The sequence below is a fragment of the Megascapheus bottae genome, chromosome 3 (assembly GCF_031878675.1).
Source record: "Megascapheus bottae isolate mThoBot1 chromosome 3, mThoBot2.hap1, whole genome shotgun sequence".
Taxonomy (NCBI): domain Eukaryota; kingdom Metazoa; phylum Chordata; class Mammalia; order Rodentia; family Geomyidae; genus Megascapheus; species Megascapheus bottae.
In genome coordinates this window covers 69060574-69132662 of record NC_143511.1, presented here as the reverse complement: position 1 = coordinate 69132662, position 72089 = coordinate 69060574, and the positions used below count along the sequence as shown (strand labels likewise).

The window sequence follows — 72089 nt, the reverse complement described above, 5'->3', positions numbered from 1 at the left end:
TAGCGATCGACTGGTGTAAAATCTTTTTACCTAAAATGGCATTAGCAAGGTTGCCTGAAATCAAGCCAGAAAATAAGAAGAGCTCCCATCTGCCCTTGTTTCCTATATGTGTGTTGACTTGGTGAGGAATTTACTATGTATCTGAGGTTGGGGGGTCCTCCTTGCCTCTGCCTCCATTTTTCTCCTCTATGTAAATACCCATGTTATCTTCTAGTTAGATCACAGAGAGGGGGCGGGGCAGGAGGGGAGAATAGATACTAAAGTACTAAAATAAATTATCTAAGACCAGCACCTTATCATTGTAGATAAGAACTTTCTTCCAAAGGATACAATCTACCCTCAGAGGTAGATTTTCTGTTAAGAAAATACTGAGGCTTTGGGGCCAGGAGTGTGGCATTGTGGTAGAGTGCTTGCCTAATATGCATGAAGTCCTGAGTTCAATTCCTCAGTAAAAGGCTGGAAGTGGCGCTAGCCTTGAGCAAAAGAAGCTCAGAGACAGTGCCTATGCCTTGAGTTCAAGCCCCAGGTCTGGGGAAAAAATATTGTCTTCCTTGTAATAGCTCCGGCATTATTCTGCTCCAAGCTCTTTCTTCTTTGGCATGCTTTTAATCCAAGGACCCTTAGCTTTTTTATTTCCTATCATGACAGAAACTTCTGAAACTATTGGAAGAGTGCCTATCTGGCCAGGCGAGGTGGCTTACGCCTGTAATCCTAGCTACTCAGGAGGCTGAGATCTGAGGATTGTGGTTCAAAGCCAGCCTGGGCACTAAAGAACGAGAGACTCTTATCTCCAAGTAACCACTAGAAAACAGGAAGTGGGGCTGTGACTCAAGGGGTAGGGTGGTATCCTTGAGCTGAATAGCTCAGGGGCAGCGCCCAGGCCCAGAGTTCAAGCCCTAGGACCTAAAAAAAAAAAAAAAAAGTACCTATCTAAGTCCTAATTTTTTTTTCTTAACTGAAGAAGAATTTCACTTTTTTTTATTCCACATATTTGTAAGACCACAGGTTTGTGTTTTATTTTGTTTTGTTGCAGCTGCTTGGTGGCTGGGGTTGTATTCCAGGGCCTTGTAAGAACTGTAAACATGCTTCTAGGAACTCTCACTGAATAATAGGTAAGAGGTGCATTTAGAATACTTGACTTCTCTAAGCTTTGACTAACACCCCTGGGGAATCCCATTACCTCTACCATATCTACCCAAATCCTATCATGGGGTTGAAAACTACACAGAAGAGTCAATGGGCACATGACATTACTCCGTGTGTGTGTGTGTGTGTGTGTGTGTGTGTGTGTGTGTGTGTGTGTGTGTGTGTGACAGACTTTCCTGTCCAGGCTGGCTTGGAACCAGGATCATGAGATCTCAGTCTCCCGAGTAGCTAGGATTGAAAGCATAAACCACTGGCACCAGATTTATTCCAGCATTCTTAATCTAGCCATTGCTCTCTCCTGCCCCAGCTTTTCAAAGATATTTTGTTACCTCTTGTACCTCACACCATTCTAGAATCCAACCTTTACTTTTTTCCACAACTGCGTCACGTAAAGGACTACCTCAGTTCACTGAAAATATGTGTGTTCTGACTTTCCTCTTTCCTTACACTGGGGACAATGAGACATGTCCCTCTTCAAAACCATTTCTCTCTCTCTCTCTCTCTCTCTCTCCCCCTGTCTCTCTTTCTCTCTCTCTTCAGCCTTTCCTCCCATTCTCCCCTCTCTGTATAAACATCCCACAAGTCTCTCATTCTGAAATCGTTCTCACTTCCCTTGACCTTAACTTTGTATTTGCCCATCTATCCTCCATCTCCCAGCTAGATGAATGAAACCGGTCTTCCTCACCTTTGCACTTCCCCGTCTCCCACACATTCTCAGCCCACAGCCATCGGATTCAGGCACTGACACTGCTTCCTTTGATAAAGCCACCTTTTGGCCAGGCCCAGTGGGGTGCTCTTCCGTCTTATCTCATTCCACCTGTCCTGGTGAGGATCATCTTAGTCATCTCATTCTCCATACAGTTCACTTCCCTGGGTTTTCACACCTGTCTCTCCTGGCACTCCCTTCTACCCTTTTTGGCAGCTTACTCTTTTGTGGTTATACTTAAAGATGAAGTTAAATCCTCGGCCACTGTGAGAGTAGCAGTCACCACTCCCTGGACTGGGGCCTGAAGCTTAGAGACCCAGTGCTTCTGTTAATGCTACTGTTAATGCGACTGTTGTTAACTAATAGCTAGACAACTGCAGCTCAGGGTGCTATCTGGCTCTATGGCAGTCAATACATGAAGACTATTCCAACCTTACTACTCTAAGAATCGAGGGTGGAAAGTGGTCCATCGGAGGTTTCTCCACCTCCTCTGTTACCTGTAAGAATACTGCTGAAGGAGTCAGCTCAGGGATAAGAAGTTAGCAAGATCTCATCTCAGTTAACAACCAGGGCATGATAACACAACTGAGATCCCAACTACTTGAGAGGCCATAGGTAGAGCCAAAGTGTAAGGCCCTATCCAGAAAATAAATAAATGTAGAAAGGCTGGAGGGATGGCTCAAGTGGTAGAATGCCTGTCTAGGAAGCACAAGGCCCAGAGTTCCAATTCCTATTATCCTCCTTCCCCCCAAAAAAATCAGCTTTCCCACTCTCATACATGATTCGTTGTTGTTCTCTGTTGGGTTACTGCCACAGCAAATTAGCATGCACTTATTCTTCCCATCATTGAAAAAGATATAGACACATGAAGAAATGCTCAACATCTCTGGTCATAAAAGAAATGCAAATCAAAACAACTCTAAGATTCCACCTCACTCCAGTTAGAATGGCCAGGATCAGGAAAACAAATGACAACAGATGCTGGAGGGGATGTGGCCAGGAGAGATCACTACTACACTGTTGGTGGGAGTGCAAACTCGTTCAACCACTATGGAAAGCAGTGTGGCAGTGCCTCAAAAGACTAAACATAGAGCTCCCCTATGACCCAGCAATTCCACTACTTGGCATTTACCCAACCACCCAGAAACAAGGACATACTAAACCCACTAGCACAACCATGTTCATTGCAGCACTATTCACCATAGCAAAGATATGGAACCAACCCAGATGTCCCTCAGTTGATGAGTGGATCAACAAGTTGTGGTATTTGTACACAATGGAATTCTATGCTGCTGTCAGAAAGAATGACGTCACCCCATTTGTTAGGAAATGGAAAGACTTAGAAAAAATTATATTAAGTGAAGTAAGCCAGACTCAAAGGAACTTAGGCTCAATGGTTTCCCTCATTCGTCATAATCAGCTAGCTACCTCACTCACTGTATTCTCTATCTGGAACACCCTTACTCTGACTACTTCATTTAATTTCCAACTTGTTCCTCTTTCTTTTTTCCTTACTTCTTAAAAAAAATGTGGAAGCTGGCCACCATGACTCACGCCTCTAATCCTAGCTACTCAGGAGGCTGAGATCTGAGGATCATGGTTCAAAGCCAGCCAGGCATAAAAAGTTCCTGAGAGTCTTATATCCAATTAACTACCAGAAAACTGGAAGTAGCACTGTGGCTCAAGAGATAGGGCAGTATTTTTGAGCTTTGAGCTCAGGGATAGTGCCAAGGCCCAGAGTTCAAGCCCCCTGACTGACAAAATAATTTTGCCTGGGCACTGTCCCTGAGCTCTACAGCTCAAGGCTACTGCCCTGCCCTGGGCCTAGGCATTGTCCCTGAGCTCTTCTGCTCAATGCTACTGCCATACTCCTTTAGTCACAGTACCACTTCTGGTTTTCTAGTAGTTAATTTGAGATAAGAGTCTCACGATCTTTAGTGGGTCCTAAAGTCTTTTGTGCCCAGCTGTCTTTGAACTTTGATCCTCAGATCTCAACCTCCCTGAGTAGCTAGGATTACAGGTGTATGCCACCATACCCGCTTAATTTTGTTTTCAATTGTTTTTAATTGCTATGCAGAGAGGTTGCAGTTACATAAGTCAGGTAATGAATCCCTTTCTTTCTTTCTTTCTTTCTTTCTTTCTTTCTTTCTTTCTTTCTTTCTTTCTTTCTTTTTTTGCCAGTCTTGGGCTTGGGCTCAGGGCATGAGCACTGTCTTTAGGTTTTCTCAAGGCTAGAGCTTTACCACTTGAGCCACAGCACCACTTCTGGCTTTTTTTTTTTATGTATATGGTACCAAGGAATTGAACCCAGGTCTTTGCACATGCTAGGCAAGCACTCTACCAAACTCCCAGACCATGAGTCCATTTTTTTTGGACAATGTCATCCCTTCCCTTGCTCTCTCTCAGTTTTTCATCTACCATCCCCACCCACAAGTTGTATAGTTCATTTTCAACACAATGTGTAGTATCACTGGGGCATTTACATTAATGACTTTTTAAGATATAAAAACAGTTGTTTTAAAATTCCATTTATTAGTTATATTTTAATTGGTTATTGATATGGTCAGATTTAAATCTACCATCTTGCAATCTATTTTCTTTCTTTTCTTCCTTTCTTTCATTCATTCTTTCTTTCTTTCTTTTTATTTGTGGGTCATGGAGCTTGAACTCAGCCAGGACCCTGTCCCTGAGCTCTTCAGCTCAAGGCTACTGCCCTGCCCTTGAGCCAAGCCCCACTTCCCTTTTTCTAGAGGTTTATTGGAGTCTCAGGTCATTTTGTGCCAGGGCTGGCTTTGAACCTTGATCCTCAGATCTCAGCCTCCTGAGTAGCTAGGATTACAGGCATGAGCTACCGCACCTGGCTAAATTTTTTTTCTGTGATGGGGCTTGAATTCCGGGCCTGAGCACTGTCCCTGAGCAATTGAACTCAAGGCTACTGCCTTACCCCTTGAGCCACAGCCCCACTGCAATTTATTTTCTTTATGCTTTATAAAGAAAATATTTTCTCTTACCCCCCCCCCCGCCCGCTTTTGTTTTGCTGCTTTGTAAAAGTAACTGGGCCAGATGTCACATTCCCGAAATCCCAGCTACTCAGGAGGCTGATCTGAGGATCATGGTTTGAAGTCAGGCAGAGCGGGAATAAAAGCCAATCACACGTCCTACACCAGAGCAAGCCAAACCCACCAACCTTCAGCTTCATTACTTTAGCAAGCCTAGATCATCTCTCCTCTGCTATCAAACTCAAGGGTCTCCTGCCTCCATCTCTTGAATAGCTGGGATTGCAGGCTGGTGCCACCAGGCGCAGCTTTTTACTTTGATTTCTCTCTGTCTTGCTGCAAAACAGACCTGTTTTCTTCAGCTGTTGGATGTGGACAAATCAAGCCTGTTCACTTTCTCTATCCTTCCCATCCTCCCCATTCCCTACCTCCCCCTGGCCCCCACCCCATGCCATGTTCTTATAGCATCTTGGAGTTGCTTGCTGAGAAAACTGGTGCAGATACAGCTGAATTCCTTTTGTACTCTCTACCCAGTATCTGCCCCCATGGCAGTCTGATTCAACATCTATTTAGTACCTCTACCGGGAAGCCGATTCAGACTTCAGTGAGAGCCGTCTGGTTTAGTTGAGAAGGCTCAGCTGACTTTTATGGCCTTCATCATTCTATTGCTTGAACAGCTGAAGAGTGCAGACAATGATAGTTTGAACTTCTGAGGTCCTCGTGAGACCACACACACGAAGAGAAAATCTTCACGCATTTATGAGAACTAGGCTGGAAGAGAGCATAAATGATGGACTATTTCTTTAATACTATGGTCATATGTTTAAACATCACTTAGTAGGTCTATTGTTTCTCCCTTGCTTCTGGCACCTAGACATGTAGAATCACCCATCTGAGTATGGAGTAGTGCTTTGAACTGAACAGCTAACTTCTGAACCAAAGCCTGAAAAATGGACAATCAGGGCCGGGAGTTTGGTAAAGTGCTTGCCTAGCATGCACAAAGACCCGGGTTCAATTCCTCAATACACACACACACACACACACACACACACACACACACACACACACACACAAGCCAGAAGTGGTACAACACTAGCCTCAAGCAAAAAAGCTCAGGGACAGCCCAGGCAGGCCCTGAGCTCAAACCCCAGAACTGCCGGCCCCCCCCCCACCCCCCTCCAAAAAAGCTACAAGTGGAGGTGTGGCTCAAGCCTAAGCACAAGTCCAGGACTGGCAAAAAAAAAAAAAAAAAAAAAAAAAGGGCAGTTAGACCAATAAGGAAGAGACAGACAGAGCAGCAAAGCAAAAGGCCTGGAAGTGGGTACCTAGATGGTATTTTCCCTAAATGATGTTTTTTATTGTTGCTGTTATTTTTTTTTTATGTGACTGGACTTTGCAGGTGGCTTAGCAGGTGTGGAAAGAGATAAGCCAAGAGAGGTAACAAGGAACTGGACTCTTCCTTCTCCAGGCCAAATTGATAACAAAGTTGACTTGTGGCTTGAAGGGTGGAGGCCAGAATTCCAAGATGAGGATCAAGTTAGATCTCCAAGCCTGAGGCAAAATGGAAAGAAATGGAAGCTTCTTTGTGCCTCCAACTCCATTCTGGACAGCAAGAACAGAATTACTGCTGTTACGTGAAGTCATTTGTTTCTCTTCCCAAGTTGCAAGTTTTGCTCAAGGAAAATTCTGGTTTCCGTGGATTTATCGCACAGCTAGGACAATTTCAGATAAAGATGATCTTCAGGACATGGCAGTGGAAGCACTTAGGGATAATGGATTGTAAAATCAGGAAAGGCTGGATTATTGGGATGGACAAAGGATCAGACAGGCTGGAAGCATGGCTCAAGTGGCCTAAGCACTTGCCTTGCAAGAGTAAGGTCCTAAGTTCAAACCCCATTACTATCACCACCACCAACAAAAACAACAAAGGATCAGTAACAAAACAACAACAACAACAAAAACCAGGACAAAGCCAGGCACTGGTGGGTTCAAAGCTAGAACAGCTGATAAATCCAAGAGATTCTTATCTCCAATTAGCCAGCAAAGATACAGAAGTGGACGTATGGATCAGCTTTGAGTGAATACGCCAAGGAAAAGCCAAGGCTAAACACCAGGAAGCCTACACACACACACACACACACACACACACACACACACACACACACACACACACACACACACAAGTTATAAGTTTCATACAGAACTGTCTGTGAGGCACACATGCACACACACAGATTTATGTTTCTTACTAAAACTAGGGTGTTCAAAGCTTATATTGAATAAGGGATGGGACTTAAAAGTTCACACAGGACCTATCACTGGCAACTTGGTTTGTCATTGTTCATCACCTAGTTTCCTCAGGACTTGCCAACCAATTGGAAGCCTTGAAGCTATATCCAACAACCTTAACTCCATCTTTTTAGTCTATACTTGTGATGGACAGATACATTTGCACCAATGCTGTCTACATTGTAATCTCTGGAATTTATGAAGGTGTTAGTTTCCATGAGGGAGGGGAATTGGGGAGCTAATCAGATGACTTTTAAAAAGAGAGGTTAAAATCTAAGAGAAGTTATCCTGGCTTAGCTACATAATCAACAGTAACAGTAAAAAGAGGGAGACAGAAGTGTTTGAGTTGGAGAAGTTAATGACGGGGAACACAGATGACTGAGTGCTGTAGCCACCAGCCAAGGAATGTGGGAAGCTTCTGGAAACTGGAGGAAATGGGTTCTCTCTCACATCTGGACAAGAACACAATCCTGATAGCACCTCAATTTTAGCCCAGTGAGACTCATGGGGGATTCTTGACCTTAAGATCTACAAGATAATAATAAATTTACATTGGCTTAGCCACTCAATTTGTAGTCATATATTACACAAGAAATAAGAAACTACAGATTAGCACGGTGGTGCTGGCCTGTAATCCTAGAACCAGGAGAGGCTGAGGCAGGAGGAGTATGCACTTAAGGGTAGCTTGGGCAAGAGTGGGAAGAGGAGAAGAAAGGAAAGATGAAGGGGATGGAGAGCTGAAGGGAAGAGAGGGAGGAAAGCAAACAGGCCTGTCACTTCCTGGAGAGAGCTTGGTTCTCCCCATCACCACCTCCTACATGGTCCTACTCCAGCCCCTTTGGAGATGGGTGATGTCTCCGTGGCCAGGAGCCTGCCTGTTGTGGGAGCACCCAGGCCCACCTCAAGGGACCCTCCTGCACAATACGCAGAGTGGTTAAGTGGCCAAAGCATCCCGTTGTCTGTGTAGTCTTCCCCAAACCTCATCATTATCCAGGTATGAGCTGTAAAGAAGCTTTGCCCCTCGCTTTGTGTCTCACCTTGGTACCGGGGGTATCAGGGAAGCGTTGCTTGCTCGATGCTCAGCATCCTCAGTGCTGCCCTGCGGCCTTGTCTCCTCAGCGTGCAGAATCTGGGAAGAGTTGGAGCTGGGCTGTCCTCTCACTGCAATCATGTGTACCACATACTGCATGCACACACACACACACACACTGCAAGCACCCTGAATTTAGCCAAACACCATGCTGTAAATAAACATTGGAAGATGTGCTGTTCTTTTTACCAAAGGAGTCCTTAGAAATATAAAAATTTGGGCCTGGAATTTGGCCTAGTAGTAGAGTGCTTGCCTAGTATGCACAAAGACCAGGGTTCGATTCCTTGGTATCACATACATAGAAAAAACCAGAAATGGTGCTGTGGCTCAAGTGGTAGAATTCTAGCCTTGATATATATATATATTCATATATATAGTTAAGTAGTTGAACAAAGATTACAATTTCATAAGTAAGCTTATGAATGCAATGCGTGCTGACAATTCCACTCCTTCCATCATTCTCCCCACTGTTCATCCTCCAGTCCCTACCCTTAAGTTACATGGTTCAATTTTTACATACTATGCTTTGATCATAAGGACTGCATCTCCTCACTCTGATTCCTTACCCCTACCATGGTTGCAGAAATCACCTTCTACTACTACAAAAGAGTTTCAGAAGCTGAGCACCGATGGCTCATGCCTGTAATCCTAGCTCTATAGAAGGCTGAGATGGAGGACTGCAGTTTGAATCCATCCTGGGTAGGAAAATCCATGATACCTGTAATAACATGGCAAGCTTAGCTGTCAAATTGTGTTTGTTTTTGTAAAAATGCTTAACCTGCTCCATCACCTGTGAGTGGTTAGGACCACCTGCATGTGGTTTCGACCATGTGCGTGTGGGTTCATCCTTGTGGCTATTGATTATGGGCATCGTGAGGTGACATCATACAGTGACTACCAGCGTGGTGTTTACCTTTAAAAGCTCTGTCCCACGGAAGGTCGGGGCTGTTCTGTCAGCCAAAAGATGATGGAAAGTAGCCCCTGCACTGCCATTAAACTGACTCCTAGCTCCGTTTACTAAGTGCTAGTGACTCTATTGCTGGGGGATTCAGGGCCCCCCAAAATGGCTGGGATATTACAATACTATTCCCTCCAATTAACAACACACACACACACACACACAGTTTTTTTCCAGGAAAGAGCCTTGGCAATGCCCTGGGGGGCGGAGAGGGGGTAGGAAGGGAAGCCCATCACCTCAGCTCACGTGGTAGGGCCACTCTGAGCAGTTATCACAGAGATGCCTTCAGTTTGGCTCAATTTATGCCCCTTTGAAGCTGGGGTGCCAAGGCCACCTCTTTCTGATGTAGATGAGGCTGTAGGAGGAGCTGAATCCCCACAATTGAGTCTTCCCCCAGAGCAGTGCCCCCTTCATCCCCCAAACAAGCTAGGAGGACCCACCCTCACTTTCTGGGCCCCCTCCTAGAACCACAGTTGGCCCTCCGTCTTAGTCATCCCGGGCATCTGCTTTTGGCTGACAGAGCCAGAGGTGGGGGTCTCCCGCAAGCTGGGCCAGGGCCCACCAATCACACCGGGTCTCTGCAGCTGAGTCTCTTGTGAAGTCATTTGCATAATTCGGTTCAATATTTACAGAGCCAACCTCATTTTCTGGGTTGTCTCCATGGCCGACAGCTGGGAAAGCTGCAATTATGGCATTACATGCTCGCAGGGAAGCCACTGGGAGTGAGCAGTGAGAGGCAGCTTCTAAACAAACGCAGCCCTGGGGAGCCCAGCCATGGTCGGCCCCAAATCTCTGCATCTGGAAGTCTGCCTAAGCCACAACTGCCAGCAAGCCAGGCTGCTTCCGAAACAGCCAACAACAAAGATGGCAACCATAGCAATAATGGTTACTTGTTATTTAGTTAATGTGGGAACAGCTGACTTTTGTCCTTGGAAGTACTAGGGCTAAGGGTATGGAATTTCTCACTGAATCACCACAGCAGGCCTTGGAAGAATCACTTAAGACTGCTTCAGGCCATTATTTTCTGTATAAATGAGACTCTATTGGCCAACGAAAGGGCAGGAAGTCATATTAGCTTTACTCACAGCTAGAATCAGGATGTGAATGACATCGTTCACTTTTGTTTTTCCTCTAGTTGACTTCTGACCTTCATTCTGCTCTGGTGGAGGCTCGTGGGGGCACCAACCCAGGCTCTGTGCTATCTGGTTCTGGAGGACGGGAAGTCTGAAGCTACTGTAGGTACTGAGATTCATTCTGATTGGACAGGCTCGAGTCATTGCTCACCCAACACCCGCCTCCAAATAAAAATCAAGAATTGGATGGAGTACAGGCGATTAAATGTGGAGACAACAGGTGGAGACTTTAAAGGTCTACATTATATTATTCGGGTGAGAAAACAGATCTAGAGTTTTAGCTTTTTCTTTCCTTTGAAACTTTTTAATTGGCCTGTGAGTTTGGCCTAGTGGTAGAGTGCTTGCCTAACATGCGTGAAGGCTGGGGTTCGATTCCTTGGTACCACATACATAGAAAAGCCAGAAGTATGATCCCCAACAATCAAAAATAAATTTAAAAAAAGCCAAAAGTGGTGCCGTGGCTCAAGTGGTAGAGGACTGGCCTTGAAGAAAGCCCAAGGACTGTGCTTAGGCCCTGAATTCAAGTCCCAGGACTGGCAAAAAATAAAGAAATAAAACTTTTTAATTGTTAAAATTTTTTCTCTCCTCTGTTTACTCTTATTTTTATTAAGTTCCTTATATATGTTTAAATTTTTTAACTCTCAAGATGTTCAAAACTAAAAAGAAAAAAAGCTTGTTTTCTAAATACACTGCTCTCAGAAACTGTCTTTTCTTCTCTCTCCCTTCCTTCTTTCTTTCCTTCCTTCCTTCCTTCCTTCCTTCCTTCCTTCCTTCCTTCCTTCCCTTCTTTATTTTTTGGTAAACAAAGTAAGTTTATTTGAAAGCAAGCCATGAATAGAAAATAGCAAGATTCATCTTAAAAAGGGCCCCAAAGAGAAGTCAGAAATCGGGGTGTGTGTGTGTGTCTCCCGCCCCCATGTTTTCTGAGGAAGCATTTCCATGTTCATCCAGGCAGAAAGTGCAGGAGCTAGTCATGAATTTAGATGTGTAAAGACTCTCCTGAGAGCCGTGTACCTGGCAAAGATGCAATTCTTCCTAAGAGCCAAAAGAATTAAGAAACACACGGGGTGCCAATGCCTCGTGCTTGTAATCCTAGCTACTCAGGAGGCTAAGATCTGAGGATAGCAGTTCAAAGCCAGCCCAGGCAGTAAAGTCCTTGAGACTCTCATCTCCAATTAAACATTAGAAAACCAGAAGTCGCACTGTGGCCCAAATGGTAGAGCACTAGCCTTGAGCTGAAGAGCTCAAGGACAATGCTCAGGCCCAGAGTTCAAGCCCTACAACCAACAAACAACAACAAAAAACTAGGGCTGGTGGCTCATGCCTGTAATCCTATCCACTCAGGAGGCTGAGACCTGAGGATTGCAGTTCAAATCCAGTCTATGCAGAAAAAGGAAGGAAGGAAGGAAGGAAGGAAGGAAGGAAGGAAGGAAGGAAGGAAGGAAGGAAGGAAGGAAGGAAGGAAGGGAAGGAAAACACTAGGTCCAAATGGAAGAGGCAAGTTTTGAGCATGATTTATTTCCAATTTATTGTCCTTCCAACTCCTCACACTTGATGCTTTGACTTTAATCATTGTCCCCCAACATATGGTAAACCATATTACCCAGTCCCTGTGAAAGTAATCTTATTTGGATGTAGAATAGTTGCGGATGATCAAGGTGCAGTCGTTGACTGCTATGTGATTGTAACCTCTCTGTACAATACCTTTATAATAGCAATAAAAACATTTTTTTCAAGAGTTATGAGCCAGGCATGTGGCATGCACCTCTGATTCCAGCCCTGGGAATGCAGCCTAGGCTTACACAGAGAGACTCTGTCCCACACAAACAGAAAAGTCACCAGGGTAAGACTGACTCAATACGATTGTTACCTTATAAAAGAGGAAACTAGACACAGAGACACGGGGGAAACCATGGGACAAAGATGAGGGTGATGCTTCCACAAGCCAATGAACACCAAGACAGGTCAGAAAACTACATAGAACAGATTCCCCAGCACCCCATAACTTTCAGAAGGAATCGACCTACCAATACCTGCATTTCAACCACCTTGCTTCTAGAACTGTGAGAATACGCATGCGTCTATTAGCTGAAGCATCCACTTTTATAACAACTCAAGGAAATAAAGAGAACTACTTCACAGAGAGAAATGGGTGCTGAAAAAATGAAAGAAACTGTGGGCCAGGCACCTGAGTGATAGCTCAGTATTATCTCTGAGAATACTTTCCACACAGATACACTGCCTTGTTATTGGCAAGAATGGCCAGGAAAAAGACACCAATTGACATGGGCACTGCCAGGGGTGTCAGCAGCCAGCTGAGTCTTGCTGTTCTGTCAACAAAAGGAGAATTCATTCATGCCCGAGAGCCAGTGGCAGGTGCTGTCCTTTCTAATTATAGAAAAAAGAAGCCTGGGCACTTAAAGCTGGAACCACTTGCTCATAAAGTCTGTCTGTGCACCTGGCTCTTCTCAGACTCGTCAGACCTGCCTCTCCAGGCTTGTCTCCTCTTCTGACTCACATATTTCTCCCAGATATGCTCATCCTGATTCTCCTAGCACCCGCCTCCACTCTCACCTCTGCCCCTAGGCTAATTGTGAAGACTGGACCTTAAATGTCAGCTACCTCTGGCATCTAAATCTTGTTCAGAGCCCAGTAGCTGTTCCTGAAGCTTCCTCCCAATTCCTTCTCACCTACCGCCTTCCCTTCTCCCACCTCTCCCTCCCCAGGTTAGAAGTCATAGTCCTTCATTTTGAACTTCTCTGCCATCCTTTCTTTGAGGTGTGCTTTTGGATTTTTTGTGTGTGTGGTATTGGAATTCTCTGTTGTGATAAGCTTGTGTGGATCGCTATCCCTGAGCTTTTTCACTCAAGGCTACGGCTCTGCCACTTGTAACCACAGCTCCACTTCTGATTTTCTGGTGGTTAATTGGAGATAAAGAGTCTCACAGACTTTGCCCTCTGAGTCAGCTTTGAATTGTGATTCTTTAAATGACTTTTTCTCTATAGCATGAGATAACTTAGGGATGAGAGTTGTTTAGGCACTCATTTTCTTAAATAGCTGGCATTGTTGGGGGTAGAATCCAGGACCAAGGCATGGGCTATACAACCTTACCCTTTCTTCCCATACTTCACTTCTTATATCATGTAGTTCTCATTTTTTTTTTTTTTCCTGCCAGTCCTGGGCTTGAGCTCAGGGCCTGAGCACTGTCCTTGGACTTTCTCAAGGCTAAAGCTCTACCACTTGAGCCTCAGCACCACTTCTGGCTTTTTTTCTATGTATGTGGGACCGAGGAATTGAACCCGGGTCTTCATGCATGCTAGGCAAGCACTCTACCACTAGGCCAAACTCCCAGCCCCATAGTTCTCGTTTTATTGCTGATTCTAGGGCTTGAACTGAGGGCCTGAGTGCTTTCCTTGAGCTTTTGTACTCAAGGCTGGAATTTTACCACATGAGCTGCAGCTCAATTTTTGGCTGGTTTTGGGTGGAGAATTGGGGATAAGAGTCTCATGGACTTTCTTGCCGCAGCTGGCTCTGAACCACAATTCTCAGATTTTAGCCTCCTGAATAGTTAGGATTATATGCACAAGTTACTGCCATCCACTACAGTTTTTGCTTTTGTTTGTTTCTTTTCAAAATTTGTGCCAGTACTGGGGCTTGAATCCAGGGCCCAGGCTCTGCCACTTAAGTTTTCATCGTATCCACTTGTGATTTGGGGGTAGTTAACTGGAGGTAGGTCTTATGGCTGGTTATCAGTGATTCATGCCTATGTAATCATAGCTGCTCAGGAGGCTGAGATCTGAGGATTGCCATTCAAAGTCAGCTAGGGCAGGAGAGTCTATAAGACTCTTATCTCTAATAAACTACTGGAAAAAAAAAAAAAGGAAAGCTGGAAATGGCACTATGGCTCAGGTGGTAGAGCACTAGCCTTGGGCAAAAAAAAAAAAAAAAAAAATCTCAGGGAAGCCCCAGGACCAGCACACACATGAAAGTCTCATGGACTTTTCTATTGGCTGGCTTTGAGCCACAAGCCTCAGATTTCAGCCTAGCATTATAGAATAAACTACCAGTGTCTGGCTTCCTCTAACATATTGAAAGATAGACTCTGCTTTCTAGAAAAGAACCCCTTTTCTGAAAATCCTGACTCATTTTGTGATCTTCAAAGAACTTATCATCTAAGATTATCTGTTCTATTGTGGTCTCACTTGGCTTCAGCAGGATGATAAAGCCCAAATCGAGACAATCCAATAAGAATTTGATATAGGTGACCACTGGACCTGGAACGATGCTAAGATCTCACAGGAAGATGGTGGAGTCTATTTCCAATTTATCACCAAAAAGCTAGAAATGAAGGTGTGGCTCAAGTGGTAGAGCAGCAGTATTAAGTGAAATCATTAAGGAATTTGAGTGTGAAATCAACACACACACACACACAACAGCAGCCATAGCAACAGTAACAGCAGCCAGGCAGGACTCAGGACTCAGCGCTGTGTAGAGCTGGGTGGTGTGGGATAGCAGGGACCACTACTTAGCTTTGTGTTTGCTTCAAGTTGAAATAACAGGGCTGTAAGAAAGGCTGTGGGCCAGCAGCTCCTGGAGAGCTGGAGCAGCATAGCTACATCCCACTGTGCCCAAGAACACAGCCTCTAGAGGCCCCATGGGCTGAGTTCTTTCCACATGCCAGCACAGAGTTGCTGCTCTCATCTTCAACAGAGACTGAGTCAGCAAGCTGCCCACACACACCTGGAACAGAGGGATGGCAAATCTTTCCTTGTGAGAACAATGGAAGCCAAAGACAAGAGGTCAAAAGTTTACACCCAAGAGTCAAAAACTCTGGATGCCAAATGGGAGTCCGGATGTCACATCTGACTTTCGAAGAGTAAAAGACATCCCTAGAAGCTTAGTCTATGGTTTAATTAATAGTGATGTATTTACATGGAAAATAATGGTAGGGATGGCATTGGCCAGGATTCACTGTACTTTAAACTGATTTATTGAGTCCTCCTCATATAACTTAAAAGAAGAAAACAAAAGTAATGTATGGCACAGTTGTGACAAATGGACCAAGGTTGTGGAAGGAGTGTATATAGTCTCTGTGCAACTTTTTGAGTAACTTCGAATGTTTTAAAAAAAATGTTACAACTTATTGTTGGAAGTAGCGCTGGGAATGTGGCTTTAGTGGTTGAGTGCTTGCCTGGCATGCATGAAGCCCTGGGTTCAATTCCTCAATACCACACACACACACACACACACACACACACACACTCAGTGGGGCTGTAACTTAAAGTGGTTGAGTGCTTGCCTGGCATGCATGAAGCTCTGGGTTCAATTCCTCAATAACACACAGGCACAAACACACACAGAGTGGTGCTGTAACTTAAATTGGTAGAACACTAGCCTCAAGCAAAAAAGCTCAGGGACAGTCCAGGCCCTGAGCTCAAGCCCCAGAACTGCCCCCCACGTGCCCCCCCAAAAGCTAGAAGTGGAGGTGTGGCTCAAGTTGTTGGCACTAGCTGTGGAGTAAATTCAAGGTCCCAAGTTCAAGCCTCAGTACTAGAAAAAAGAAAGAAAAAAAGGATTGTATCCAATTGAAAAGCTTCTTTCTGCGCAGCACAAGAAACAAGTGGAGGGAGAAAAGCAACTCAACGAACCCCAAATCCTAATCCTATCAGCCCTTTGGGGGAACCTTTCCTTCCAGATCTGTCTCAGGACAAAGGTCCAAGAGTACCCCTCTGGGACCTAAAGGAATCCTACTGTCTCCTTAGCCTTCACATTTGTCCTAACAGAAAAGTAACATATAAAGGTCCGGGGAGTGAACCTCTATGCTCTCCCAGCTATGTTCCAGTTATGAGAGCAGAGGCTCACGGCTCATCTGCTGAGCCTGCTTCTTTATCTGCAAGTCACTTCTTAGGATTTAAGCAACTCAGTGCAGGCAAAGCTACCTGCAGCTCTCAAGGCCCAGTGCCCTCCTTTCCCTTCCTCTACTCTGTGGTCTGGGCTGGATCTTTAGACCATCTTTTCTGCTCCCCCCCCCCCCCCATTAAGCCAGTTCCCCATAGTCTAGTGTCTCCAAAGGCAGCTGTGTTTCACCTTGACAGGACCTCCCCCCATTCCTGTGGACACAGGAAGCTCGGCTTGGGTTCTCACTTGCCACAAGGGGGAGTGCAGAGGTATACATACTGCTCTAGTCTTCCAGTTTTTTTGCCTCCCATCACTCATTCTTTACTTCTACCATTTCAAATGAGCTCTGCCTTTTCCCAAACCCTATGGCCAGGACTAGGCTGAAGGTATGCACTGCAGCTAGTTTTTTTTTTTTTTTTTTTTGCCAGTCCTTGGACTTTCTCAAGGCTAGAGCTCTACCACTTGAGCCTCAGCATCACCTCCGGCTTTTTTCTATTTACGTGGTGCTGAGGAATGGAACCCGGGTCTTATGCATGCTAGGCAAGCACTCTACCGCTAGGCCAAATTCCTAGCCCCAATTTGTTTTTTTTGAAGAGTTTCTGCTGACAAAAAACAAGATTGTAGGGGCCCAAAAGGAGTTTCTCAGAACCATTTTTCAACTTGGTCTCCAACATGTGATCCTCCTACATGGGTAAATGTGGCAGCTCTCAAACTTTTCCCTCTCCTTAAAAATTGTTAGGCATTGGTGGCTTACACTTATAATCCTAGCTACTTCAGGAGGCGGAGATCTGAGGATCCATTCAAAGCCAGTCCAGGCAGGGAAGTCTCTTTTGTTTACAATTAACCATTCTTTTATCTCCAATTAACTATCAAAAAACTGGAAGTGGAGCTGTGACAGTGTTAGCCTTGAGGAGAGGGGGAGAATGGCTCACACCTGTAATCCTAGCTACTCAGGAGACTGATATCTGAGGACTGCAGTTCAAAGCCAGCCCAGGTGTAAAAATCCATGAGACTATCCCCAATTAACTACCAGAAAACGAGAAGTGGCACTGTGGCTTGAGTTGGAATGGTCAGAGACAGTGCCCAAGCCCAGAGTTTAAGCTCCAACCCAAACATTAAAAAACAAAAAAAACAACCACCACCACCAACAAAAAAAAACCCAGCTGCAAGCTCCAATTGGGTTGAATGTTTCCTAACCTGTGCTCCTGAATAAGGGGGCTGGGAATGTAGCCTAGTGGTAAAGTGCTTACCCATGAAATGTTAGGTTCAATCCCCCAGTACCACAAACAGAACTAGTTCAGTGGCTCAAGTGATAAATGCTATAGCCTTGTGCAAAAGCTCAGGGACAGTGCCCAGGTCCTGAGTTCAAGGCCCCAAACTGGAAAAAACAAAAACTCACAATTGCTAAATCATATTATTAAAGGACCTACTACTGTACTGGCCTGTCATAGGTGCAAATCTAGTTACAACTTGATAGGCGAGGCTCTTTTCAACCATTTCATGTTATCATACTCCTCAGTTCCTCAAGCACAGAATGAAATAAATGGATAAAGGACAGGGGAGGACAACTAAAAAAACATGTACTCCAATCTCGTTAGGGCAGCTACCACAGTAGATGTAGCCAGGCAATACCAGCTGAAATGTCTTCTAGCAGTAGACTAGTCTTCACGATCCATGACTCCGATCCCACTGAGTATCCATCCCATCTCCATGTTGATGTGGTTGACAACGCAGGAGCCCCAAGAGAAACTATCTAGTGCTTAGCCTGACATGTTATATTCAACAGAACTGACATTTCAATAAGAGGCATTGTCATCTTTGTACCTAAGAGTCTATGTGAGAGAATATAAAAAATGAGAAATGCAATGTTGGATGTATCGAAAATATTTTATAATCAATTCTCTAGTATCCTAGCCATCTAATACATGAAAAAAGTATATGGTGGAACACTCAATTATTTTTAAACAATGAAAGGAAATATTTAACTAGAGGTGGTAAAGAATTATACAAATATAAATTCAGGCTTCCTCATTTTCTAGAGCAGCTAAACAAAAATATTCAAGAATAGATGACAGTATAGCTCAAATGCAAAACTCCAAAGTCAAATAGCCACTTACATTGAGATGTACCAGAACTATTTGTAACTTAAAACAATAACAGCAAAAGGCACAGAAGCCCATCCCATTTGATGTGTCTTAAAATCCTTTAAGCAGTAACAAGGTAATATGGAAGAACGATCAAACCTTGGCCTGAGCTGTCTTCTGGTAATTATCCATCCTATTAGCAGTTTTGCTAGGAATAAAAGCTCTATGCCACCAACTTGTGCCGCCACTTTGCAGTGAAAATCAGTGTTATCCTTTTCTTTCCATTTCCAGTTTTCACTATGTTCTGAGTAGAATGTCATAAATGAGACTATTCCATCACCTAAACTGAAGTGTCACTCCCCCTTCCCAACTCATTGCTTTCCCTTAAAAGATGTACTTAACAATCCTCATTTTATTCTCCTGAGACATTATGCATGATCCATTATAAAACATACAGGCAATACAAAGTTCAAACATCTATCAATTGATGGAATAAACACATGGAATTAGACATGGTACATTGTGAAGGAAAATCACGGTTTCATTTATTTTTATGAGACAGATTACGAGTGCATGACGAAAAAGCTTAAGAGTCATCATCAAACTGTGCCAAGAATATTGCAAGAGATTACTCAGGGAAATCTGTACAAATTCATATTCTTAGTACCAGATGGTAGAAAAAAATATTTCTTTAAATAATCTTGTTTACATCCAGGAAAACAGATTTGATAAACTGAACAAGTAGATAGCCACCTCCTCTCTTTATGATCAAATAACAATTACAATGGAGGTTCTGAAGAAAAACTAGGATGAAAAAACCCAAATAAAGGTCAACACTGTTATTAAGATGTTCCTTTTTTCAATATGAATTGAAATATGTTAATTAGATATTTTCCAAAGAACCCTTCCAGCCATATTTCCCAACCCTTCTAAAACTTTCAATGCATTAAGATGCTAGATTATTGGGTCACGAGTTTGGCCCAGTGGTAGAGTGCTTGCCTAGCATGCACAAAGACCTGGGTACCAGATACACAGTATAAAAAAAAAAAAAGCTGGAAGTGGTGTTGTGGCTTAAGTGGGAGGGATTTAGCCTTGAGAAAGCCCAAAGACAATGGATGCTCAGGCCCAAGTTCAACCCCCAGGACTGGCAGGGGAAAAAAAAAGATGCTGAATTATAGCAGTCCATGTGTCTGCTGAAAGCAATATAGTACTAATGGTTTTAACAGCAACATATCCTTCTTTAAAAGAGAGAGAGAGAAAAAAAAAAAAAACTTCTACAAATATCAGAAATCCAGTTTTGGAACATTTGGTTTAATTTTGAACTCAAGTGTTTTGTGAATTTTTTTCTTTAAAGGCAGCAGTTTGACTCACAGCTTGCTAATAAACACATTTCTGCTGAGGAAAGGCAGAGAGAAGAGAGTGAACGCTGCATTTCTTCATTGGCCCCAAAAGTGCTAACTTCACAAAGGGTTACATCAAAAGCAAACATGCAATGGTTGTTTCAAATCTTTTACTGCAATATAACAATGAAGTAAACAGTCATTAGACACCTACCAATTTTTCCCAAACAAAAAAATGTAAACAGAAAAAAACCTTGCATATACTTGTACAGCTTCTCAAATCATGTTAGAAGGATCTCACATTCAATCATCAGGAAATTTTAAAATAGCAGTAATTATATTCATTTTAAGAAAAAGTTGTCTTTCTCCCCTCCCCACCCCAAGTATTTAACATGAAAGAATGGGCTTCCTTATGCATTAATTTTATACCTATATGAAGCAGCAACAATAACCATCAATAATTTGGCATTTCTGTTTACAGTTACTCCAATTTTTTTTTCAATTTCAAAAAGCCATTATCCAGTGTTGCCATGAAATATACTGTAAATTCTAGGTAGCAAAGATTCTTTTGGAAACCAACAGTAAGACAAAGAAATTAAAGCAGAGCATTACACTAAATTTCTGGATCTAGTACACTAAAAGGAGTGAAACCTAGGAAAAGTTACCTACTGTTTAGAAGAAATAAAGACCTGCAAAAGCTGATTTTTTTTTTTTGGTTGTATATTTTACACACGGTGTGGATTTGCGGCATCTGCTAACTGAAGCAGACATGCACTGTATTTATCCCTGACCTATGTCCTAGCCCTCCCTCCCCACCCCCAACAACCTACTACCATATACCAAGCATGGTGGCTATGAACCCAAGTCATCCCAGACAATCCAGTGAACAAAGTTAGTGTAATGCACTGGTGTGAAGTGTGAGATACAAAAAAGTCCCTTTTAATCTTCATCAAAGTTCTGTTGTAGAAGAAAGTTGGCAGCCAAATTCTCATTCTTCTCACAAGCAAAATAAGCTTGTATCACAAGTCCTTCCGGAAATCCTAATGCCTTTAACTGCAAAAAAGAACAAAATTAAATTCAACACATCAGTAACAGGACACTGAACGTTCTACACCTATTAGGAATTCCAGTGTAACACTGAGATTATCACTTGAAATATAAAATGAATGCTCCTAAAAATGTTATAGTGAATTCAGCCCTGTATGAATGTGGATTTGCTGTCTAGGGAGATGGAGCCTTAACAGTCAGACACCCAAGGAGGTCTTTGTTCCTAGTTAAAGCTATTAGATTAATAGGTATACCATGTAAGAACTTTGTGGCATCAACACTATGAATGAGGAGCTACTGCACTGGTTTAAAAAGCCCTATAGAAGTGGGGCGCTGGCGACACTTGTCTGTAATCCTAGCTACTCAGGAAGCTGACATCTTAGGATTCCCCAATTTGAAGCCAGTTCAGGCAGGAAAGTCTATAAAACTCATTTCCAATTGATCATCAAAAAGCTAGATGTGGTGGAGCTCAAGTGGTGGAGCATGAGCCCACAACAAAAAAGCTTCGGGACAGGGCCCAGGCTCTAAATTCAAACCCCAGGACGAGCACAAAAACGTAAGGATATGAGCAACCTAAAAACTGTTGAGGGCTGGGAGTTTAGCCTAGTGGTAGAGTGCTTGCCTAGCATGCACGAAAACCTGGGTTCAATTCCTTGGTACCACATACATAGAAAAAAAGCCAGAAATGGTGCTGTGGCACAAGCGGTAGAGCTCTAGCCTTGAGAAAGCCCAAGAACAGTGCTCAGGCCCTGAGTTCAAGGCCCAAGACTGGCAAAAAAAAAAAAAAAGTTGAGCCTCCAGTGAATATAGCCAGCTCACATTTTACGTTTGGGTTAAATATTCTCAATTCATAGTAGAAAAATAGGTGATTATCAGTATCATGCCATCTTTTGAATAAAAATACATAGTATCTCATTTTAGAGGCTCAACATTTTGGAATAAACTTAGCAACCAACAGAAGGAAATATGGGCAATTCACAAAGAGATCAAACAGATCTCTAATAATCAAAACGTTTATCTTAAACTAACAAAGACAGCAAAGTAAAGCACAAGGAATAGAAGGGGCTCTACCACCTGGGGGCTCAGGTAGTAAGTACATGTCTAGCAAGCAGGAAGCCCTGGGTTCACTGTCTAGCTGGGGCAAATGAACTTACCATGCAAAAGAAACTCTCCTACTTCTTTACAGGTGGAAACAAAAATGATCTCTAGCCGGGTGCTGGTGGCTCATGCCTGTTATCCTAGCTATTCAGGAGGCTAAGATCTGAGGATCATGGTTCAAAGCTTGCCTGAGCATTAAACAACAAGAGACTCTTATCTCCAATTAACTGCCTGAAAACCCAGAAGTAGAGCTGTGGCTCAAGGGGTAGGGCAGTAGCCTTGTGCTGAAGAGCTTAGGGATAGCGCCTAGGCCCAGAGTTCAGTCCCCATGACCAAAATCATTATCATCATCATCTCTAAAGCTCCAAGGGGCTGAACTTTGTTACAACTTGAATGAACATGGATGAAAAACTAGAGGTGAGATCATAAGCCCACGAAGACCCTTGATTGTCACCTTGAGACTTAGAATGCCTCATGCTTAAAATTCTGAAGCTATGAGACAGTGTTGTTTCAAGCCACCATAAAATTGGTTGTTATACATACAATGTTGCAATAGAAAAAATACATTCAAGGACTGGGAGGTTAGCCTAGTGGTAGAGTATTTACCTAAAATGCACAAAGACCCAGGTTCAATTCCTCAGTACCACATACATAAAACTGACAAATTACTTAAGATAAAAAGAGCAGGTCAATACAATATAGTGACTCTGATTGGAACAGAATGTCCAGACACCATTATCACGCTTCAGATATGAAATCTACTCCAATAATTGCATTTGTGAGCACAAGACTTTGAAATTGAAAAACCCAGGCCCAGACAGTTTGATAGGTAATTTCTACCAATTATCCAAAGGATAATAATCCATAAATACTTCCAAACTATAGAATTTGTGGTATTACTATGCTGGTATCAAAAATCACAAAACAAGGCCAGGAGTTTGTCCTAGCGGTAGAGTGCTCGCCTAGCATGCACAAAGATCCAGGTTTAATTCCTTGGTACCACATACATAGAAAAAAGCCAGAAGTGGTGCTGAGGCCCAAGTGGTAGAGCTCTAGCCTTGAGAAAGTCCAAGGACAGTGCTCAGGCCCTGAGCTCAAGCCCACGACTGACAAAAAAAAAAAAAAAAAATCACAAAACATACAAAAAAATATTTCCTATGTATAGAGTTGCAAAAAAAAAAAATCTAGGAAATACTAACAGACTAAATGAAGCAACATATAACATATACAGGAAGATTATAGAATTAGCGAGAAATTTCCCCCCAGTAATGCCAGGTTGGTTCAACGTACAGAATCAGTCAATATATGGTACCAAGAAATCAAACTCAGGACTCTATGCATGCTAGGCAAGCAGTCTGTCACTAAGCCACACTCCCAGCTCCCTAACTTATTACTTTTTGTTGCTATTGGTCATGGGATTTGAACTCTGGGCCTGGGCGCTGTCCCTGAGCACTTCAGCTCAAGGCTAGTGAGTAGCTAGGATTATAAGGTGTGATATTGGCTTGTGATACTCTTTCTCTCTAGTTACCCAGCAAAAATACAAGTGGTGGTGGGCATTAAGTGGCTGGGCCACATGTATTGTGATTTACCAGCCAATGATACATTACTAAGACATATTGATCATATTAGTAATTTCTTAAACCTCAACCTCATCATCATTTTTTTTTTTTTTTGTATGTGCCAGTTCTGGAGCTTGAACTCAGAGCCTGGGCACTGTTCTTGGACACCTTTCACTCAAGGCTAGTGCTCTGCCACTTGAGCAACAGCACCACTTTCAGCCTTTTCTATGTATGTGGTACTGAGGCATAAAACCAAGGGCTTTGTGTATGCTAGGCAGACACTATACCACTAGGCCATGTTCCTGGGTCTCTGTCCCTGAGCTTTTTTGCTCAAGGTTAGCACTGTAACCCTTGAAACACTTCCAGTTTTCTAGTAGTTAACTGGTGGTTAGTCTCATGGACTTTCATCCTGGGCTGGCTTTGAACCACAATACTCACATCTAGCCTTCTGAGTAGCTAGGATTATAAATAAACGCGAGCTATCCGTGCCTGGCTCCCCTAACTTATTTTTAAGAGTAAAATATGCCAAAGTGCTCGTGGCTCATGGCTGTAATTCTAGCTACTCAGGAAGCTCAGATCTGAGGTAGCCTGGGTAGACAACATTAACAGAATATCAGCTTCAATTAACCAGCAAAAAGCAGTAAGTGGAAATGTGGCTTAACTGGGAGAACAACTGCTTGAGTGGAAAAAGTTAAACAAGAGGAGGAGTCCTAGTACAGGCACACAGACATAAACAACAACAACAAAAACTCTCAAATGTGTTAGCGTCTCCTTCAGGACCCTTTTGCCAAATCCTCTTACATTACACTTACGTGATACTACCATTCCCACAAGCAGTGAAACCCATGTTAACAGCCTTGCCTTTGTCAGGCATGGCGACATACAGTGCCTGTTATCCCAGAACTCTGGAGGCCGAGGAGAATCTCCCGTTTGAGGCCAGCATAGAGTACATAGCAATGCAGCCCAAATTTATCTCCAAGATAAGGACAATCTCTATCCAAACTATAACCTCTCCCCCCATAAAACTGGACAAGTTGACTTTAAATGTAATCAGAAATACAAGGATTCTGAATAACAAATACAACTGAAGCTCTCAACCCTTTCAATTTTAAAATTTGCTGGAAGGCCATAGTAATCAAGACGGTGAGGTACAAGCATAAAAATAGCTTAGAACTGAGAATTCAGAAATCTTTATATATATACATATATATATTCAACTGACTTTGATAAAAACAAATATAATGTATTAACAATAGTCTTCTCAAACAAATGGTGCTGCATTAAATTGAAAAGCAAATAATAAGATTCCCAAAATCCACACCATATACTAGAAAAAGTAACTAGAAATTGACCAAACCTATATACAACTAAGAGTTAGAGAAACCTATATACATCTAAGAAAAAATACAGGAGAAAAACCACCTTACCTTGGCAATTTTCTCCTAGATAGACCAACTAAACTGGCATGCAAGTGAGAAAATACTATCTCCAGCAAAATTAAAATCCAATAACCTTAACCTCAAAGAAAAATTACTTCCATAAAATAATTGGGTAAAAAGAACAAATTATTGTGAACATATAGCTTAAATGAGTTTCTTTTCTCTCTATGATAGGATCAGAGCTTGGACTGGTGCTGTCCCTTAGTGTTTTCACCCAAGGACGGCACTTGATCACTTAAGTCTCAGTTCCATTTTCTTTTTGTTGGTCATGGGACTTGAACTCTGGGCTTGGGTATTGTCCCTCGAGCCACAGTGCCACTTCCGGTTTTCTGGTGATTAACTGGAGATAAGATTCTCCTGGACTTTTTACTGCCTAGGCTGGCTTTGAACCTTGATACCCAGGATCTCAGAATCATAAGCAGCTAAGATTACAGGCGTGAGCCACCTTGCCTAGATTCAGTTCCACTTTCTGATGGTTAACTGGGCAGCTTGAAATGGTAATTTTCAGATCTCAGGCTTGCAAATAGCTGAGATTTCAGGTGTGAACCACCTGCACTCAGCCTCCACTTGAGTTTTTAAATACATTAGAATTATAAATGCTGAGTTATCAGAGTTCCAACTCTGATATTTTGTAAGGCAAATTACTTGAATTTCCTGTTTAGAAATTTTAAAAGGTAGGGAAAAACTGAGTGACACATCACATTGTAAACATTAGATTATTTTTGGTGCCTCACCCTGCATTAGTAAACCTACTAGTAAGAATTAAAAAGAGAACCAGAATGGCAAAAATGTTATTTTTACTGTACACAATTCTTATCAACTCATAATATACTGAACAATAAAGTAAAATCTCAAATATAACTAATTTACAATTAGGCATATGTCTTAAGATTCTTCTTTTGAAACTCTGTAGGGTGGGAGGTGAGAGCAGGGGTAAGAGGATGTAATTCTTAGGGTAAGGTTCACTTTGGCTGTGCAAACCACTCCCTCAGTGGGTACTTCACACCTGCTATACTAATAGTAGTCGCTAGCACACATGCCAACTTAGCATCTGAAATATTACTATTATGACAAAAAGGACTGACTTTTGATTCTACTTAAACTCACCCGTTCTATAGCTTCTTTTTCCTGAGGTGTTACTTGTATGTAGTTCATGTGTCCACTTCCAGATTCTGTAATTCCCGCAGTGCCTCCTGCAGGGCCTCCTCCAGTAACACCTCCACTGCCACCTCCTCCTCCTCCTCCTCCTCCTCCTTGACCACCAGCTTCTTGAACTGGTTCATTCAGCATCTGAATAAAATGCTCCTGGTGTTGGCTAATTTGCTGTGGTGGTTTGGGAAAAAAAAGGAAAACAAATATATTAAGACTGCCGCTAAGCAAACAGCAATTCTAAATACAAATGAGAAAAAGCTGTAACTTTGAAACTGCAATGTTTTAGTTATTTCCTGTAATGTTAGCAGTGGCTCAAGGGGTAAGGTGGTAGCCTTGAGTTGAAGAGCTCAGTGACAGAGCCCAGGCCCAGAGCTCAAACCCTATGACCACCCAAACAAAACAAACAACAAAGAAACTTAGGGACTATACAAAGAAATAGAACTCCCTGCCCCCCCCACCAAGTTCTGGGGCTTGAACTCAGGGTCTGAGCACTGTCCTTGGGCTATTCTCAAGCTAGCACTCTACCACTTGAGCCACAGTACCACTTCTGGCTTTTTTCTGTGTATGTGGTACCTAGGAATCGAACCCAGGACTTAGTGAATGCTAGGCAAGCACTCTACCACTAGGCCATGCTACTGGACCCAGAACTTAATCATTCCAACCCCTCTTTCCAAATACATTTCCTCAAATTAATTGATCACCTGAAGTAACTGAGGATTCTCTCGACCTATCTGTTGTAGCAACGCTGGAAGCAAGGAAGGATTCTGTTGAATAATTTGTCGCATCTGCTGAAATTGAGGCTGATTCCGTAAAAATTCAAGAGGATGTCCTGAAATACACACAAACATTTAAAAATAAACATAGCAAATATACATAATGAAAAGCTAGTTAAATCCTGTCTTTCAATAATAAATATAAAGTTGAAAGAAAACTGAGTTCCTAGATGTAATAAAATGATGTAGACTGTACCACATCGCAAATCTTATATTGCAGATGGTTATTCACTGCTGTCAATAAAAGCAGAGAACTTGGAACTAAACTTTTCTTATGACTGACCTGGATATATTACCACAAAATACTTACTAAGAACTTATGCCCTAAATGTGTTTCTATCAAAGTATGATGTATGAATCTACTTTTGCAAAATAAGATGGCTATTATGTCATCAGGCAATATAACCAGACAGCACCACTGCTGACCAATATGTAATGAGGTGTCACAGGACTATAAAACCAAAACCCTTCTAAGAATAGAATATGAACATCATTTCTTGTGACAGTAAACAAAACAATGTGAGAGAAGGACGGAGAGCTTGAGAGGATAGATTTGCAAATCAAGAGTTTATTTAATATAATCTGAAAATAAAAATGATTCTTGGATATTACCATTATATTTCAGTCCTGCTACATGTAATTCTTTAGTCTACAGTTTACAGTTACAAATAATGCAAAACAAGGCATAAATCACAGAGTGCTAATGCTACTTGAATGTACTGTGCAAAAGTAAAATGTATAATACAGGGAATATTTTTTAGTTCACTTATGGTTAATGAAAATTCTCAGTCAGGTGCTAGGGGTTCATTCTTATAATCCTAGCTATTCAGGAGGCTGAGATTTGATGATCACTGTTCAAGGCCAGCCTGGGTAGCCAAGTCTGTGAGGCTCATTACCACCAAAAAACTAGAAGTAACACTGTAGCTCCCAAGTGGTAGAGTGCTAGCTAGCCTTGAGCAATGAAGCTCAGGGACAGGGGTCGAGAACATGGCCTAGTGGTGGAGTACTTGCCTAACATGCACAAAACCCAGGGTTTGATACCTCCGCATCACATACATAGAGAAAGCTGGAAGTGCGCTGTGGCTCAAGTGGTACAGCAATAGTCTTAAGAAAGCCCAAGGACAAAAAAAAAGGGCCACCAGTGCCTGGCTTAAAAATTGTTTTATAAAGCCGGGTGTGATGCTCATGCCTGTAATCCTAACTACTCAGGATGCTGAGATCTGAGGATCAAGGTTCAAAGCCAGCCCGGTACACAAAAAGACCTGAGAGTCTTATCTCCAATAAACCTCTAGAAAATGGGAAGTGGGGCTTGGCTCAAGGGTAGAGCAGTAGCCTTGCACTGAAGAGCTCAGGGACAATGCCCAGTCTGAGTTCAAGCCTTAAGACTCATAAAAATAAATAAAATGTTTTATAGATGAAGAAAATGAGATATTAAGTTGCCTAGCTAGTGATATATAGGAAACACCCCAAAGGACCCACAGATGTGGTCTCCCACTAACAAATGGCCTATCTTTATAAGACTGTTCACTTAGGAGTTTGTCACAGAACTGACTCAAGGAGAGCTAGGAAATAAAGTGAAAGAGCTCAACATTCCTGGGCCCCTCCTAGCTCCAGACTTTGGTCTGTAGTCAAGACTATGGCAATGGAAGGATGAACATTGACCAATAAGGAGACTCAAACTTTGTGTTCCTCTTTAGACACACAATTTTAGACTTCTCAGGGTGTCATTTCCTTGGGTGTATACCAACTACTACAATCCTGCTGGTTCTGAAACTGCACATAACAGCTTTTGAATGGTTTCAGAATGTAACAGTATATGCAAATTGGGAAGCATCTTTCTCTTAACAGCACTGATGTTTATAAGCATGAATACCTTTTTATATATGTCTGGTAGCATTTCTCTTCAGCTGCTTTCTAATAGAAAAAGGGGTATGAACGTTTTTGGGTTTTTTTTTTTTTTTTGCCAGTCTTGGGGCTTGAACTTGGGGTGTGAGTATTGGGGTGTGTGCTTTCTTAAGGGTAGAGCTCTACCACGACTTCAGCGACAGCATCACTTCTGGCCTTTTTTCTATGCATGCGTTAGGGAAGAAATCAAACCAGGTCATTATGCATGTTAGGTAAACACTCTTATCACTAGGGCAGGCTCCCAGCCCCTATGGCTCAAGTTTTTTGTTTTGTTTTTGCTGGTCTAGAGGTTTGAACTACTTAGGCTCTGGAGCTATCTGAGCGTCTTTGGGCTCAAGGCTAGTGCTCTACCACTTGAGCCACTGAACCACTTTTGGTCTTTTCTAAGTATTTTATCTGAGGTAAGAGCGGACTTTCCTGCCTGGGCTGGGTTCAAACCCCAACCATCAGATCTCAGCTTCCTGGTACTTAGGATTATAGGCATGAGTTACCAGTGCCCGGTGGCGGAATTATTTTGGATTAGACTATTTTATAATAAATTCAAGACCATTCATTCCCATTCACAAGATACCACTTTACTCCACTTTACCTCCAGAGCTTGTTGTTGTCGTCGCTGCTGTCGTTGCTGCTGCCGCTGCAGCCACTGCTGAAGACTGCGGAGTCCCAGTACTAGCTGCCTGGGGAGGGTCAACCACAGCCTGACTTTCTCTGTCTCCAGGAATTCCCTACAACACAATTTCACAGCTTTAGGACAAAATCAAGACAATATTAGTGAAACATTTAATGTCTACTTAACATGCTTTTCTAATTTCTAAAAGGATGGAAACCACTGTCTCCTTCAAAGCAAAGAATTCTTGGGGCCAGGAGTGTCGCCTAATAGTAGCGTGCTTGCCTAGCATGCACGAAGCCCTGGGTTCAATTCCCCAGAACCATATGCACAGAAAAAGTTGGAAATGGTGCTGCGGCTCAAGTGGCAGAGTGCTAGCCTTTAACAAGAAGTGTTCAAGGACAGTGCTTGGCCCCTGAGGGCTCAAGTTAGAAGTGATTGTGGTGTAGAATTCAAAACTCCAGTAAAAGGATGCACTATCCAATGAAACTTTCCTTCACAACCATAGAAATGTTCTCTAACTGTGCTGTCTATTGGTAAGATACCTGCTAGCATCATCTACTTAACTTAAAAACTTTCACCAGCAGTTGTCTGCATTTGTAACCTTACACTTAAGACAAGTTAGTCATTCCAGAAAAAGAGGCAAACGGACACAGATCAAGTAACAAGAGGATCTCCCTCTACAGATCCAGTTTCTAAGAAAGTGTCATATGGAAAATATTACTTATGGGCAGTGAGCACAGTCTAGTGGCAGAGTGCTAAGCTAGCAGGCACGAAGCCCTGAAGCCCTGGGTTTAATTCTTCAGAACCACATACACAGGAAAAGCTGTGGTGCTGAGGCTCAAGTGGCAGAGCACTAGCCTTGAGCAGAAAATGTCCAAGGACCCAAGGACAGTGCCCAGGCCTGACAAACACCAGGACTGGCAAAGAAAGAAGGGGTGGGGGTGGGGGAGAGAACAAAGTAATTTCCCCTAACTCACAAAACATGCAAAAGGAATTTGAATGATTCAATTTTTAGTAGTGCTTTCTGCATGTTACATTATGACATGTCTAAGTTTTCACAGATTAAAACTACTGAAGAATTTGGAACATCCTTTTGCCTATGTATGTGGTACCGAAGAATCGAACCTGGGTCTCTCTATCATTAGGCCATACTCCCGACCCAGGGACACCCTTTTTTTTGATGTATATTCTATAGACATTTCATGAGAAAGGACACTACAACTGCATAAAAGATGGCAAATATTCCCATTTCCTAATAAACCAGAAGTTAAACAAATTAAAGAATGGACTACAGTACTATTTAAACATATGCAGAGTTCTAATCATATAAATTAATGGTAAAACTCCAATTGAATAATCAACTAATTTATATTTCTGTGCTGGCACTGGGGCTTGAACTCAGGGCTTAGAGCTCTACCTCCTTCCAAGGCTGTCACTCTACCACTTCAGCCATATTTTCATTTCTGCTTTTTGCTGGGTAGTTAGACATTAAGTCTCATGGGCTGATCTTGAACCAACATGAGCAGATGTCAGACTCTAGGATACTGCATATCTAGGATTACAGGAGTAAGCCACTTAAATCCAACTGGCTAATCAATTCCGCAAGTGTAACTACAATTCTGTAGTCATGATGTTTTCTAACTAAAACCGTATCAGAATATTTATAAAGCGTTACATTTTATCAACAAAATTGCTGGACACTGGTGGTTTATGCCTGTAATACTGGCTACTCAAGAGGCAGAGATCTGAGAATCACATTTCAAAGCCAGCCCAGGTAGGAAAGGCCATGAGACTTTTATGCCCAGTTAACCATCCAAATACTCCAAGTGGAGCTATGGTACTAGTCTTGAGCACAAAAACTTAAGATTAGTGCCCAGATTCTTAGAGTTCAAGCCCTGGGACTGGTGTGTGCACACGCGCACACACATACACATACACATACACACACACACACACACACATCTAGAGAAAACTTACTATGTAAATTAGCCGGCATATGTTATTCTTCTCCACTGAATTAATAAACAGAATAGAAAACAACAACAACAACAACAAATAATGGTTCTCACCATTAAAAGATACTCCACTGCTCTGTCTGGGTTGTTAAAACTGGCTCTCAGGGCTGCAATTACTTGCTCCCTTTCATAGCCCATTGACATGATCTCAGTTACCATATTTTCGTAAGACTGACCTGTCACTGAAGAGGAAAGAAGAGGAAAATTTAACAATTTATACATTTCTTCGCTATATACATGTACAACAAAATATTTCACACAGTATAGACAAGTAACAGTATAAATAACCATGTTTTTACTTGGCCTTCCTCAAAGATGTTCACCGAAACTTGTATCTAAAGTTACATTTACACAACCAAGGGGAAGTGAGGCGATCCAAGGGTAGGAAATCAACAGCTCACGAAATCATCCTGTACTGAAAGGGACAGGCACAAATGCTTCTTTCTGGCTGGCTACCCCTAATGATCCCTCTGCATGGTCCCTCAGTATTATAAATATCCAAATGGCACTTGAATACACAAAGTCCCCCACTCCTTCATGAAAGTGAGACTGCTAATCATTAATCAGCTAGCTTTAAAATAGGAAACTTGGCCAGAACATTTTGGACAGACCCAATCTCCCCCCAAGAGTCCTTAGATGGAGGCTTTGGTAGTTAGAGATAAGAATCTCAGACTTTGCTGCTAGGGCCTGCTTCAAACCTAGATCTCAGTCTGCTGAGTAGCCCAGCTACTCTGACCCCCTTATATTAGCCAGTAAGTCAAGAGTTAGACTACTAACTTATAATGCTACAAGATAATCAATCTGTTATTGGTCTATACTACTATATTTGTGGTAATTTATTACAGTATAGACAGAAAATTAGTGTTTCATAAGTAACAGAAACACAGCAAGTCAGGGAAGGTAACCATTAAGAAAAGACAAATGAGTCAGGCGAGGTGGCTCATGCCTATAATCCTAGCTACTCAGGAGGGGGAGATCTGAGGAGCAAGGTTCAAAGCCACCCCGAGCACTAAAGAATGTGCCACTTGGGCTGGGAGTTTGGCCTAGTGGTAGAGTGCTTGCCTAGCATGTACAAAGACCCGGGTTGAGTTCTTGGTACCACATACAGAGAAAAAAAGCCAGAAGTGGTGCTGTGGTTCAAGTGGTAGAGCTCTAGCCTGGAGAAAGCCCAAGGACAGTGATTAGGCCCTGAGCTCAAGGCCCAGGACTGGTGCGTGCAAAACTGCAAAACACACACACACACACACACACACACACACACACACACACACACACACACACACACACACACACACACACACACACACACACACACACACAGTGAGACTTATTTCCAATTAATCACTAAAAAAACAGGAACTGGAGCTGTGGCTCCACTGGTGCGTGCAAAACACACACACACACACACGCACGCACGCACAGTGAGACTTATTTCCAATTAATCACTAAAAAAACAGGAAGTGGAGCTGTGGCTCCAGGGGTAGGGCAGTAGCCTTGAGCTGAAGAGTTCATGGACAGTGCCCATGACCTAACAAAAAAGACAAATGAGTTCAACATGAATGTATGGTATAAATGGCACTGCAATCAATTCTAATATAACAAATTTGCCATTTTCTTCTGATACCTTTATTATCAAAATGAAAGGGAAAGGAGACTAGGAACCAGCAAGTTAGATGCTTGTACATCATAAAAGGCTGAAGAAAACCACTGCCAGGAGGCTCTCCAGCCTTCTCTTCTGGACTTAAAGTTCAGTTACAGAAGAGACACCAAACTTTTTTTTTTTTTAATACACACAACTTTTCCACTTGTGCTCTGAGACTTACCTTTCTTGATACCTCAAGAAAGTGGTTTTGGTTATCCTATTCTATCTCTACTTCCCATCTTGCTTTACTGATCATTCCACTGGTCCCTTGCCTGCTCTCTTCTCCCTACAGTCACAGTTATCCATGAATACTACATCTACCTCTTTACATCCCAACAACTCCTCAACAAATGTATCTTTCTGTTCTGTCTCTTTCCTTTCAAAAAAATGGCATGTCTATCCAAGTGCTGGAACCAGAAACTTTGCTATTAATCCCCTTTTCCCTTCTACCATATCAAATCTAGCTGTGAATATGGGAGGTCCTATTTCTAAATTATGCCTCATTCCATCTTCATTTTTTCATTGCCATCATACGAAACTAGTCCACAGCTATTTCTACAATCCAAAGTAAATTAAAAAAAAGAAAAGAACACATCAAGCCAGGCATGGTGGCTCATGTCTGCAATCCTAGACACTCTGGAGGACATGATCTGAGGATCTCAGTTCAAAGCCAGGGCAAGAAAGTCTGGGAGAGGGCTGGGAGTTTGGTCTAGTGGTAGAGTGCTTGCCTAGCATGCATGAAGACCCGGGTCCGAGTCTTCTGTACCACACATATAGAAAAGAGCCAGAAGTGGTGCTGAGGCTCAAGTGGAAGAGCTCTAGCCTTGGAAAGCCCAAGGCCAGTGCTCAGGCCCTGAGTTCAAGGCCCAGAACTAGCAAAAAAGAAAAAGTCCAGGAGACTCCAATTCACCACTAGAAAACTAGAAGTGGTGCTATGGCCTAAGTGGTAGAGCAGTAGCAGCCTTGAGCTGAAGAGCTCAATGACAATGCCCAGGCCCAGAGTTCAAGCCCCATGACTGAAACTGGGAGTGTGCGTTGGTCATAGAGTGCTTACCTAGCATACATGAAGCCCTTGGTTCAATTCCTCAGTACCATATCAACAGAAAAAGCCAGAAGTGATATTCTGACTCTAATGGTAGGTAGAGTGCTAGCTTTGAGCAGAAAAGCTCAGGTCCCAGGTATAGTGCCCAGCACCTAAGTTCAAGTCATAAGATCAATAAAAATGAATAAAGTCTTGATTCTCTTTATGTTAAGTTCTATATTGTTGTAAGGAGGCACTGTATGAGAATGGAAGATGTGAGGTCTTGCTTGGGATTCTACTCTAGTTTCTTGTTTCAGCATGTGAATGCTTTCCTCCAAACATTTCTTTCTGGCACTATGATGCCACTGAGGCCTCTGTAGGAGACCAGAGCCAAGCAGATGCCAGTGCCATGCTCCAAAACTGAGGGTCAAATAAACTTCCTCTTCTTTATAAAATGATCAACCACAAGCATTTCTTTATATGTAACAAAAAACCCACAAACTGATACATAACTTTTCTTTTCCAATTCTATGAAACACTTTTCAGTATTTTTACTTCATTATTCACTGATGCAATTCTGATGTAAAGCCGCTCAAGCTGCCAAAACATTTTGTCATCTAGTTACCAAAGATATCAACAAAAACAAATGTAAGACCTTAAGAATATCATAAATGGCCTAGTGGCAAGAGTGCTCGAGTACAATGCATGAAGCCCTGGGTTTGATTCCTTGGATTCACAGAGATCTAGGGACCATGGTTCACAGCCAGCCTGGGCACTAAAAAACATGAGACTCATCTCCAATTAATCACTAGAAAACGAGAAGTAGGGCTGAAGAGTTTAGGGACAGCGCCCAGGTCCAGAGTTCAAGCCCTATGACTGACACAGAAAAAAAAAAAAAGAAAGAAAGAAAAAGCCAAAAGTGGTGCTATGGCTCAAGTGGCAGAGCAAAAAGGTGTCCAAGCTATCATTGGCCAGTAAATCACAGTACACATGGCCTATACCACCATTTGTCTTTTTGCTGGGTAACTAGAAATAGAGTTTTATAAGCCAGGTGCTGGTGGCTCACGCCTATAATCCTACCTACTGAAGAGGCTGACATCTGAAGACCATGGTTCAGAGCCAGCTGGAGCAGAAAAGTTCCCAGGAGACTCTTATCTGCAAATAACCACTGAAAAACTGGAAGTGGTACTGCAATTGGAAGTGGTACTGAAAGCGATGACGTGGCTCAAGTGGTAGAGCATAAGCCTTGAGCATAAAGAGGCTCAGGGACAGTGGCCAGGCCCCATAACCACTACCATCACCAACAAAAGCTTCATGGATTTTCCTACCCTGGCTGGCTTCAAACTGAGATCCTTAGATCTGTGGAAATCACAGGGATTTTCTACTTGGCATTGTAAACAAATGAGTCTTGGAGCTTAGAGACAGCTTGCACTATTGTTGCAACTAGAACTCATTACAACACACTCACAGTATTAGTCATTCCCAAAGTTTAACCTAAATCATGGCCCAGAGCAAAAATCACAGAAAACCCAAACATAGGGTCAGGAAAAATTAAAAGAACTATAGAAAGCCTGATGTATAGACTGGGAGAATGTTGTCACAAATGCTAAAATGAACAGTTTCCAGAATGGACACTCCAGTCCCTCCCCTACCAACCCCTGAGCTGGTAAACTGAAGAACAAAGGGATTCAAGGATCACAAAACTGAGAAGGAATAAGTGACTTAAAGAAGTAAAAAGAAAACAACATTAGCAGCATCAGAGAGAGCCATGGAGATCTGTGCTTTTGCTCAGCAGCACTAATACATTCTAATTGTGGTAGCAGAGTCATCAGTAGCATTAGGGACCATCTCCAATTGGGCGTGTCTCTGACGTTACAGAAGTCAAGTCTCTGGGCAAGCCCCTTCTACCATTCTAATACCTTCCTAACAATTACCCAAGATGAAACATGGCTTTCTGGTCTGAAGTAGAGCGTTTCATTTTCCTGACATGAATTTCATGACAGAAATGAAATTTGAGTGTTGGAACTCTGGAAATCTTAACCATTTTTATCTGTATAGACTATTTTCTATAAAAATGTAGTAAGATTTCAAACTGAACTAAGTCAGTGAGACAACCCCAAATCTTAAGAGGCACCACTAACTGCAAAGGAGGAACACATTCCAATGTACTTCTTTCCAGCCTTCTACCCAGTGTGTCAAACAGGAATGGACTTAGCAGCCAATAAATTATGTCAGCAGGAGCTGTAACAAAGATACCACAATGAGTGGAACAAATGTTGAATGATTCTGATAGAGGTGAGAAAAAAAGGTTTCTTAAGCCTTTTGCTAGAAGCCAATAAGGAACAAGATGAAAACAGGAACCTGGCCAACATACTGAAGCAAAAAGTAGAGGTGAATTAATAAATGGGAAGCATATTCATGTTAAATACTTACCAAGTGCACTTGTTGCATCTTCAAAAAGGTTTGACCGAGAAGAATCTCCGGTTGTGCTGGGAAAAAAATTGAGGAAAATTAACTTCAAAAGTAAATGAATTCACACCGGTCTAGGAACTATCTACAGTTCTTTGTACTTAAGCATCAAGTTTGGCTATAATGTTTATTTTTTGGTTTGACCTTAAGTACATGAGCTTGTTATGCAGACACTCGACACTGAGGTATGAACTTAGCCAAAAAAATTTTTTTTTTTTTTGCCAGTCTTGGGCTTGAGCTAAGAGCCTGAGCACTGTCCTTGACTTTCTCAAGGCTAGCACTCTACCACTTGAGCCTCAGCACCACTTCTGGCTTTTTGCTATGTATGTGGGGTACCGAGGAATCGAACCTGGGTCTTCATGCATGCTAGGCAAGCACTCTACCACTAGGCCAAACTCCCGGCCCCTAGCCAAAATTTTCTAACTTAACACTCCTAATCTGAAAATCTTGCCCTCAAAATGTCCCAAAATATAAATAATGACCTCAGGGACAATTTACTCTCATTTGAAAAAGATAATGCGCAAATAAAATAAACTTAGCCAAATATGGGTGGGGTGGCTCACACCTAAAAACACAGCTAACTCAGGAGGCTGTGTAATTCTGGTCCTTTTCATTAATTTCTGTTTCCTAATGTTATGTACTCAAAATAATGACTTCAATCTCTCTCTCAAATCAATAGTGTAGAAATAAATGGGGATGCTTGGAAAATGACTATCAAAATAGACACAAGCACATGGTTGAGCTAAAGTTCAGTGTTTAGTTGCTTTATTATATATATATATATTTTGGGGGGGGGGAGGGTGGGGATGGTTTGAGCTCAGCCTGAGTGCTATCCCTAAACTCTTCAGCTCGAGGTTACTGCCCTACCCTAGAGCCAAGGTCTCAGGTCCTTCTGTGCCTGGGCTGACTTTGAACCTTGATCCTCAGATCTCAGCCTGAGCAGCTAGGATTATAGGCGTGAGCCACCATGCCCTCGACTAATTTTGAATCTTTTTAGCTTTTTTTTTTTTTTGGCAGAGCTAAGTTCCTAACCTAGAGCTCAAAAACACTTAGCACAGACAATATGATTTAAAAAAATAAAATCAAAATGCTGGGAGTGTAGCCTACTGGTAGAATCCTTGCCTACCACAAAGCCCTAGGTTTGACTCCTTGGTACCACACACAGAAAAAGAAGAAGAGCACTAGTCTTGTGCAAAAGTGCTCAAGGACAGACTGGGAGTTTGACCTAGTGGTACAGTGCTTGCCTATCATGCACAAAGACCTGGGTTTGATTCTTCAGTACCACATACATACAAAATAGCCAGAAGCGGTGCTGTAACTCAAGTGGTAGAGCTCTAGCCTTGAAAAAGTCTAAGGACAGTGCTCAAGCCCTGATTTCAAGAGCCAAAACCAATGGGGGGGTGAGGGGAGAAACAAATCAAATTTAACACTTGAAAGTTATGTACCTATGAAATACAATCTTCTAAAGTCCTTGATTTACCTGTCAGTTGATGTTGGGCTAGTAGCCACTGGCGTCTCCACTGGCTTTTCTGCAGGTTTTTCTTGCTGAGTTGCAATAGCAGGTGTAGGTTCAGAAGATGCTGTGGTTGGTGCTGGTGCAATGGATGCAGGTGTGGAAGTGGGAGCCAAAGCAGGGACAGGGGTTGGAGCCTGAGCCACAACTGTTGTGACTGAGGAACTAACTGCAGTAGTGGTGGTGGGACTGGATTGTTGAGTTGTAGCTGATGCTGATGTTGTCACTGCTTTAGGCTAACCACAAGAAAAAACAATTATGATAAAATATATTATTAAAGGACTTCTAGTTATTATAAGGTATGCTTCAAACACTAATACAAATTTATAACATGAATATAATTTTGTAAAATGATGTTATGATCAATAGCAAAGTGAATCACTTTATTATATTTCAAAGTTTCTAAGAGATTTCATGTTATCAACCTTAATTAGTTTAAGCCAATAATTTCAGTCTTTCTTTCTACTTAGTACTGATACAAAGTCAGTATTTAAAAATACATAGAAACCTGGTGCTGGTGACTCATGCCTATAATCCTGGCTACACAGGAGGCCAATCTCTGCTCTGAGGAGAGCTACTCAAAGCCAACCTGGGCATGAAAAGTCCAAGAGGCTCCTATCTCCATTTAACCAGAAAACGAGAAGTAGTGCTGTGGTTCAAAGTGGTAGAGCAGTAACCTGGAGCTGAAATGCTCAGGGACAGCACCCAGGTCTAGAGCTTTGAGTCCCATAAGGGAGGGAGAGAGAGGGAGAGAGAGAGAGAGGAAGGGAGAGATGGAGGGAGGGAATCCACATTAGGGTAGTCTCCATGACTGAATTTTGTGACTGCACACTGGTAGATGCACAGAAATAACATGGGCTTCCACCATGATATGAAACAACCAAGAGAGGCTCTTGCCAAAGCATGTGTCACGATGTATGGACTTTTGGCTTCCAAAGTGGAGCTGCTGATGTGAACACTTTTTCATATAAAATAATTGCCTGGGGCATTTCATTATAGTAACAAAAAGCTGACTGGCACCATTTATCAGATGACAATTCGATCCTGAAAATTATATACAACTTCCCTACTTGGCTTAACTTTCCCATTACATTATTATCTATCAATCAAGATCCATATTCAAGTGGGGCTCAAGTAGTAGAAATCTAAGAATAAAAGCCAATAAAGAGAGCAAGGACTTGAGCTCAAGCCCCATTAATGGCACAAAACCTAAAATTCATATTCTCCATTTTATAATGAAAAATTTCAATTTCATTTAAAACAATCATGCCAAGTTTTATTAGTTTCTAAAAATCTCTCTTCACTAAGAAGTATCACTAGAATAACAAGCTTACAGTGTATGTCTAAAGCATTTTTCAATAGAATACATCAAGTCCCTTTAAGGCAACCTTATTAAAAGCTGCAGAATAAAAGAAATTAATTTGATTCCTAGACAAATATAATTACGTAGTGAATTAACTACTCCAGCAAAACTAATTTTTAAAAAAGGTTCTGTATTTCAATTGCTTCCTTTTACATAAAAATGACATTAAAACTATGACTATGGGGCCGGGAGTTTGGCCTAGTGGTAGAGTGCTTGCCTAGCATGCACGAAGACCCGGGGTTCGATTCCTCTGTACCACATACATGGAAAAAAGCCGGAAGTGGTGCTGAGGTTCAAGTGGTAGAGCTCTAGCCTTGAGAAAGTCCAAGGACAGTGCTCAAGCCCTGAGCCCAAGCCCAGGACTGGCAAAAAAACGAAAAACAAAAAACAAAAACTATGAATACGAGGGCTGGGAGTTTGTCTTAGTGGTAGAGTGCTTGCCTAGCATGCACAAAGACTCAGATTCAATTCCTCATTACCACATACATAGAAAAGCTAGACATGGTGCTGTGGCTCAAGTGGTAGAGCACTATGCTTGAGAAAGCCCAAGGACAGCGCCTAGGCCCTGAGTTCAAGCCCTAGGACTGGCAAAAAAAAAAAAAAAAAAAAAAAAACTAAAAAATGAACAAAAATTATTATGAGCCTACAAATTGTCTATTTTTAAAACCATTAACAGGAATTAAAGATACAAAACCAAAGTATAAAATACTACATTGTGGACTTAGTACCATTGTATTTTTAGACATTTATATGTGCTCGCAGTATAGCTGAAGTGGTAGTGTGTCAAGCTAGCAAGCATGATGTCTAAAAGTTCAAAGCCAGTACTGTAGCCTGGCGCCAGTGGCTTATGCCTGTATCCTAGCTACCCAGGAGGATAAAACCTGAGTCACACTTTGCAATCAGCCCAGACAGCTGCCCATGAAAATTTTTTGGTGCCAGTCCAGGTGCTTGAACTCAAGGCCTGAGCTCAGGGCTAGAATTCTACTACTTGAGCCATAGTACCACTTGTGGCTTTTGCTATGTATGTGGTACCTAGGAATTGAACCAGGGTTTTTGTGCATGCTAAGCAAGCATTCTACCACTAGGCACTACACCAAACTCCTGGTCCAAATCTGAAATTTTTATCTTCGATTAACTAGCAAAAAAAAAAAGGAAGGAAGGAAGCTGTGACATATGTGGTAAAGAACTAGCCTTAACCTTGAAAAAGCTGAAGGACAGCACCAGGCTGAGTTCAAGCCCAGTTTTGAAACAAACAAACAAAACCAGTATTGCACATACTTGTACACACTCATCAAGATATATATGAGGCTGAAACTTACTTTTGTCACCATAACCACCACAAAGTTTTTCTCATCAATCTTATATTCTTTGAGTGCAGTATCATCATTGAGGATTTTACCTAATATTCAGGGGAAAAAAAGTTAAAGTACAGTAAGCTCTGTCTTAAAAAAGAAGTCAAACCAACTTTGTATTAATCATCAATGTTACATACTGAGACCTTGTATCAAGACAACCAGAAATGTATAAGCATATGACTAAACAATATCTTAACAAATTTACTACATACAAAATGGTAAGCTACTTAAACACAATCAATTGCTTAATTATATAAGACTTGCTGTACAAGGAAACATGAACTATGACCTAAGAGATCTTAAGGAAAAACATTGTGATTGTCCAAGTATACTCTATGAAACAACCTGCACTTTGATACTTAACATCAGAAACATTTCAATGTTAGGAAGCTGAAATGTGTTGAATCTATCTATCTATCTATCTATCTATCTATCTATCTATCTATCTATCTATCTATCTGCACAAAGGGAAGATGGTATAAAACTCACTAATGAATAAAGCACATAGGACAGTGGTTATACTGAAGGTCAGAAACTCTGTCAGGGCTCCTTTATTTTTCCATTTCCTTATACTTTTTGTTGTTGTTTCATTTTTTTTTTTTTAATCAGTTGTAGGGCTTGAACTCTGGGCCTAGGCGCTGCCCTGAGCTCTTCAGCTCAAGGTCAGAGCTCTGAGTCACAGGGATACTTCCAGTTTTCCAATGGTTAACTGGAGATTAGGGACTTTTTGTGCCTGGGCTGGCTTTGAGCTGCAATTGTCAGATCTCAGCCTCCAGAGTAGCTAAGAGTTACAGGCATGAGCCACCACGCCCAACTTTAAATTTAGTTGTTTTTTTTTTTTAATTTTCAAGTATTGCATTAAAAATATTGAGAGAGCAGACACTGGTGGGCTGGGGCCTGTAAATCTAGCTGCTTAGGAGGCTGACATTTGAGGATCGTAGTTGGAAGTCAGTGAGACCTTATTTCTAATTAACTAGCTGTAACTCACTCAAGGAGTAGAGGACTAACCCTTGAGTGGAAAAAGGTAAATGTTAAGAACCCCAGCCCTAAGATCAACTTCTAATATTGAACACTAAAGAAAAAAGAAATATCATCTCAATATAGATTATGTATAGGAAAGAGATGCAGGTTATGCACTAAAATTTGTCATTTTATACCTGCTTCTGGAGGTTTCTAGTCTTTGGCCTATAAAAATAGTAGTGATGGAACCAGCCTAGTGGTAGAGTGCTTGCCTAGCATGCACAAAGCCCTGGATTCAATTCCCTGGAACCACATACACAGAAAAGGCAGGAAGTGGCACAGTGGCTCAAGTGGCACAGTGCTAGCCTTGAGCAAAAAGTATCCAAGCATAGTGCCCAGACCCTGAGTTCAAGCCCCAACATTGGCAAAAAAAAAAAAGGTAGTGATGCTGAGCGTGGTGGCTCATGCCTGTAATCTTGGCTATTCAGGAGGCTGAGATCTGAGGATTGAGGTTCAAAGACAACACGGACACTGAAGACTGAGAGACTATTATCTCCATTAATCACTAGAAAACCAGAAGTGGCACTGTGGCTCAAGGGTTAAGGTGGCAGCCTTGAGCTGAAGAGCTCAGGGACAGTGCCCAGACTGAGTTCAAGCCCCATGACTGCCTCCCCCCCCCCCCCCCCCCCCCCCGCCAAAAGTAGTGATGAATCACTGGGCTAGCATTTCCTCTAAACTGCCTCAGAAAAGGAAATACTACAAAATTTCCTCTGTCAAGTAAAAGGAGAAGAATTTGCAGGAAATTAACAAACCACACTTTATTAACATCCACAGTAATAAAAGTGTTTAGATTTTCCTTCTAAAAGCAAAAAAAGAAAATTTCCTCTGGTCAATTTGGATGAAGTCTACTTTAACATACATTTTCCTGGTTACTAGTGAGGTTAATTCTGACATATATACATGTTTCTTTTCTTCTTTTTTTTTATTGTAATTAATAAAAGGGTTACATGATATTTGCCAGATAGAAGGTGCATTAATTCACATACATTGATACCCTTTCACATGTCTTGGTCCCCATTACCCCCCCATCTTGTTTTTTCCCCCCTTCCCTATCCAATTTCAAATAACCAAACACAAATATATCCAGTATATCAGATAACAAAGTGAGATACTGTAACAATATGATATAACCAAGGGACAGCAAAAGAGATGAGAGATAACACATTACGTTAAGGACAACATATACATTTTTCTTGTATGTGTGTAAATATACACATCTCCTTAGCAATCTGCTTTCGAAAACTGGATCATCCTTTTGTTACTTTTTCTTTTTCTTTTTTTTTTTTTTTGCCAGTCCTGGGCTTGAGCTCAGGGCCTGGGCACTGTCCTTGGACTTTCTCAAGGCTAGAGCTCTACCACTTGAGCCTCAGCACCACTTCCAGCTTATTTCTATGTATGTGGTACCGAGGAATTGAACCTGGGTCCTCATGCATGCTAGGCAAGCACTTTAACCACTAGGCCAAACTCCCGGCCCCTTGTTACTGTTTTTTTTTTTTACCTGAATACTAGTGTTTGACAGTCATATCCCTGTTTATTTTTGTTCCTCTTTCTTTTCTTCTCCATTTCCCCCTTAGGCATCTCACTATGTAGTCTAGAAACGGTGTGATCACAAACATGGTCTACCATGCTCAGCACTTACAATTTTTTGGCATGTAAGGTTTTCTCTATACTTCAATTTTGGTAGTTTACTTTAAAAACAGTACCATGACAAGTATCACAGCACATGTCTAGCTATTGCAAAACCCCAAACTCAAACCTCAGTGCTGTGCCTTCCAAAATAAATATATAAAATACACATTTAATTTTACAGGAATTATTTCAAGTACATTAACAAACAAAGTTTATGTCCCAATGCTGTTTATTAAAAGTCCAAGATTCTCATTTTCATGAAAACTACAAAAGTAGTTAAAACTGAATTAAAATCACATTCCATAGAAAAGATGTATGGAGCGAATGTAGATGGAAGACTGAATACTAAAGCCATTTAAAATCACTAGTTTTATTCATACATTATTTCTGAATCTATTTGGATTATTGTTATTTATAATATAATACTTCTAAAATGAAAAGAATGTCAATATAAGCAACTTATGGCATATTAGTTTCACTAACTCATACCTGCATAAATTAACTTTTGGCCTGCTACTGGAAAAGCATCTTTCCCCTTTTCAGATTCAATCTTCTCTTTCAGTGCTTTCACCTATAAGAAAAATACAAGTAAAATATTTTATAGCCTAAACAACAACAACAAAATCACAGTCCAAACTGAAAAATCTAATGCAAGACAAAATTACAATTTTAATTATTGCTTCCAGATATTCAAAAGCTCACATCTTTCCAATACCGTATCAAAAATATCCCAATATTGGGGCCAGGAGTTTGGCCTACTGGTAAAGAGAACGCATGAAGACCCAGGTTTGATTCCTCGATACCACATACATAGAAAAAAGCCAGAAATGATGCTGAGGCTCAACTGGTAAGAGCACTAGCCTTGAGAAAGCCCAAGGGCAGTGCCCAGGCCCCCGAGTTCAAGCTCAGGACTGGCCAAAAAAAAAAAAAAAAAAGTCCCACTATTAACCTATAATACACATACATAGAGTAAACCCCTGAATAATCTCCTACCATTAGCACCACAAAACAAAGACCACTAAAACTTTACTAGCTGATTTGGTAAATTAATTTTAAGAGATATTTTAAAACCACCACCCCCCAATAAAAGTTTATGAGCTTACTTCCAGAGTAAGAAAAGAAAAATCTTGTTTTGTTTTTTGGGGTTTTTTGGTTTTGTCAGTCCAGGGGCTTCTAGCTCTCTACTACTTGAGCCACAGCAACAGCTTGGGCTTTTTCTTTTCTTGTCAGTCCTGGGGCTTAACTTTGGGCATGGTGTTATGGCTCAAGGGGTAGGGCGGTAGCCTTGAACTGAAGATCTAAGGAACAGAGCCCAGGCCCAGAGTTCAAGCCCCACAACTGACCCCCCCCCCCCAATGAGAGAGAGAGAGAGGGAGAAGGAGAGGGAGAGGGAGAGGGAGAGGGAGAGGGAGAGGGAGAGGGAGAGAGAGGGAGAGGGAGAGGGAGGGAGAGAGAGGGAGGGAGAGAGGGAGAGAGGGAGAGAGGGGGGGGGGCAGAGGCAGACAGACAAAAGGAAAGAAGGAAGGAAAGAAGAAAGGCAGGCAGGCAGGCAGAGGACTAAAAGATAAGGTAACTGGGCCGGGTGCAGGTGGCTCACGCCTATAATACAGCTACTCAGGAGACTGAGATCTGAGAATAGCAGTTCAAAGCCAGCCTAGGCAAGAAAGTCCCAGAGACGCTCATCTCCAATTAACCACCCTAAAACTGGAAGTGGCACTGTGGCTCTTCAGCTTTGAAAAGAGCTCAGGGACAGTGCCCAGGCCCAGAGTTCAAGCCCCATGACCCTCCCACCCCTCCCCCCAAGAAAAAAAAAGAAAACAAAACAAAAACAAGATGGGACCAGGAGTGTGGTGAGTGCTTGCCTAGCATGCACAAAAACCTGGGTTTGATCCCTTGGTACCACATGCACAGAAAAAACTGGAAGTGGTAGAGCTCTAGCCTTGAGAAAGCCCAAGGACAATGCTCGGGCCCTGAGCTCAAGCACCAAAACTGGCCAAAAAAAAAGATAATCTGATTTATACCTAGCAAAGAGTTTTATCGTCTTATTGAAAACACTATACTAAAGTAGTTAACTAGCTTATTTTGAGTTTACTGATGTGGTATTTTCTGAGGGTTGTAACTTGTGTGGTCAAAAAAAGACAGGAGGCCGGGAGTTTGGCCTAGTGGTAGAGTGCTTGCCTAGCATGCATGAAGACCCGGGTTCGATTCCTCGGTACCACATACATAGAAAAAAGCCAGAAATGGTGCTGAGGCTCAAGTGGTAGAGCTCTAGCCTTGAGAAAATCCAAGGACAGTGCTCAGGCCCTGAGCTCAAGCCCAGGACTGGCAAAAAAAAAAAAAAAGACAGGAATGCTTATTTAGGTTCAAATACATAAATGCATTATAGGATAGAAAATTTAACATACATAATCTTCAAAATTCTTTCATAGGTAAGGGAAGAGAACATTAAATCAATTAGTATGTAGCACTAGTTACAACCCCAAATTATCAGATCCCCCATGCCATATAAATCAACTGTGCTGTACTTATCTTTCTAAAATAGAATGCTGCTGTTCTCCTGTATTACAAAACCCACAACATATCATTCTCCACTGGTCTACATTTTAAAGGCAAATCTAACACTATTTACCAAAGAATTGAGACTGGGTGCAGTGGCTCACACCTGTAATCTTAACTACTCGGGAGGCTGAGATCTAGAAATCTTGGTTCAAAGCCTGGCGGCCAGGCAGCTCAAAGGCAGTTCAAAGCTCAGGCAGCTAGCCCTAAAGACCTTGAGACTCTCACTAGAAAACCAGAAGTGGTGCTGGTTTAGTGTCCTAAGCCAATCTAAGCCCAGCGATTTAATCAATTCTAAAAGACATTCCAGATTATTATGATTTCAATTAGACCCAAACAGATCCAAAGACTAAAAGACTGAATAGGCTGAATCTTAAGATACTTACAGATTTCAAAGTTTCTATGCCAGTAAATTAATACATCATTCTAGAGCATTACAAAAATGAAGAGGGAAAGGAGGGGAAAAAACAGGTATGTGGAGGAGCCAGGAGTTTGGCCTAGTGCTTAAAGTGCTTGCCTAGCATGCATGAAGACCCGGGTTCGATTCCTTGGTACCACATATATAGAAAAAAAGCCGGAAGTGGAGCTGAGGCTCAAGTGGTAGAGTTCTAGCCTTGAGAAAGTCCAAGGACAGTGCTCAGGCCCTGAGCTCAAGCCCAGGACTGGCAAAAACAAAAAAAACAGGTATGTGGAGAAAAGGAGGTAGTTCTATCTGTTAAGTATCTATGACTGAAAGACCTAATTCTATCAGTCATTTGTAGCTAATCTACCTACACTGCTAGAACAGATTTACAAGATGCTTAGAGTTCAATAAGTTCATTCAGTTATAAAATAGGCTTTCAGATACTACACAAATAATTTATTTTTCCAAACTTACTAAGGAATAGAAGATATAATGCCCTTCAGAAGGACTCACTTTTTTTGTTGTTTTTTTTTCCCCTTGAGCCAAGAGCCCCACCTCCCCTTTTCTAGAGACTTTGTAGGTAAGAGTGCACCAGGTAAGAGTGCACCGGCTGGCTCTGAAACAAGATCCTCTAATCTCAGCCTCCTGAGTAGCTAGGATTACAGGTGTGAGCCACTATGCCCGGCTGGGACTCTTATCACAAACTCTGGCACTCTTTTTTTTGGTAGGTCATGGGGCTTGAATTCAGCCTGGGCCCTGTCCCTGAGCTCTTCAGCTCAAGGCTACCACCCTACCCTTGAACCAAGCCTCACTTCCAATTTTCTAGAAGTTAACTGGAGATAAGAGTCTCAGGTCCTTTACTGTGGAGCTGGCTTTCAACCGTGATCCTCAGATCTCAGTCATCTGAGTAGCAAGTAGCCTGTGGGCCACCATGCCTGGCTAGGTTTAGGGACTCTTATCACAGGTGTTTGTTTTCATTTGTGGTCATGGGGCTTGTACTCAGGGCCTGAGGACTATTTCTGAGCTTTCTTGCTCTCTTTGGGCCACAGTGCTATTGCGCACGTGCGCGTGTGCGTGTGTTTTATAGAGGTTAATTGGACATAAGACTCTATAGGCTGGGTGTTGTGGCTCTTGCCTGTAATCCTAGCTACTCTGGAGGCAGAAGCCAGCCAGATTTTTATCTCCAATTAACACCCAGAAAACTAGAAGTGGTTGGTACTATGTCTCCAAGTGGTAGAGCAGTAGCCTTAAGTTGAAGAGCTCAGGGACAGCACCAGGCCCAGAGTTCAAGCCCCACACCAGACAAATAGTAATAATAATAACAACAACAACAACACATATATCTTATGGACTTTCTTCCCTGGGTTGGCTTTGAAGCACGATCCTCAGATTTCAGACTCCTGAGTAGCTAGGATTATAGGAGTAAGTCATGGGCACATAGCTGCTTATTAATTTATTAAGCACATTTCTTTCAAAGATTTAATAAATTTACATATTACATATCAAACAAGTTCACCATTGTCCAGTCAAAAATGATAGGACTTCCAGGCTGCCAGTGGCTCACCCCTGTAATCTTAAACTATAAGAAGGCTAAGATCTGAGGTTTACAGTTCAAAGAAGCCATCTTGGGCAGGAAAGTCTGTTGAGACTTATCTCAGGCCCCAATTCAAGCTCCAGAATGGACTCAAAAAGAAAAAAAAAAAAAGAGGGGGTGCATATTCTACAAATGTAAAAATCGATGCAAAAGATAAAGATGTAATGCTTAGTCCTTAGTTGGTAGTCTTATTTTGGAAGGTCCTGGAAGCTTTAGGCAGTAAGACCTAGTTTTAGAAGTAGGTTATTGGTGGACTCCCTTTGAGGGTTGTATCTACTCTCTGGTAACTGCCTCTCTAGAAGAACATTCTGACTACCATGAGATGAACAGCCTCCTCTTCTAACAGTCCTATGGCCATGCCAAGTACACAGTCTAAGAAATCATGTACTGAACCCTCTGAAATTCTGAGTCAATTGTGACTCCTTTATGTGAGTCTCTGGCATTCTGGTTACAAATTAGCAAAGTTAATTGATATAAACGGTCTTTACAAGAAATGGGATAATTGAAATCTGGATAATTTTGATAGCAACCCCCAACAGCCAGCCATCCACAGCTAAGAGGCTAGCAGATTGGTAGCTCTGGAAGAAGCTTATGGAAAGTTCTGTCATGATTTTGCTTTCAATATTCTGAATACGGAAAAAAAAATCAAAAGTAAGAGTTATCAAGTGAAAAGAGAAGAAAAATAGCAATATGAAAGTAAACACACTACTATGACTATCAGGTAAGTATATCATGTATTCAATTAAAATTTATGCTCATGAACTTAAGCAAGAGAAATCCATGATGCTATACGTATTTGCTTCTGGATACACAGGGGCAAGCACAAACACTTAGTTGAATGTATCTGACAATCTTCAAGAAAGAACAATGACTGAAGAATGGGTCCAGGGAGAGGAGTTTGGCCTAGTGGAGGAGTGCTTGCCTAGCACACACGAAGACCCACGCTCAATTCCTTGGTACCACATACACAGAAAAAGCAGGAAGTGGTGCTGTGGCTCAAGTGGTGGAATACTAACCTCGAGAAAGCCCAAGGACAATGCTCAGGCCCTGAGTTCAAGCCCCAGGACTGGCCAAAAAAAAAAAAAAAAAATCGGTCCATATTGCTAAACACTCATCCTTAAACACCATATGTATATGTGTGTATTATATAATACACATACACCCACAAAATCTCAAACCCAATGAACCTTCAAAATGTTGTGATGTTCAATTTCCAGTGTCATCCTCATTTAGAGGAGCAAACAGCCTCTAACTGGGTAAACTGCCCAAGGCCAGAAAGCAAGTGGTACTGGCAGGACTGAAACCAGGCAGCCTGATTTAAGTTATGCTATCTTGAATAGTTGGGAAAGGTGGAAGTGACAAGATTCTGAGCTTATACCCATTACTATCCCCCCAAAATGTGTGTGTGGGCATAGGGAGGTAAGGAGGGAGCAAGCACAAAAAAGTAAAGAGACAGTGTAACCTTGAAAAACCCCAGCTTTCAACTCACTACAAGCTTAGGCTGCTAGCCTAATTCCCCCTTTACCAAGGCAAAATAGGTGTTTTTGATTCCCAAAACACACTCTTTACTAATTGATTAAATGTTCTCTACCCTTACCTATAAAAGATTTTTGAAGATTATGTATGTTAAATTTTCTATCCTATAATGCATTTATGTATTTGAACCTAAATAAGCATTCCTGTCTTTTTTTTGGTCAGCACCACACAAGTTAGCCAGGTGCCTGTAATCATACTCAAGAGGCTGAAACATGATTGAGGTTCAAAGCCAGCACAACATGAAAGTCTGTGAGACTCATCTCCAATTAACCTCCAGGAAACTGGAAGTGGTACTGTGGCTCCAAGTGGGAGGGCACTAGCCTTGAGCTGAAGAGCTCCAGGACAGTGTTCAAGTTCAAGCCTCACAACCAACCAAAAGAAAAAAAATACAATAAATTACAACAAGAACAAACTACTAGCTATACTGCACATATAACAAGCAGTATTTTGTAACAATCGCCAACATTAGAGGTAAACCACAAAGTGAGGTGGTTCTTTGAAAATTATCTACCACACTAAATGCTATTTATATACATTAAAACTACCTTCACAATTCTTTTTACCAAATGTAGTTAGTGTATACTCAGTGTCACTTATATTTGACTTTCAAATCAAATTTACCAAGTTTCCCCCCACATCCAGGTTACCCAAAGCACATAAGCCAGCATCAAGGATTTGGCAGACAAACTTTGATGTACCCTTTGTTATTCTTTCAGTGGTATAAACAGCTACATCAGACCCTTAGGGGCTTAGCTCCCAGCCCTTCAACCTAGCTACACAGGAGTTGAGATCTAAGGATAACAGTATAAAGCCAGCCCTGGTAGAAAGTCTGTAAGGTTCTTTTCAATTGCCACCAAAAGCTAGGAAGTGAAGTTGTGGCTCAAGTGGCACAGCTCTAGCAAAAAAGCTAAGAGACAATGTTCAGGCTGTGAGTTTAAGTCCCAGTACTAGCACACATGTAAGATAAATGTGTCAGATTAAAAACCAGTCTAGGGTGGGAAGTGGATGAAGTGTTGAGTGAGGTAAGATCAAAGGAACAAAAGGCACATGGTATCCTTAATATGTGGATATTAGATCCAAACAGTACAAGAGCAATGACTCAATATTTGGGTACCAAATGTTACAGTCATGGTCTTGGATGTATAAATATAACTACATAGACATAAAAATCTATGATGTGCTGGGGCTGGGAGTTTGGTCTAGTGGTAGAGTGCTTGCCTAGCATGCACGAAGCCCTGGGTTCCATTCCATGGTACCACATACATAGAAAAAGCCTGAAATGGTGCTGTGGCTCAAGTGGCAGACTACTAGCCTTGAGGAAAAAGCCCGACAACAGCGCTCAGGCCCTGAGTTCAAGCATCAGGACTGGCAAAAAAAAAAAAAACCCAAACCTATGACATGCTATATACTCTACAGACATAATATTTTATTACATAGATTAATATGTATCTATGACATAGAAACCCTCAGCTCAATTTTAATTATGTTCTAAAACGTAAGGGCCAGCGATTGTATGTAGATTCCCTTCTTGAATATTTGTTTGTTAAACATGACATTTGAAATGATATAAAAATCAATGTTAATAAATTCTTTAATTAAAAAAAATGTAAACGGAGAAGTGGTGCTGTGGCTCAAGTGGTAGAACACTAGCTTTGAGCTGAAGAGCTCAGGGACAGCACTCAGGCCCAGAGTTCAAACCTCATGACTGACCAGAAACAAAAAATAAAGCCGGGTGAGCTGTGGCTCACGCCTGATTTCCTAGCTACTCAGGAGGCTGTGATCTGAGGATCGTGGTTCAAAGCCAGCCTGGGCACAAAAAAAGACCTGAAATTTATCTCCAATTAACTTCTAGAAAATGGGAGATGGGGCCTGGCCCAAGGGTTGGCCTTGAGCTGAAGAGCTCAGGGACAGGGCCCAGGCTGAGTTCAAGTCCCACAGCCGAAGGAGAAAAAAAAAAAGAGAGAGAGAGAGAGAAAAAAGACTAAGTCAGAGCCCAACAAAATCAGCAGTAGGAAAGGACACATGAAAGAACAAGAACGGGGCCAGATGAATGAAGTGCGAAGAAGGCATAGAATGCAGTGAAGAATTCATTGTATATACCACAATTAAGAGACTGCTGAAGGCGTGACACTGATCAAGATGCACTGTAACCATGAACTGCTTTGTTAAATGGCACCTCCTTAACCCTGGGGGCCAGTGGCTCATGCCTGTAATTCTAACTACTCTGGAGGGCTGAGATCTGAGGATCACCGTTCAAAGCCAACCCAGGCAGAAAAGTACGTGAGAAATTAACCACCAAAACGCTAAAGTAAGGCTGGGAATGTGGTTTAGTGGCAGAGTGCTTGTTTAGCATGCTCAGCACCACATAAACAGAATTGTCACTGTGGCTCAAGTGGTAGAGTGCTAGCCTTGAGCAAAAAAAGCTTAGGGACAGTGCCCAGGACCTGGGTTCAAGCCTCAGGACTGGCGAAAAAAAACCGAGGCTGGAGATGTGGTCAAGTGGTAGAGTGCCAGCCATGCAATCAAATCACTTAAGCAAGACCATCAAAACCACAGCATCACCCCCAACAAAAGATTATAACAGAAGGAAATCTATGTTATCAAAAACCTATTTCAGACATGTCACAAAGGAATACTGTAGTTAAACAAGCAAAACAAAAACATTTGCAAAGGTTAACATACAGAGTGCATACAGAATGGTAAGTGGTACTAGTTACTGTAACAAAAGTCTTATTAGCTATAAAAGAGAACTTTTGATGTTTCCGAAACTACATCAATTCTAAAAAAAAAAGAATAGGAAAGGAAAGGGGGGAAAACAAGATGCTTGGGAGGGGGTGGGAGGAAGGAAATGGGGACAAAAACATGAGAAGGGGTATCAATGTCTGAGAAGCAATGCACCTACTATCTGGTGAATGTAACTGTAACCCCTTCATATATTACCTGGACAATAAAAAAAAAAATCCAAAAAAACAAACCAAAACAAAAAACACAAAAGAACCCCATATAAACTGTCTTGGCTTTTCCAGCTGTCCATACCCCCTTGTTGTTGGGCCTCAAGTAGGTGAATTAAACCCCAGAAAACTCAAACTGTGTCCTCTATGTCCTTGTATTCTTCCAGTCTTGCCAGCAAAGTCCACTGAATATTTACTTATTCAACAAACTCATCAGTTCATGATTCTCTTATCTCTCAATCCTTTCACTTTGGCTAATGTTCACCTTAAGTTCATGAATTTCTATACAACCTATTTATATGCAAGACAGTTAATTTCCTTGTTTCTAGGTTAAAAAAAAATGAATAAGGTCAAGCCTGAAAGAACAAAACATTAAGTCTCAAGTCAAAAGCAGATATTCCTATAGGCTCACAATTTTTTTTTTTTTTTTTTTTTTTTAGATTTTGGGTTTTTTTGGGGGTTGTGGGGCTTGAACTTTGGGCCTGGGCACTGTCTCTGAGCTCTTCAGCACCGCCCTACCCCTTGAGCCACTTCCGGTTTTCTAGTGCTCAACTGGAGATAGGAGCCTGGACATTAGTGCCCAGGCTGGCTCACCCTCCTGCACCTAATGCTATTATTAAAATAATTTTGTTGTTCCTTTAAAAATTGAAATTCTAAAAAACTGCATCAAAAATCAATTAACAATCACTAAGCTGTTAAAATAAAAGATGGGGGGCCTGGAGTTTGGCCTAGTGGTTAAAGTGCTTGCCTGGCATGCATGAAGACCCGGGTTCGATTCCTCAGTACCACATACATACAAAAAAAAAACCCGGAAGTGGTGCTGAGGCTCAAGTGGTAGAGCTCTAGCCTTGAGGAGTTCAAGAACAGTGCTCACGCCCTGAGCTCAAGCCCAGGACTGGCAAAAAAAATAAATAAAATAAAATAAAATAAAAGATGGGGGTAAAGTGCTTTTCTAGTTCACATGAGGCCCCAGATTGGCTGCCTAGCAAGGGACATATTAACTGATTTGAAATAGCAACTTATAACAAAAAGCTGAAGAAACAACTAGTCAGGGAGTGTGGCCTAGTAGTAGACTGCTTGCCTACCATGCATGAAGCCCTGGATTCCTTGGCACCACATACACAGAAAAAGTCAGAGGTGGTGCTGTGGTTCAAGTGGCAGAGTACTAGCTTTGAGCAAAAGTGCTCAGACTTCAAGCCCTGGGACTGGCATACCCCCCAAAAGAGAGAGAGAGGGAAGAATTTTATACAAACACAGCATTGGCTTTATTTGTGTATATTCACACATAACGTAAAGCTTAAAGATCTATACAAACTTTACATAGCATAAATACTTCAGCATAGTGTGGAATCACTGAACAGCTTCATTAAAGCCAAATTTTTAAAAAAAGATAAAAAAGAGGCACCAATGTTTGAGAAGTAATGCACTCATTACCTGACAAATGTAACTGTAAACCCTCTATATACTATCCCGACAATAAAGTACAATAAAGTTTCTATAATTCTAAATATTGTAAGCTTATTGTTTTCCTTGGCACCAACTTCATCCCCAAAGCCAAAGCCAAAGATGCACTTTACACAATTTTTACTTAAAAATCATTAAACAGCCAAACTACACTATAACTTTCATACTTCAACTTACTGAAACACACCAAGGTAAAGTCAAAAGAATTTGGTTCTATTAGCAGTTGTTAGTCCAAACAGTGTTGGAAATTAGTTCTGAAGACAATGAAAACTTTCTCTAAGTATTATTTCCTCTACCTTTTAGAAGTTACTAGATAGCATTGTCTATAAATAATGACATAACTTGACTATCAAATCATTTTGTGCCACAATCTTCCAAAGTTTCTCAAGCAATTAAAGACGTAGACCTTAGAAAATGAAATAATTGGTAAAAACCTAACTGTGGTTAAATGTCCCTTTTACAGATCACTAACTAAAAACTATTTTAATTTTCATATCTGAGTGTTATTTCTACTCTACAATAGGAAATAGTAATTTGTCCCAGGGTTATAGCAAGTAAGTTAAAGAGCCACAAACGGAACCCTTGTCTATTTAACAACTATCTCCACCCAAATCAACTCTAAAAATACACAGAGATAAGCAGTAAGTTGCTACTTTGAACTTAGCATTAGGACCATGTTCGCTATGTGGGACGTCACCATTTCAGAACGTTTGGATAAATCTACACCTCCGGTAGTTTTTAATTCTTGCTACGAAGCTGTACTAACTTCAACACCATGTCTTTCTGCAATCAGAAATGCTTAAGATAGCATGATTATTTACCATGTAGACTTGGAAGACTTTAAGACTTTCACTCAGAATTGTTTCAAAGTTTTCCTATTTTCCTCCCCACCCCTTTGGAAACTATTCAGGGAGTCGGGGAAAAGTGCAGAATTCAAGACTTATGGTGTGTGTGTGGGGAGGGGGAACCTTAGTCGGATCTGGAGTTGAATTTGGGCCTAGATTTGCAATACAAAAAAATAAATTAAAAAAAAATCACCATGGGATCGTTTTGAGAGCATGTGGTCCACGTGTGGGTATGAATATGGTAAGCTGGAGAACACTGCCAAAAAAAAAAAATCTGAAACTTAACGCAAATAGGAGACAATTCATTCTCACCTCTTTCCCGGCTGCAGATGCAATCTGATTGCTTCGAAAAGGTGATCTCCTCCGGTCGACCTGGGCTTCCCCAGGTCCTCTCCGGGGCAGTGACAACGCCACCGGGCTCCCTTCCCCCACCGCTGCACCGCGGCCGGCCACCGGGTTCCGCCGCCCAGGCGGCTCCGCCTGGCCTCCCCTCCCCCTCCGGCCCCACGACCACGCGCTCCCGGCCCAGGCCTCGCGCGCCCCGCGGGTCGGGGCTCCTCCAGGCCCCGGGCGCTTGGCGAACCGCTCCCCCTCCCCGACACGCACCCCCGATCTTCTCCAGCCACAAAGGCCGCGGAGACTCGTGGCGTGAGGTGGGGAGGGGGGAGAGGAAGAGTCCGCCGCCCGCCGCCCCAGCACCGCGGCCCAACCGCGCCCGCGCCCCGCGCTCCCCGCCAGGCCTCGGCCGCCGCCCCCCGCCCCGCACGTACCGTCTCCTCCGGGTCGATGTCGATCTTGAAGGTCTGCTGCTGGAGGGTCTTCAGGGTGACCTGCATGGTGGCCGCCGTGGCTCCGCCGCCAGGCCCCGAGCCGGGTGCTGGCCGCTGGGCGGGGTCTGGCCGGGGCCGCCCGGGGTCGCCGCGCCGCGCCGCTCGCGCTCTCGGGAGGGAGGAAGACGGTGGGGGTGGGGGCTGGTCACATTCGCCCCGCGGAGTCTCCTTTCCCCCCCCACCCCGGCCCAGGCCGCGCCGCAGCTCCCGCGACCGCGGCCTCCCTGGTGAGCTTGGGGCCGCGGGGTCTCCTCAGGCGCTCGGCCGCTGAGTCCTCCCGAAGCGCGGGGGAAGCTCCTGGAGATCCGCAGAGAATCCGCTACCTCACCACAGGATGGTGGCCGCCATCACCGTGACTCGCCGAGACGTGCCCCCTCCCCCACTAAGAAAAAAAACCCCGGGGGTGGGGTAGGGGGCGGTGATGAGGAGGGGGGGGAAAATGGGGCGGGCTGACGAAGTGCGCAGGCGCAGGGTGCGGCGACGTTCTACGCAGGCGCAGACAGGAACTCCTCCCCGGAATTGGGGGCGGGGCGACTGGACGCTGTGGACGGTCCGCGGCGGGGTTCGGGCGTACGCAGGCGCATACCGCGGGCGTCGGCGGCGCTAGGGACTACCTCGTCGCGCGTCTGCCGCCGCCGCCGCCGCCGCCGGCGTGATCCCGCCCACGGCCTCTCGGCCTACGTTGAAGTCTCCGCCCCTCGGCGCGCGTTGCGCAATCGGTCGGGGGGGGGGGTTGGGGCGGGGGAGAGGGAGGGGCGGGCGCGAAGAGCGGCGACGTGGAAAGCCGATCGAGTGGATGCTGAGGCGGAAGCTGGGGGCCTGGAGGGCGGTCGATCGGGCGGAGTGAGGGTCAGGGAAGCGGCGGGGGTAACCGGCGTGGTGGCTGGCCGCCGGCCATGACGGGGCGCTTACTGTGAGGCGAGCGTTTGTGGTGTCGACTGCTTCTTCAGTCCTGGAGAGTACCGACTCCCGCCATGGCGGTGGGGTGGGGAACCTGGGTTCAGATGCTTGTGTGCGGGCTCGAGCCGCGGAACCTCCGCGGTGAGCAGAAAGACGGATGGCAAACGGAAGCTGGGGGCCGGGCGCCCGAGGCGGGTCGGCCCCGGGAATGCTCCCGAGGCTCCCACTTGGCCAGCGAAGGGGGGAAACGAAAGAGCCGGAGCCGGAGCTGCGGCTCCAGCGGTGGAGCGCCAGCCTGGGGGGGCGTTTTGGCGGATAAGTCACAGGCCCACGCCTGTCATCCTAGCTAATCTGGAGGCTGGGATCGGAGGATCCGGGCTCGAAGCCAGCAAAGGCAGGAGAGTCTTAGGAGGCTATTAAATTACACATAAAAAAAAAAAACTGGAAGTGGCGCCCTGGCTCGAGTGGGAGAGCGCCTCCCTGGAGCCCAGAGGCCCACGCCCCCAGCCCCAGGGCCCAGGGCCCTCTCAGAAGTGACCTTGGCTAAGGCTAACCCTCCCCGCAGCCTCTCCAAGTCCTCTGGTTTTCTCTGTAGCATTCAGCACCCGTTTGCCATATAACCAGCAAATGTATTTGCTTAAGGTTGTCATCATTAACCCCCGGCAAGCCGCAGAGAAGGCATGAATTTTGTTCGGTTAGGAATATTACAGTGGTAAGCATACAATAGAAGAGTATCAGTGAAATGGGTGAACGTGCTTAGGGTTACCTGAGAAGTCACTCTGAATCGATGCAGGTAAAGTCTTAAGGTTGGGAAGATATGGACAGTTCATTATGATAGTCGTCAGTACAGTAAACCCATGTTGTTAGTGGGTTTCTTATAAATGGTTTCACCAAGTATGGTAATCATAAAATTTCAAAACTGGAAATTCGAGCAGGGCTGGGTGGTTCACACCTGTAATCCTAGCTATTCAGGAGACTGAGATCCGAGGGTCAAGGTTCAAAAGCCAGCGCCTGCACAAAAAGATCTGAGACTCTTATCTCCAATTAACTTCTAGAAAATGGGAAGTGGGGCTTGGCTCCAGGGTAGGGCAGTAGCCTAGAGCAGAAGAGCTCAGGGACACTCCTCCAGGCCCAGGGGTAGGGTGGTAGCCTGGAGCTGAAGAACCCAGACCCAGTTAAAGCCCCGTGTCCCACAAAAAAAAAAAATCAAGAAGCTAGAATTGGAGCTGTGGTTCAAGTGGTGGAGCACCAACCTTGAGTGAAAAAAAACTAAGGGACAATGCCCAAAGGAGAACTATTACAATAATATAATTAATTACATATTCAAACAGCATCCAAACTCCCCCTCCCACCCCCTCTTTGAGAGGCTACAAGATCTAATACTGCCAAATTCTGAGTTCACTTCTCTGTCTCCTCACTCACCGTGTCCCTCTGTACCATCTTTCTTTTTATCTCTCAAACTGGCTGAGCTGGTTCTATCCTCCCGGTCGGTCTTTGTATTGAGGTTCCTTTACCTGGAAACTCCAGATAGGTGAGTGACTAACACTTCTTCTTTATGTTTTTTATGATAATTTATTGTTTGTTTTAGACAGAATCTTGTTATGTAGCCCAGCCTGGGCTTAAACTTAGGAACCTCTTGCCTCCTGTCTCAAGTGCCGTGGTTGCTCATGCCATGCCTTGTGCCTCTGGGATCTGACTGTCCTCTTTCAAATTCATGTTGTTGCCTTATAAAAGTTCTTCCCATATCAACCTATATCAGTAGATTAGGAATTGTAGGGACATGGTAGTTACCTCAGGAATGGCTACCAGATAAAAGCGAGCTGGCTCTCTGTCAGGCATGTGCTTGCTTCCCTTCTGTATTAGGCTTCCAGGGTCTTTGTCTTTTCTCTGTGTGTGTGTGTGTGTGTGTGTTGGTTCTAGGGTTGAACTAAGGGCCTACCACTCTTGCTTATCTCTCTCATTCAACACTGGTGCTCTACCACTTGATCCACATGCCTACTTCCAGCTTTTTGCTGATCCTCAGATCTCAGCCTCCTGTGTAGATAGGATTACAGGCCTGAACCACCAACACTTGGCTTATAGAACATCAGTCTTTTGTTATACTACGGTCGCCTCCCCATAATGTTAGCTTGGTGTGACTTTAATTCTATCTATAATGATCTCATTTTTTTTTGTGTATGTGCCAATCTTGGGCTTGAGCTCAGGGCCTGAGCACTGTCTTTGGACTTTCTCAAGATTAGAGCTCTACCACTTGAGCCTCAGCACCACTTCTGGCTTTTTTCTATGTATGTAGTACAGAGGAATCAAACCTGGGTCTTCATGCATACTAGGCAATCACTCAACCAGTAGACCAAACTCCTGGCACAATGATCTCATTTTTTTTCATATTTTTTTTACTGTAGTTAATAGAAGGGTTACATTATATTCTCCAGATAGAAGGTGCATTACTTCACATACATTGATACCCTTTCTCATCTCTTGGTCCCCATTTCTCTCCCCCCACCCCAGCCCCTCATCTTGTTTTCCTCCCTTCCCTATCTGACTTCAAATAAAGGAGAAATACTGTAACAATACAATGATCTCATTTTTAAATAAGATCACACTGTACAGATTTTACAGTACTGGAGTTTAGGTTTTCAACATTGTGTGTGTGTGTGTGTGTGTGTGTGTGTGTGTGTGAATTATGACACATTTCAACCCATAAAAAAAAATCTCTCTTAAGGGCCGGGAGTTTAGCCTAGTGGTTAAAGTGCTTGCCTAGCATGCATGAAGACCCAGGTTCGATTCCTCGGTACCACATACCTAGAAAAAAAGCTGGAAGTGGTGCTGAGGCTCAAGTGGTAGAGCTCTAGCCTTGAGAAAGTCCAAGGACAGTGCTCAGGCCCTGAGCCCAAGCCCAAGACTGGCAAAAAAAAAAAAAATCTCTTAAGTTGTGACATATTTTTTTCTGGGCTATTCTGTAACTGATCATGATCTCCAGCTTCTATTGAGCTGGCATAACAGACTCATGCCATTGCCCCCAGGGATTGGTTGAGATGGGGAGCTTTTTGCCTCAGCTGACCTCAAACTGATCTCCCTCCAGAAAAACTAGCATTACAGGCATATGCCACAAAGCTCAGCGATGTGTTTTGAAAGAATTGCCCTGGTGAACTTCCTGGGAGAAGCAAGGATGCAGAGATCAGGCAAGAAGTTATTAACACAGTCCAGACAAGAGTGGTGACTTGGGTCAGGGTGGAATCTGTATTTAGGGAGGCGTAGTTGGTATCTGGGTGTATGAAGATAAAGCAGAAAGGCTTTGTTGGTAGAACTGGTGTGTGGTGTGAGAGACAGGTTACTAGATGTGAATTTATGTTAGGGAACTCCCTTGATATCATCTAGTCCTTACATAGCTGGTCTACCCTGACTGTTGGTATTCTTTGGGGATACCAGTCTGTTCAGCAAATGCTCCCTCACATCTACTCAGCCCAGAAATTGTGTTGGGAATACAATCATGTACAAAATGTGATTGTGAATCCTCTTCAGAAAAATAGCAGTGTTTAACTTCTTCCATAAGAAAAACATATATCATTAATTTCTTTAATAGAGTTGTTGCCTTACATCTATTTTTAAGCCTGACATAAATTATTTGAAGTGCAGTTGTACCCCATCATCTTTGTCCTAATTAAAAGTGCCCTTTCTCCATCTGTAATATGGCTTGTTTATCCCTGGTTGCAGCAACTCAAAACACGTATACCACAGATACTAACCACAATAAAACCTAATAGTAACACACAGCTCTCCCCCAACATCTGTTTTCTTTAATCAGTTCTCCTGAGAAAGCCTGAGTGAAAGTGTGCGTAGACTTTAATGAAAGCAAAGCCCACAGGTAACGCTGCCTCTGCTTTCTACCATGTGCCCATACTTCCCGTAGGTTTTCTGTTGGCTCTCCTAACTACAACAAATGTCTTCTTTTTCATACATTTTGATTTCTTTTCTGGTGTTGCCTGACTGATGCACCTGAGCGTGAATCTCCCCTCACAACTTTCTACCAATCGTGACTCTAAAAGAGGAAAAAGCCTACTAAAACCACAGGACTCTGAGAAGTTTGCTTGAAGCAAAGAGATAGCTCAGTTGATAACAAAAGTAAAACAGTCTCTGGCTTGTGCCTTAATCCTAGCCACTTAGGAGGCTGAAATTTGAGAATCAGGATTCAAAGACAGGCAGGTCAGGAAAGTTTAACCCAGTGTCAAAGCACATATACACTCACAAAAGCAGCCTCTGGTTAAAAAAGGAAAGTTGAAACAAGATGATATTGCTATATATTAAAGTTAAATATTTAAGATGTAATAACTTCCAATGATATAAAAATATAAAAAATGGATCAGAGTGATGTTTTCTTAGATCATTTGTGAGTTAATGTTGGTTAACAATCTTTTGAAAATTTAGTGATTCTTAATTTCTAGAATTTCAAGTCTATGTGTACCAAAGTGTTATTCATTCCACATGAATAATCCTGAAACTACTTTTCTGGACGTAACTACGTAATATGGTTTGGAAAACTTTTTTGAGCAGGCCACTGGGTCAAAAGCTGGTCATTATTTTTTTTTTAATGTTCAAACAGCACCATATACATGACATTCCTTTTTCTTATTTGAACTTGTTTTCTCATTAGTTTAATAGAGTTAAACAAATTGTTAGCCCATTGTGAATTATTTTGCGGACATATATTGCACAGCTCCCTCAATAGTGTTCTTAAAAATTCTAACATATCTCTCATTTCCAGTCAAGACTGATATTAATAAATCATTTGTTGCAAATATACCTGATTTATCTTGAAGTTAAAAATCATACATGGCCCTTTGTTCAACTCATGTGTATTTGTTAATTCATGTCTTATTTATTCTTTAGCATTTACTGAAGAATTACTAGGGTATGTTTGCATGTCAGGCCAATATTGTCTAAGACTCAATCCCTTCCCTGAAGAATTCAGTGAGGGAAATAAACAAGGAAACCATTTGTATATATGCCTAGCAGCCATCAACTCTTTTGCAGTTGATGATCTATGTATTAACGAATTGTTCTGAAAATTAATTTATAAGTGAAATATTGTCTTCACATAAAATGGATTCAGAGAAAATCAACACAATTCTGTAGACTTCCTGGAAGAAACTTTGTATTTGAGCATTAAAAATGAGTATTTTTGAGGTAAGCCAAACGCAGACAGAAAAAAAGAGAATGTTTTCTCTTCTATACAAAAGCTAGATCTAAAATACACTGGGACATGTTATACAGGATTGGAGACATTCGCACACAGTGAGACCAAAGAAGGATACACTTAGGGGATCACAAAGGCACAATACGTCTATGCCTCTGATCATATAAAATAGTATTACTGAAATGAACCCCAATAAATGGGGAAAAATAGTGCTTTCTGCCAGTCACTAGTGGCTATACCTATAATCATAAGTGCTTAGGAGGCTAAGATCTCAGGATCGTAGTTCAAAGCCACCCTGGGAAGGAAAATCTGTTTCCAGTGGAATCAGGATAGGTAACAATATACCCTCTCTGCTATATGACAGAGTTTTCCTATAAAAGATTAACAATGGCTCATGTTCCTTAAATCTACTGTGAAGACCACTGCTAATTATAAACACAGAGACTGTTCTTGTCTCTAATTCCTTGGCTACTCACATTCAGGAACTTAACTGTCAAGTCACGAGAGAAGTCTTTCTTTCATATCATTTCTTTTTTTGTTTGTTTTTGTTTTTGTTGGTCACGGGGCTTGAACTTAAGGCCTGGATGCAATCTCTGAGCTTTGTTGCTCAAGGCTAGTGCTCTACCTGGTGGACTACATCCTGTTTTCTGGAGGTTAATTGGAGATAAGAGTTTCACAGACTTTTCTGCTTGGGCTGGCTTGGAACTTTAATCTCTCAGCCTCAGGTGTAGCTAGGTTATAGGTGTGAGCAACCAGTGTGAGGCTTCCTGGCATTCTTTGTACTGACCTTGAGTACTCTCACAGTTATCATTTGTTACCATTTATTTGAATGCCCATTCTCTCTCTTACCTTAAAGGGCTCAGTGTCAACGATCTAGTACTTAAAAAAAAAATCTCTCTTGGGGCCGGGAGTTTGACCTAGTGGTAGAGTGCTTGCCTAGCATGCACGAAGTCCCGGGTTCAATTCCTTGGTACCACATATATAGAAAAAAGCCAGAAGTGGTGCTGAGTCTCAAGTGGTAGAGCTCTAGCCTTGAGAAAGTCCAAGGACAGTGCTTAGGCCCTGAGCTCAAGCCCAGGACTGGCAAAATAAATAAATAAATAAATAAATAAATAAATAAATAAATAATCTCTTTATATGGGACTGGGTGTGATGGCTCAAGTCTCTAAGTTACTCTGGAGGCAGAGATAAGAAGGTTACAGTTCAGGGTCAATCTACACAAAAAGGTTACAGGACCTATCTCAAGAAATGAAGTATGGGTGGCTTGCCTATAATCCTATCTACTTTGCAGGCTGAGGATAGGAAGATGGAGGTTTAAAGCCAAACCATATATAAAACTTCACTTGCCAGGTGTGGTGGCTCATGCCTATTTAGCTCCTGTTATTCAGGAGTCTGAGATCTGAGGATCGCAGTTCAAAGCCAGCCTGAACACTAAAGAATGAGAGACTCTTACTTCCAGTTAACTAGAAAACAGGAAGTGGGGCTGAGGCTCCTGTGGTAGGGTGAAGGGCTCTGGAACAGGACCTAAGTGTCCGAGCCCCAACACCTACAAACAAAAGCTTTATCTTGTATGATTGTTGGTCTTAATGTACTATGTTATTTCTTTTCTCTTTTTTGCCCTTTGGTTAATCTCATATTGTTACTGTATCTGACTTCGTTACATGGTATATTATATATACATGTCTATTTGTTTATTTGAAATAGGAAAGGGAAGGGGGGAAACAAGATTAATGGGAGAAGGTGGGGTGAGGGAAATGAGGGCAAAATCCACGAGAAGGGGTGTGGATGTGTGAGGGGTATTATTGTAAATGTAATGTAAATGTCTAGAGATACATTACCCCGATAGTTAAAAACCAAAACCAAACTTCTCTAGACTCCATCTCCAAAATAACCAGCAAAAAGCTGCACTGGAAGTATGGCTTGAGAATAATAGCAGATGAAGCAAGCTGAGAAAATCTATGGTGGAGCTCAAACCTCCGTACTACCAACCAACCAATCAACAAATACTTGGTTTACCTCTGTAATCCAACCTTTGCAGATTGTGGTTGAAGTCCAGGCCTGGTCAAAAGCGTTAAGACTCTATCTGAAGAATCAACTAAAGCTATACTGAATGGGGACATGACTCAAGTGGTAGAACACTTGCCTAACATGCATGAGGACCGAGTTCAAACTCCAGTTCTATCAAAACAAAACAACACACACAAAAAAACCCTCATCTTTCCCCCTCTTCATCGAAATTTCCCAAACTCATGCATTGAGCACTTACTGGTACTGTCACTGTGTTTAAAAACCAAACAACAAAAAAACTTGTACTATTACACTATAGTCTCATAAAATGTTTTGAATCTAGCTTCTTAATGTCCTATGTGTCTCTTTGTTCCAGGTCAACTTTGCCTTTCGTTGAGGATGACAGATACTGTCACTGGGTTCTCATCTCTTCCATTCTGCCAAATTACTTCTTGATCATATTTAATGAGAGGGCCAGGAGTTTGGCCTAGTGGTTAAAGTGCTTGCCTAGCATGCATGAAGACCCGGGTTCGATTCCTCGGTACCATATATAGAAAAAAGCCGGAAGTGGTGCTGAGGCTCAAGTGGTAGAGCTCTAGCCTTGAGAAAGTCCAAGGACAGTGCTCAGGCCCTGAGCTCAAGCCCAGGACTGGCAAAAAAAAAAAAAAAAAAACCATATTTAATGAGAGCATAGTTATTTTATTCCTTGGGAAAATAAATGAAGAACTCTGCTTTTATCTGAATGAAGCAACCAGAATGTTATCCTCATTAATCATGCCAGCTTGCCAGTTTCGTGATTTTCCTCCATGTGGTTCCTCTCTGCTTCCACAAAAGCATCACTTGAGTTCCTGTCTCCTTTAATCCGCATCCAAGGGTTCAGGGATTCCTCTGAATCTGTTGTCATCTCGGCCTACAATGCCTCCTCCCAAAAGGTCTTTTGTACAGAGCTGCACAGCTCATTCTGCCGCCACTAGGTTTCCATGGATGCATCCATTCTGCCACCTCTCAGTGGTGTGTATCTACGAGGTCTTAGGAACAAACCTGTAATCTCAGGGTTACCATGTTGCTCATGTTCTATGTGTTATGTCTAAGCTGCTACCTACGCTTTGTTTCTAGCGCCCTTTCCAATTCTTTTCTCACTGAATTACTCAGAATTTGCCTCACTGTTGGAACTTATCCCAGACCCTTCTTAATATCATTCATGGAAGCCTATCTAAGTTTTATCTACATGGTGTTGTTTTTTTTTTTTCTTTCCTTCCCACCTGTTTTCCATTTACAAACTTTTTGGCCCGATGAGTTGGTCTCTGACTAAACATATTCTTTTCAGTCTTTGAAAAACTCTTTATAGTTGGCCAAATATCCATTATTCCTACATTTGAAAATATAGACCTGAAATAAAAACTGACACCCATATGTACTTATTCATTTTTTATATTGTATTTTTCATTTTCAGCATTTATACCCTTAGTCTTACTCCATGCCTCAAAAGCCTTCAATACTCTGTTTTGATGGTTTTAAAAATATTTATTTTTTATTGTAATGTATAGAGGGATCACAGTTACATTTACCAGACAGAGGATATATCACTTCTCACACATTTACACCCCCTCAAAAATATTTATTTTTATTAAGTAGTCATACATAGATGGGTTTCAGTTTCAGAAATCAGGTTATGAGTTCAATGCATCTTGGTTAATGTCATCTCCTTTGATGAGGTTTTATTTCCTTGTAACTTAGTAATAGGTAACTTTGAGAAGCCTCAACAGGTTCTGCTTCATGCAGAACTAGACAAGTCACCCTTGTCCAGCCAGCTTCAGTTTCAAGCCTCTTGAACCTTCATATGGGGATATGGTACTGACCTTGCAGCATGATCTCATAAAATATTGTATGGGTAACTGCTTTATAGTAAGTGTAACACAAATATGTCTTAAGAATAACCATTAGATATGTACTTTTCCGCAATGTGTAGAGAACTTATAGCATGATGAGAACCTGGCCAACATTTTCTCTACGCACATTAGATATATGCTTATTGTCTTTGGGATCATAGCAGGCATTTATGATAGTCTTCAAAATGTTTTATTTGTAGAACAGCATTGTACATGTGTATTTCCCAGTGTTCCAGAGATCATCACAGTAGTGTGCAAGAATGTTACTTTCTTGGCTGGGAGTTTGGCCTAGTGGTAGAATGGTTACCTAGCATGTGTGAAGGCCTGGGTTCGATTCCTGAGTATCACATACATAGAATAAGCTGGATGTGGTGCTGTGCCTCCAATGGTAGAGCTCTAGCCTTGAGAAAGCCCAAGGACAATGTTCTGGTCCTGAATTCAAGCCAAAAAAAAATTTTTTTTTTACTTTCTTCTAGATTCTCAGGCAGTTCAGATCTTGAACATAATGTAGGATCCACCATAAATTCAATTCATGTGAACTCTCTATAGTATTAGCTTCTCCACTGTAACCTAAGGGGTTGCTGTAGATTCTCTAATTAGGTTGTGGGAATATCGTAATAACAGCTATGATAATGGTAACCACAGCTTGCATATATCAAACACCTACTCTGTTGCACACTCTGTTACACTCTACAACATGTTTGTTTTATTTGTGCTAATACTGTAATATCCCAGCCACTTTGGGGGAGGGGGTGTCCTGAAACCCCCAGAAATAGAGTCACCAGCACTCAGTGAAGGGAGCTAGGAGTCAGTTTAATAGCAGTGCAGTGGCTGCTCTCCACCTTTGGGCTGATAGCAGCCCCGCCCTTCAGTGGGCTGGAGCTTTTAAAGGTAAACACCACGCTGGTAGTCACCATATGACATCACCTCAAGATGTCCATAGTCAACAACCACACGCAGGCAGTCCTAACCACTCGCAGGTGGTTAAGCCGGTTAAGCATTTTTACAAAGATGAAAACAAATTAGCAGCTAAGCCTGCTGGATTATTACATTGCTAGAGATTAAACTCAAGGCTTGAGTACTACTCCAGTTTTTCTGCCCAAAGCTGGCCCTATACCACTTGAGCCATAGCTTCACTTCCAGATTTTTGATGGTTAATTGGGGACTCACCAACCTGTCAGACTGGCTTTGAACCACAATCCTCAGATCTTTGTTTCTTGAATAGCTAGGATTATAGGCATTAGCCACCAGTGTCCAGCTTAAAATTTTATTTGTTGTGGTTTGTGTAGTGAAAGTTAGGTTTTGGCACTAGAAAATGTAAGGAATGCGTTAGATGTTAGAGCAAACAATGAGTCAGAGGTAGGAATGACTTCAAGGGTAGGCAGGCTTTTATTAGGAAAATCTAAGAGGGTCCAAAGAGAGAAAACAGATGGAGAGTGATTTACACTCACTGTGGGGTTTTCAGGAGATGAACAGAGGGGAGGGGTGAGGCAGATGGAGAATGCTTGGGTTGTTGCTGATAGGTACTACATCTGGGAGCTGTCAGTAACAGGAGATTGAAACTTAGCCTTAGTCTCAACTGGTGATATATATTTTCAAAGCTGTTAGAAACTTTATGTGGTAGCATCCAACTAAAAGTAGATCCCTGTAGGAAGCTTCTTGGGGGTAACTTGCTCTTGGTTCATTTACATCTCTCTGTGAGCTTCCTGGCTATAAAGGGTAGTATAGCCTCTGCCACATGTTCCTGCCACATAATGTTCTCTAAATAACCTCCTTATGGGCTATTTTGTCCATGTTCTGATTCATTTGGAGAGGCTGAGTTTAACAATAACAAATTAACTAATCTAGTAAGGAATTTCAAGGTGGCACAGCATTCAGGTTATGGTGTGGCGATTGCTGGCTAGATTTACAGTAAGAACTGGGAGAGAAAGGAAGAGCAAAAGACTTAATAAACAACTTGGTGTTTGACCAAAAAAAAAAAGTATGTAACATTAGGAATAGGGAAGGATAGTTCATAAAGAGATCAGAGACATTAAAAGAAAAATGAAGCACTTTGCATCAGGACAACAGGAAATATGTCTGCAGGCATTTTTAGGAATTGGCCAGACTATGTTCATTATAGGCTTGAACTTTTAACTCATTGGACATTGCGTGGAGAAGAGAGCTCTGGAGAGCTCCATGAATCCAGAGCTATCCACCTGGCTAGTGAAGGTAGACACTGGAGCTAAGTCCTCCAGGGTATCTTATCCTTGGTTCATTTCCTATTTCTCTTTATGCTTCCTGGCCACCATGAAGTAGTCACTGCTACATGTTTCTGCTGCCGTGATGTTTTGCTTTACTTCAGACCCAGAATCAGCAGAGCCAGATACTGTGGACTGCAACCATGAGACAAAGTAAATTGTTCTTCTTTTAGGTGTATATCATGTATTTTGATCACAATTGGAATATTATTCTCCTAATAACTTATCATAGACACATTTCTCTCCCTCTCTCTCTTCCCCCCCCTCCTGGACCTGTACTTGAACTCAAGGCTTAAGTGTGCAAGGTGTTCACCCTTAGCTGTTTTTGTTTTTTCATTTAAAGCTAATGATCTACCACAACAGCCGCAGCTATACTTCCACATTTTTGGTTGTTTAATTGGAGATACAAGTGCCATAGATTTTTCTATCTCTGATCCTTAGATCTCAGCTTCCTGAATAGCTAAGAATCACAGGCATTTGCCACCAGCTCTCGGATATACTTTTCCTTTAAAAAATTCCTTTTATTATTATTTTTTTTTGTGGGTCAAGGGGCTTGAACTTGGCCTGGGCGCTGTCCCTAAGCTCTTCAGCTCAAGGCTACCACTCTACCCTTGAGCCAAGCCCCACTTCCCGTTTTCTAGAGGTTAATTGGAGGTAAGAGTCTCAGGTCCTTTTGTGCCCGGTTGGCTTTGAACCTGGATCCTCAGATCTCAGCCTCCTGAGTAGCTAAAATTATAGGCATGAGCCACCCTGCCTAGCAAACAGTGCAACTTATGTTAAGTCAATTTACAAGAAAATTGAACAAGGCAGTTTTACAGAAAAAAATTTCAGCAAACAAACATAGAACTCCCCTATGACCCAGCAATTCCACTACTTGGCATTTACCCAACCATCCAGAAACAAGGGCATACTAAATCCATAGCACAACAATGTTCACTGCAGCACTATTCACCATAGCAAAGATATGGAACCAACCTAGATGTCCCTCAGTTGATGAGTGGATCAACAAGTTGTGGTATTTGTACACAATGGAATTCTATGCTGCTGTCAGAAAGAATGACATCGCCCCATTTGTTAGGAAATGGAAAGACTTAGAAAAAATGATATTAAGTGAAGTAAGCCAGACTCAAAGGAACTTAGGCTCAATGGTTTCCCTCATTTGTCATAATCAGTAGAAACCTTGGACTCTACTAGCAGTGATCTGCAATAGAGCAAAATCTTGATACATAAGGCCATATAGTATGAAGCTAATTGAAAGGACCTCCAGGATATTGAAACAAAAGCCATATAAGGAATGATTGTTGTCCTTAATGTACTATGTTGTCTCTCATCTCCTTTGCTGTCCCTTGGGTATCTCATATTGTTATAGTATCTCACTTTGTTATCTGATATATTGAATTTATTTGTATTTGGTTATTTGAAATTTGATAGGGAAGGGGGAAAACCAAGACAGGTGGGGGGTGTGGGGGGAGGGTAATGGGTACCAAGACATGTGAAAGGGTATCAATGTATGTGAATTAATACACCTTCTATCTGGCAAATATCATGTAACCCTTTTACTAATTACAATTTTAAAAAAAGAGGAATAAAAAAAGAAAAACAATTTCAGCAAAAAGTACATAACACAGCCAATTGAAACACAGCATTCATACCATATTTTTCTGAATAAACCCTTTCATGAAATTTTAATAGGCTGCATAACCAGTGTATTTGTTTAGGTATTAAAATGTATATCTAGGTTTTACATGTTAAAAATGTGTGTGTGCTGCTTTCAGGATGTAATCCCACATCAGTATACAACTTCACAGAGAACACAGGCAGAAAGCAACTGATAATTTAGGAGATCAACTAGAACACTTTCCAATTTGCCAGTCCAGGAGAGGCCCATAAAGAAGGTGAGCCCCTGTCACTTCCTGACAGGCGAGTGCCAAAAAGCCAAAGTTGTGTTACTCTTGGTGGATGAGACAGGAAGGAAGGTGGTACAGGGGCCATGAATAACAACAGAAAACAGGTGATTTCTCTTTCTCAGGCACAGAGGATGGTTCCATTGATGCCTGCAAAGGGGATTCTGGAGGTCCCTTAGTCTGTACAGATGCCAACAATGTGACTTATGTTTGGGGCATTGTGAGCTGGGGTGAAAACTGTGGAAAGCTGGAGTTTCCTGGGGTCTACACTAAGGTGGCCAATTATTTTGAATGGATTAGCTATCATGTGGGAAGATCTCTTATTTCTCAGTACAATGTCTGAAACTGCAACCTCCATCTTTGTACACATATTCATTCACTGGGGAGTCCATCTTGATTAAAATAAAACTGTATAATTAATACTTCTCCAAGGGGGGAATTGATGCAAAGGGGGTGTCCTATTGAAACATTGCTGTGTAATTCCCAAATAAAATGTTTTGGCTAGACAAAAAGAAAATGTGTGTGTGTGTGTGCGTGTGTGTGTCTGTGTGTGCAACATGCGCATGAGTGCATGCAGGCTGGAGATTCAGCCAGAGTCTCATGCATGCTAAGTGCATGTATCACTTTTTTTTTTTTTGCCAGTCTTGGGCTTGAGCTCAGGGCCTGAGCACTGTCCTTGGACTTTCTCAAGGCCAGAGCTCTACCATTTGAGCTTCAGCTTTTTTCCACGTATGTGGTACTGAGGAATCGAACTTGGGTCTTCGTGTATGCTAGGCAAGCACTCTACCACTAGGCCAAATTTCCAGCCTGCATGTATCACTTCTAAGCTCTGCAAGGGGCATAGCTAAGAACATATAGTTTAATGCTATTAAACTTAAAAGTAATTTACTCCCACAAGAACCAATTTTCACTCCCTTTGGGGCAGTATTATCCTCATTGAGAATGTAATATGATAGATAATATGAAATATAATACAATATAACTAATGCAACATATTTGTTTGTCTTAGTCTTCTTCCTCCCCCTTTCCTTCATTTTTCTCCTCCCTTTTCTCCCATTTCCCAAGTAATTGTTGAACTGTTTGTTGAATCTCTGAACCTGCTACACAGAGAAAGGAACCTTGATTCAGAGATTAAGGCACACATACCATTTGACGAAAGGCTGCCTTTCCAGCCTAGTGCCCAGCCTTCCAGGTTGAGCCTGAACAGATGCCTCATCCAGCATGATGAAGTGCTCTGATCTCTATATACACTCATTTCTTTGTCGCCTCCCCCTCCTCCTCATCCTCCTCCAAGCCTTTCAGTAGGATGCTGGATATTCCTTGTGAGAAACATGAGGAGGATACTAAAAAGACAGTCACAGTTTTCCAACAGCCTGCTGCCAGATTTTTTTTTTTTTTTTGGCTAAGTTGTTGGGGTAAGATTTTGTAGTGTGTGTGTGTGTGTGTGTGTGTGTGTGTGTGTGTGTGTGTGTGTGTTTGCAATTCCTGGGACTTGAACTCAAGGCATAAGTACTGTTCCTGAGCTTCTTTTCTTGCTCAAGGATAGGCTAGCACTCTACCACTTGAGCCACAATGCCCACTTGAGCCACAATGCCATTTTCAGCCTTTTCTGTTTATGTGGTACTGAGGAATCAAACCCAGGGCTTCATGCACAGTGGGCAAGCACTCTATCACTAATCCACATTACTAGCCTCTGTAGTGTATTTTTTTTTTTTTTGCCAGTCGTGGGCTTGAGCTCAGGGCCTGAGCTCTGTCCTTGGACTTTCTCAAGGCTAGAGCTCTACCACTTGAGCCTCACACCACTTCCGGCTTTTTTCTATGTATGAGGTACCGAGGAATCGAACCCAAGTCTTCATGCATGCTAGGCAAGCACTTTAACCACTAGGCCAAACTCCCGGCTCCCTCTGTAGTGTATTTTTTTTTTTTTGCCAGTCCTGGGCTTGAGCTCAGGGCCTGAGCACTGTCCTTGGACTTTCTCAAGGCTAGAGCTCTACCACTTGAGCCTCACACCACTTCCGGCTTTTTTCTATGTATGAGGTACGGAGGAATCGAACCCGGGTCTTCATGCATGCTAGGCAAGCACTTTAACCACTAGGCCAAACTCCTGGCTCCCTCTGTAGTGTATTTTTTTTTTTTTTGCCAGTCCTGGGCTTGAGCTCAGGGCCTGAGCACTGTCCTTGGACTTTCTCAAGGCTAGAGCTCTACCACTTGAGCCTCACACCACTTCCGGCTTTTTTCTATGTATGAGGTACCGAGGAATCGAACCCAAGTCTTCATGCATGCTAGGCAAGCACTTTAACCACTAGGCCAAACTCCCGGCCCCTCTGTAGTGTATTTTTATGTACTGAAATCTCAGGTTTCAAATGCTTCTCTACTTTTTTGTTATGTCACAGGGCTAAAAAAATGTATGGGTAAGACTGGAGCTGGTGACTCATGTCTGTAATCCTACTTCAGGAGGCTGAGAAAAGTCTTGTTGAGACTCTGATCTCTAATTAACCACTCACAAATTGGTAGAGTGCTAGCCTT

At 42.4% G+C, this 72089-nt stretch overlaps 1 protein-coding gene across 1 annotated transcript; it reads right to left on the bottom strand.

Annotated features, from left to right (window-relative positions):
- Positions 1–18816: 18816 nt before the first annotated feature.
- Rad23b (RAD23 nucleotide excision repair protein B) lies at positions 18817–55820 on the bottom strand. Its single transcript, XM_090330387.1, has 10 exons — positions 55370–55820; positions 43740–43821; positions 40566–40645; positions 37851–38119; positions 36335–36390; positions 31293–31420; positions 29203–29338; positions 26637–26764; positions 25891–26106; positions 18817–20693 (listed from the first exon to the last, which is right to left on the bottom strand). Exons 1-10 carry the CDS (start codon positions 55433–55435, stop codon positions 20580–20582), a joined length of 1275 nt encoding a protein of 424 aa, XP_090186513.1. The 5' UTR covers positions 55436–55820; the 3' UTR covers positions 18817–20579.
- Positions 55821–72089: the final 16269 nt, after the last annotated feature.

Coding starts and splice junctions, on each gene's coding strand:
- Rad23b (XM_090330387.1), bottom strand. CDS start 55,435: ATGCAGGTCACCCTGAAGACCCTCCAGCAGCAGACCTTCAAGATCGAC. Junction 36,391..37,850: donor AGCCCAACATCAACTGACAG/GTAAATCAAGGA, acceptor TTTTTTTCCCAG/CACAACCGGAGATTCTTCTC. Junction 29,339..31,292: donor CAGTGGAGTATCTTTTAATG/GTGAGAACCATT, acceptor ATTGTGTTGTAG/GGAATTCCTGGAGACAGAGA.